A 71,881-nucleotide genomic window follows, 5' to 3' on the forward strand; every position below is an offset into this window, starting at 1 on the left:
CATGTGGCCGCCACGGCCGGGATGGAACCCACGACCTCGAGCTCAGCAGCGCAACGCCATAGCTACTGTACAAGCTAGCCGCGTCGGGTGGCAAAAGCTTGTCAGCGAGCGTCGTATATGAGATGAAGTTGACCCGCGTGCGACGAGAGCTGCGCTGTGTGTATTCTGCTGGTATACTCCACGACTATTCAGAGCAGCGCAAGGGAAGCACGCTAGCATTTACTTTTTTTTTTTTTTTTTTCAACCTCCAGAGCGATGAATGAGTTGTGGGCACGCGGAATTCCGCTGCATGACTCGGGGCCCAGCGCGTCGTCAAAAGACGTCAATAAATTAGCAGCTGCTGCGAACGCGTCGCGTAAAAATTATCCGAGAAGCGGCAACGCTAGGCAGAATGCAATGAGAACAGTAACAGAGCAAGGGACACTTTTATTTTACCACTTATATTCTGACCATAATGGAGACAGAACAGAAGTGTTTGCCGACGGCATATACGGCAGACTGGGTATAGCGCTAAACGGACAAGGACGGACATAAGATACCATAGAGAACGATACGGACATAAGATACCCGACATTAGAGTGTTGTCGTATCACGTGTCCGTCCTTGTCCTTTTATCGCTACTCAGTCTCCCTGACAGACCGACTAGCCCGAATTACTGCCCTTCTCAGTTTCTCGGCACCAATGTCCTGCCGCTTCTTCTATAAGACCGCCGATCGTCTCATCTTGCCACCAGAGTCAAACTCGCCGAAGGCATGTGTTTTTGCTTCGAGTGGCGACCTTGATAGAACTGCCACACAGCTCCGTCTAACGCTGTCATCGGCGGTTCGCCTTCTGAGAGTTCAGTTTATTAATGACCCGGCTCGTAACGCGCGAGGCAGAGGGGAGGAAAAGAGGAGAGCGACTCGTGGGTCTCTGCCGCGGTGAACACAAATCGAGAACGCGCGCTGTTGAACACTGACGGAACCGTCGCGCGAGCACGTACGAGCGGCCTTGAACGACAGGCGAGCTTTTTTTTTTTTTTTTTTTTCGAAGAACAAAGGAAAACTGAAGACAATGCGGCGTTTCTCGCGTGCCGGTAAAGGGAAATCACCCTTTGTTTCCGTCTCTTTCTGGGAGAACGCTGCCCGCTATTTGTTATAGCGCACATTTAGCACCAACTTCATTTCAACTCGAAGAAAGAAAACAGCAACTGTCGAGCAGCAGCCCGTTTCTTCGCGAACGTCACCTAATGCCCCTCCTCGAGATCGCGTTGGCGGGAAGTACGAGGAAGAGAAACGTCCGAGCCAAATTTGATGCTCCGTTGTACAGGAGCGGCGAACCATGCGGCGTCCGTTACATAGTGAGATGTCAGAGAGCGACACCGTATGTATACGCCGCCGCCTGGCCCGTATATGGTGAAGCAGTTTGCGGCGCAGGTCGTGTGCGTGCTTTATTGACCCCGAAAACAGCGGCGGAGGCGGGTGCGTGCAGAAGGAAATCGCAGCATCCCTGCGGACACAACACTCGAAACCTTCTCGTCGCGACATCGCTCGTCTGACGTTATTGGTCATTGCCTGGTGGCGCGAATTAAAAGGAAGAGAAAGAAAGATGTCATCGCGTCCTTTCCCACGAAGTGCACTGGCATGATAGGTGACTCGTGGAGAGCGTTGAAGATTATAGCGGGCAGAGAAATCATGCACTGTGTATGCGAATTGCGAGAAATCAAGCGAACCGCGACATGCATAAAACTTTCCGCCTCGCTTGAAGAAAGAGAGAAAGAAAGAAAGAAAGAAAGGAAGAAAGAGAGAAAGAAAGAAAGAAAGAAAGAAAGAAAGAAAGAAAGAAAGAAAGAAAGAAAGAAAGAAAGAAAAGAAAAGAAAGAGAAGAAAGAAAAGGTGCCTGTGCCGTAATATGGTCAGTCATATAAGTATTGCGAAAGTTCGGCGTCCAATTTCACGAAGCTTTTCGTTCGTGAGAACTGTTCGTAATTTGCCGACCGCCTTTCGCTCTTACGATTGGCGAGCGCCTGATGTAACGACAGCTCTGCTGTACGTTAGAACTATACAGGGTGTCCCAGCTATCACGCAGCACGATTTAAAAAAAAAGAGGAACGGCGTTACGCGAAGCAAACCTAGTGCGTATTGTTTACAGTACAGTGGAGTAGCCGCCAGTAATTTTTTGTTACTGAGATTTAATTAGGTAATTGTAATTAATTATCTAACTCGAGAAGTACTGCCCTAATTATCAAAGTGTCAATGAGAAAGTTGTAGAGCAACATGAAAAACTCCCGATACAGCTTTCTTTTGCTCAGTACGTGCTACATAAAAGTGTTTTTCCGAGCGTGAAAGAAGCCCGCGAATACACGCAAAGGGCCTCGAGTGGCCAGTCGCGCGGCAATTCTGCGTGTATTCGCGGGCTTCTTTCACACTATGTTATATTTCATGCTATAATAATACGTTCGAACGCTTTATTTATACTGATGGATCAGCAACTATCCAGTGTTCCTTTGGAGCCGTAGTTTTCCCAGCGAGAGCCACCACCATCAGTTTCAAGATGTGTCACCCAATGACATCGACGGCTGCGGAACTTGCAGCTCTTCGCTCTGCACTTCGTCTTGTCAGCCAAGAACAACCTCGAAGATGGTCAATATTCAATCACTCGAAGGCAGCACTGCAGTCTTTGCTATCAGCCCTGCGGCGTGGATCCACCACACGAACAACTGGTATTTGTGATTAGAGAACTAATCCATACCTTGACTGAGAAAGCACACCACGTGACATTTCAGTGGCTTCCAAGTCACTGCGGCGTCATAGGGAACGAACACGCCGATAACGCTGCTCGGTCGGTCCTTCAAGGCGACAAAGAGGAGTCGATACCGTTATCAAGGACAGATGTCGCTAGAAAACTTCGAATGTCACCAGGGATATCACATTATCCATGTGGAACACACGAAGTTTTCAAAGCAACCGACTGCACCACCTAGACTCTTCTCTACACCTTCGCATCACAGCTGGACTATGCCAACGCGAAGCTACCCTGCTTTGTCGAATATGGCTAGGAGTGGCCTTTACGAAGTCTCTCGCTTTCCGAATCGGACGGGCCGACGACGCCTCGTGTGATGACTGTGGTAGCGAGGAGAATCCTCATCACCTTCTCTGCGACTGCCCTCGCTACAATTTACAGAGACGATCGCTCGCAATCGCGATAGCGCGCTTTGACCGAAGGCCTCTAACAGAGGAACTTATTTTGGAATGCCGCCATCACAAGCCATCGCAGCGGAGGGCGACGAGGGCACTGTTGTACTCTTTAAGGACAACAGACTTGGACAAGCGGCTGTAGCCTGAACAGAGGTTTATAGGGCTGCAAGTGCTACTGTGGTGTGCAGTGATAGTATGCGGTGACAGTGACCGACTGTGATTTTGTATCTGTGCTCCCTTTCTTTCTCTATATCTCTACATCCCTGTCACTTTACCTCCCCCTCCCCTCTCTCCCCAGCGTAGGGTAGCAAACCGGATCTTCCCATCTGGTTAACCTCTCTGCCTTTCCCCTTTCTTTTGTTTCTCTCTCTCTCTCGAACGCTATAATAACACGTCCGACATCACGATTGGACATGGCATCTGCTCTGACGAACAATTCTAGCGCTATCTACGTAGAACACAGCAATCACCATGTCGCAGGCTCGCGCATAACGGCCGGTGAAGAAACCGTGCATGCCGTTGCCGTCATATGATCGTCTTCAACGTGTTCGCCGTCGTGCCGCTGTCGTCACACAAACGTACGCTTGTGACCCACACACAACTACTAAATTTACACAAACACGTTGGTTCACCTGGTATATGGCTTTGCAGAACCTCAAACAATGCTGAATAGTCCGTTATATCGCTGCAAAATGCTTCGCATAACGCCGATTCCCACAATGCGTGGGATCTGCACAATTTTCTTTCCTTGATGACTACGCCAATCCTAATTCCCTCACTAAAAGCAGACATCCGAGACAAAAACGGCTAATTGTGGAAGTAATGGCTTCAATCTTTTCGGAGATAGTTGGTGCCGACAGCAGAAACATTACTCTTCCGTCACACAGCCTGTAGGCCAAGCATGCCCATTTGCTGTGCATGTGCAACGAAATCCATTGCTGTTTCATGTAATTTTTTTATATTTTTGGTGTACACGCTTTAGGGCCGCGGGGCCGTGAGACTCACCTCCGGCTTGACGTTCTTCTGGACGCAGTCAAGCACCTTTCCCAGCTCCTCCTCGCTCAGACCTGCGCATGCGTGAAAGAACGCCACGGCGGGTCACATTCACCACCAAACGAGCGCGCGTTAAGTGATACAAAGCGTAGAAATTCAACTTGGCGAATCTGGGACCGAACATCTGTATACAAACGAAAAACTTTGTGTGGTATTCGGCCCCTTATTCACAAAGTGTTTCGTTTGTGGATCTGATCGTTCGTAAGTGGATTTCTTTATTGCCCGGCCTCCTCCGCCAATAATATGCCCAGCATCGTGATTGCCTGAAATTTGCTGTTACGAACAATTATAGCGTAAGAGGTCCTTTGTGAATACGGGATCTGATATCTGCAGTAATCGGTTGAAATTCGGCGCTTTGACGTGCTCGCAAGTTCAGAAGCGCAGAAGAATACACGGAAAGAAAGCGAAGACGCAGCGCGAGCGCTATTCTTATCAACTCCCGTCCACTATTTCGTATGCTATACTTCAAAACTCACTTCGCACCACAGAGTTTCCAACAAAAATTACCGGAGGCGCGGACCTGCAAGCATGGCGATTCGGCCAGCACGGGAATGACGGCAAAGAACCGCGCGCTGGCCGATGCATTCACTTTCAAGTGGCCATGCTCATTTCTCAGGCAGCAGTCTTCCGGCTACCGGGTGTGCTTAGTTCCTTTTCTTTTAAATGCGAAGCATTTCTTGTCGGCGGCTCTGTCATCCCGCGTGCCACACCCCCACAGCGCATGCGCGTCCCCTCCCCCTCTCTCTCCTCTCCTACGCTCCCCCCTTTCTCTCCTCTAGGAATCCGAAGCGGCGCGCTCGACGGGTGGTGCGACAGCTGTATACTCCGCTGGGGGCACCACGGTAGTTCCGCGGTATGAAAATGACGGAGCGCGCGCGCCTCATTCTCTCTCCTGTGCAGCGCCGCGATGAGCGCTCGGGCCGCTGCCGCGAAACCACCTCCCGCTCAAGCTAACCATCTCCCCGCTGCTTCGCATCCACACATGGTTCCCTTAAGCGGGAGATGGAGTAATTTTTAGAGAGAATTAAAAAAAATTACATGTGGCAGGTAATACAATTCTAGTGCTTGGGATATACTGGGACAGACAGCTGCACGAGAAATTGAAAATATTCAACAAATTTTTACGAATTATATATTTGACGTGAAACGTATTTAAAATCGGTCAAGACAAATTATATGCGCTTGCTAAAAGCGCATGCAACGAAATCGATTATATATTGGCGACCGTACAACCCACGCGCTTTAGTTAGGTATCGCTCTGTAGCTAGAGAGGAGGGAAGCCATTACTCGATACTGCGTGCGTCGCGTACTCAGATGGCGCCATTGTCGCGCCACGCATGATGACATCGGAGCTAAATTTAGCCTCGCGAGCGGCGTTCAGAGAGGCTTATAGCTCAGCAGTACGCTTGTCCACTCGGCCGAGCGCAGGAATGGTTGCGTTTGAGAGAGAGAGAGACGGAGAGGGAAAGGTAGGGAGGTTAACAAGGACGTGCCCGGTTGGCTACCCTACACTTGGGGAGGGGGAAATAGCAAGAATATATAAGGAGAGAAAAGAAAAAAAGCTCATTATGTCATAGTATACGTATAATTTATTAAACTCAAACTGGTGCTCACCAGGAGTTGTAAGGCCTACAAGTGTGCTATTTGTTGCAGAAATGTCACGCTTGCTCGGCTATGCTTCCTTCGGGTCCACTAAGAGTAGGGAACGAGCACGATTGCAAAATTAGGACAGTCGGACGCCTACTATAGCTAGCTGTAACATAAGTTAGGCATGTATGTTTTCTTATGCGTGAATGCATGTAACTTGTGCATTTCGCTACATCATTTCTGTACCCTAGTGGCCATACACCCTCTGCAGGCTGCAGTGGGGCACACGACGTGTCATGTACCCCACTGTGGCAGCGTGCTTGACACAGCCCCTACCCGATTTTTTTAAAACTATTTACTTTACGGTACATATTGAAATTCACGAAGTGCAGCCGGTGAATTCGCAAGGCGTATGTCCACTTGGAAGGAATTCTCAGGGTGACACCAGTTTCGAGATATTCATTCCCTAAGTGTGCGACGAAATACATACGCGTTCCAGTTATTTTTCTGCTGAAATGCTTAAACCGGCGTTTTGTTAAAAACAGCAAGGTGAACCACTGCATTTATTCAGCAAGTCTGACGGTGCATATCTGGAAACCCGTGCCATCCTCAGGATTCCTTCTAAGTATAAACATGCCTTCCAATCTGACCAGCTACAAATCGTAAATTGCAATATGCGCTGTAAAGTAATAAGCTAACAACTTAATTAGTGTAGTTTTGTTAGTTAGTCGCTTATGCGTTTTGATTTCTCGTACATGTAATGTCCGCATCTTCGTGCAATCCATTTCGAGGATTAGAAATATGCTATCCGCAACAGGAACTTTTTTTTTAATTCCGTATAGTAGTTAAAAGAAAATACGTGGTATTTGCATTCACGTTGTTTTACAAACGGCATCGTTATTTTTATTGGTTCGAGTAAGCTATACCGCACAGCATTCGAAGGCTATTCTTTTTCATTTCCTTCTTAGTTAACTATTTCCTGTTTCTTTTCGTCCCAACGAAATTGTTTTTGGTTTGTTTTGTTTTACATTGAGTATGTTTTTATTGTAATTATCTCTGTTTTCGTTTCCCTTGTAGTTTGTGGTTCCCTTACAGAAGGTAGAAGTTGAATGGAAGCGCATTGTGTTCGCGCTTTTCCGAGTGCGCAACGCGTACACAAAAGAAGTAAGGTTAACTCAGAGAAAAAAGTTAATTTGTGGTTTTTCCTTTACGTTCGCTTCGGCATGAGCGCGAGTCTCGAAGAGCATAGTTCCGTTAGTCGACAAGGAAACGGCGTTGCCCGTCCTTTGTTCCTCATGTGCACTAAGTAAACAACGTTGAGAATACAGTAGGCTTCCATGAACGGCGGGCAGCTTGCAATGCATCAGGCATTCACGCCACGGGCTTAAGACCCAGAACTTTGAATCCTCGTCCTTCTCCGTGCCGCAGAATCTAAAGCAGACCGCAACAAAATCACTCGACGAGGTCGGAATTCTGAATTTTCACGAACAACCATCTCTCTCATCATTTTAGATCAGAGTCACACGTGCGGGCCTTGATCCATTCGAACGGTCGTACTAACAAGACAACCAAAACGTTTTCAGCAAGACGTCCCACCACTTTGCCAGCAAGTTTGCAAGTTCAAACAGACCGCGAGCAGCCCACCTTTCCGACGCGTCGTCCGACGGACGCTATAGTCTGATCCGACGGACGCTAGTTTTGACGCTAGTCGCGTTACAGCTTACCAGTACGGAAGACGTCTTACAGCATCTTCAAGCAAACTTCAAGTAGTAGGTCGATAGGGCAAGTACTGAAATTCAAAAAATCATTGCGGGCCCCCCCTGGAACGTCTTACAAATAATACACCTAATTTAAAAACTGTGCGTAAAGTAGAGAGCTAGAACGTATAGCGCAGGTATAGCCGATCCGCTCTATGAGCCAATGAAAACATTGAAAATTGCTTTATAAAATTGGAAATATTTAATTAAGCGCGTTAATAAAAGCGGGGTGCACTCAGCGGCGTCGGAAGAGGAGTTTTTCAGCGTGATCGCGGGAATGAAGCATGTCTAGCAGTTCCACGAGCGACTTCTAGCTGTCTCGTAATAGCTGAGGCTCGCCAATCCCCGTTTACAGTTTTCTACAGAACTACAGAAACATTCATTCATTCATTCAAATAACTTTATTGAGTGCCCTGCGATTTGGTGGGGTGGGCCTAGACCCGCCTAGGCTTCGGCCAAGGGTTGTTGGCCCTTGGCGGCTTCCTCGGCTCGCTGGACGGCCCAGAGTTGGTGCTGCCAGGTCCGAGCTGAGCAACGCAGACTCCCAGCGCGCGCGGAGGCTGTCGCTGTTTGAGGCTGCATCACTGTTATTGTGTGTTATACCCGCACATTCCCATAGGATATGCTCTAGGGTGGCTCTAGAGTCGCATATGTCTGCACTTGTCAGTCGTGTATAAATCTGGGTGTATTATGTGCATGATAGCTGGACTCGGATAGGAACTGGTTTGTAACTGCCGCCATTCGACAGACTGTTTTTTGTTTAATTTTGGATGAGGCGGCGGGAATGTGCGCCTCTGCAATCTATGGTGTTGTGTAATTTCATGAAATTTGGTCATTCGATCTTCCCACTCCCACTCGTCGGTAGTCGCTGAAGCGGGACTAACCGAGGCTCGGTCCGTAAGCTCTCGAGCCATGCGGTGCGCCACCTCATTGCTACCGTCTGGTAGTGTGTGAGCGGGTGTCCAGATGAGATGGACACTTCTGTCGTGGTTGTTACCTAATTTTAGGAGTCGTAGTGCCTCTGGGGAGATCCGACCATTGGCGAAGTTTCGTATTGCCGTCTGGGAATCACTGATGATTATATGTGCTTGTGTTTGTGCTATGGCTAGCGCGATAGCTATTTCCTCTGCGGTTTCTACGTGTGGCGTGTTGACTGTAGCGCTCGTCATGCATTTTCCCTCGTAATTTATCACCACTGCTGTGTAGGCGCGTTTGTGTCTGTACCTAGCTGCGTCTACAAATATGGTGTCCTTGCTGTTACCGAATTTCTTTTGTATATCGCGTGCTCTGCTTTTTCGCCTACCCTGATGGTGGGTGGGATGCATATTCTTGGGCATTGGAGGGACGGTTATCATGCCTCTGATGTGTCTGGGCATATCTACTTTGACACCATGTTGGGCATGATAACCTATACCCAGGCGATCCAATATTTGCCTACCTGTTTTAGTTTTGGACAGGCGTTCATATTGTGCTATGCGTTGTGCCTCGATTAGCTCATCCAGTGTATTGTGAAGACCTAGCTGCAGTAGTTTATCGTTGCTGGTGGTGATGGAGAGTCCGATTGCTTGCTTGTAGATTTTTCTGATTAGGCAGTCTAATTTGTATCTTTCTGACGAGTACCATCGTAGGTACGATGCGACGTATACTATTCTGCTTATTACAAACGCTTGGACTAGCCTAAGCAGATTGCCTTCTTTCATTCCACTGTGTTTGTTGGCTATTCGCTTCAGTAGTCGCATGATTTGAGATGTTATATTGTCTAATTTACGAATGGTCTCTCCATTGTAGCCGTTACTTTCAATGATCAGCCCCAATACTCTGATCTTGTCAACCTTGGGTATGGGCGTACCATCCGCGGTAGTTAGGTGAATTTCCGGATGGTTTCGTTCCTCGTAGTTGCGTGGCTTTCGGCCACGTCGCGATGGTAAATAAATGAGGAGCTCAGATTTCTCAGCCGAACACAACAGTCCGGTTCCTGCTAGGTATTGTTCAACTGCTTCTATTGCACGTTGTAATGTGTTTTCGACCTGCCCATCGTTGCCATCGCTCACCCAGAGGGTGATGTCGTCAGCGTAAATGGTATGATTGAGGCCATCGATTTCCTGTAGTTTTGTTGGTAATCCAATTAGAGCCAGGTTAAACAGCATCGGTGATATTACTGAACCTTGGGGCGTACCTGCGCTTCCAATCTGTAGTTCTTCGGAGTTAAGGTCTCCTATCCTAATGTATGCTTTTCTGTTAGTAAGGAAGTCTCGTATATAATTGTATACTCGCTGGCCTAGGCCTAGCTCATTTATTCTCTTTAATATTGTTTCGTGGGTAACACTGTCAAACGCCTTCTTTAGGTCCAATCCTAAGATAGCTTTGGTGTTCCGACTGATGTTATCTATAATTTGATGCTTAAGTTGGAGCATTGCATCCTGTGTAGACAAATTTCTCCGGAAGCCCAACATTGTAGGCGGGAGAACGTCGTTGTCCTCGAGATAGTTGGTCAGTCTCGCTAGGACAACGTGCTCCATGAGTTTGCCCACACAGGACGTGAGTGAAATGGGTCTCAAGTTCTCCAACTGCAGCCGCTTGCCTGGTTTAGGTATTAGAATAATCTGGGCCGTTTTCCATTGCAGTGGTATTTTACCGGATAGCCAGCATGCGTTTATATACTTGGTAAGTTCTTCTAGAGAGGCATCATCGAGATTTCGGATCGTCTTGTTAGTTATTCCGTCTAGTCCTGGCGCAGATGTAGTATTTAACTTTTGTAGAGCTGCTCTCAATTCCGCTTCGCTAATATCTTCGTCTAATTGTATGTTTTTGGTGCCTGTATAATCTGGGTGAGTTGTTGGCTTAGCCCGTGATAAATACCTTGTGGCTACCTCATCGATAAAAGCTTCTTCAGTTTTGTCATATGCATGCAAGATTTTGTTTATGTTTTGTCTGTACGTGGCTTTACTTTCCTCAGGATTCAAAAGGTGCCTGAGGAAGTTCCACGTTCTGGATAATCCTAACTGATTATCCATATTAGTGCATGTTGCTTCCCATTGTTGGTACAGAGCTGTTGTGCGTATGCTTCTATCTCTGTTAAGTCGGGCTAGCCTGCGTCGGAGCGTCCTGTTGTGTCTCTGAGTTTTCCATCTCCTCAGGAGACCTTCTTTAGCTTCCCACATATGTAGGAGTTTACTGTCTACCTGCTCGATTTGCGCGTCCTGGGGGATTATTTTTGTGGCTGACTTAACATCCTGCTTCAGCTGCGTGCTCCAGTCCGCGATGTCGGTGATAGTATTATCCTTTTTCTCGCGAATTTGTCTGAGTTTGTTCCAGTCTACAATTTTCAGTTGTTTGCCCTTGGGTTTGCTTGGCCCTGCTTTAACAGTGATTTCGAGGATATTGTGATCGCTGCCGAGATCCTGTTGGGTGTTAAGCCAATTCGCATCCCTAATGTTCTTTGTAAAGGTGAGATCTGGCGTAGTGTCCACACTAACACTAGAACCTCTCCTCGTAGGAGTCGACGGGTCTGTGATGAGGGTAAGGCCCTCTTGTTGTGCGTCTAGCCATAGGTGTCTACCTTTGGGGTTTTCAAATCTGTATCCCCATGCCGTATGTTGTGCGTTGAAATCCCCTCCAATCACTAAGGCTCTGCCTTTTGCGATAGTGAGGGTCTGCGGAGAAGTGATCGGAAATTGGGAAGTCGGATTCTTGGGTTACTATAAACATTAAGGACAATAGGCTTTGACTTGTTTTTTCTAGCAGGTATTAACTCAATTAATATATTGTCTACATCCGCAATGCCTGTATCATACTGAACGACCGTGTACCTACGTTTTACTAGAGTGGTGACAGCTCTCGTCTCCCCGTCGGCACTACAGAATGATCTGTACCCAGATAATTTGGCCTTACAGTGTGGCTCCTGTAGCATTATGACATCAGGATGTTCCTTATTAATTAGGTGTTGATGTAAGTTGGATCTTTTTCTACTGTATCCACGACAATTCCATTGCCAGATAGTATAATGGTCGTGTCGATCCATGGTGGCAGCTACAGTTTTCCGGTTCTTTCCACCGTAGGTGTCGAGGGTTTATTATATGGCTTACTGGTTGTTTTGATGGGACCACCTCCACTGGTTTGCGGTCCCCACGTCTTCATACAAGATTCAATGTCGGCAAATTTTGTATTAATTGTGTTAAATTGTTGTTGTATTTGCGTCATAATAGCCTGTGTAACTTGCTGGGTAATTTGTGTGCCCAGATCTGTAAACTGTGTACTTATGATATCTAGCTTGCTTTCTAGAATGTCAATTTTGCTTTCGAGTTCATCCTGTCTTTTCTCAAGAGGTTTAATGGATTTGGTCTTTTAACTGCGATCGTCTTGGTATCGTCTGTGGCTTTGCGTTTGGCTGGCACGTTAGCCTCTTCCTCCATGTCTGCCTCTTTTTCCTCAATACTATCTAGTGTGACACCTTGCCCGTTTTTAAGACTAGTGTTCTCTTTCCGCAGTCTACTGTTTTCGTCTTCTAGAGCGACAATGCGCTGATGATGTTCTAGCATCATTTGTTTCATCTGTGCTAGTTCTTTTTCTAACGCTCTATTTCTACTGTTAAGTGCAGCCTCTGCCTCCGCGCGCGCCCCGGAAGCCACGTCAGCCCAGCTCACCTGCGATGGGGGTCCGGTGGTGTGGTTGCCGATAGTGCCCTTGCTGTTGCCAATGGCCTGGGGTGACTTGGTGGGGTTGCCACTGCGGGGTCTGGACCTTGACCTTGATCGGTTGCCGGAGTGTGATCTGCTTCTGGTTCTTGGGAGGGAACCCGATCTGTTCCTGCTGGCTGTACTTGGGCTTCTTTGGTTGTCGACGTAGTTCTCGTATTCCACTTGTTCCTCTCTCCGGGCACGTTCCCATCTTCGTCTTTTGACGAGGTATGGGATCCGGTACCTTTCTTGGCATCGTTTATCCGCGGTCGGGTGGTCATTTCCACATAGTTGGCACTCTGCTTTGCATTCGTGGTCTTGCTTTGGATTCTTGCTGCCGCAACTCCGGCAAATTTTGTCAGTAGGATTGGGGCATACGTCCGCTCGGTGTCCAAGTCTTCCGCATTCGTAGCAGATGTCAAATTGTTTCTTGTAAAGTGCGCATCGAACAAGCGCAGCTCCGTAGTTCACATAGCTAGGGACGTAATATCCATCAAAAAGGACGATTACGTTGTTTGTATTGCCCATACGTTTGGCGTAGAGGACGCTTGGGTTACGTGGAGTGACCAGCTTCCTAACGATGTCTTCCGGGCCTTCATCGGCAGAGATACCTCGGATGACTCCTTTCGAGGTGTTCTCCGGTGCTGCGCGATAAGCACAGGCTGCATATTCCTTGCTCCCAATGCTCAGACTGGTTATCGCGACATACTTTTTGGCTCTTTCTTTTGATGGTGTGCTGAGGACTATAATGTTCTGCTTCTGGTTGAGGCAAAGATTATCTTCTTCATCCGCTGTACGTTCAACATTTGCAGCACGTCGTACGCTGTGGTAGATGCGGTCTGTACCGTGTTCAGTCACGTTGAGTCCCCCTCTTGGTCTAATAATGATCCTGTAGTCGTCTACTGGTAAGTGTGGCATGCGGCTTGCGACGATTAATTGTCGGATCTGCCGATTGCCCTTTTTCTTGTTCCATGAGGTTTCGTTAGCTCGCTGAAGTGGTGTTTTATCACTACGTGGCCGGTCCACGTCAACAGTGAGTCTTCGATGATTTCTTTTAATTTCGAACCAATGGCCTTGGTCCAACTCTTCTGGTTGAATATCTTCGCCTTCTACACGTACAACGTCCATGTTTGGCATGTTTAGAGGCGTTAGGCTCAGCACGTCAGCCATCGCGGCTGGTGTTACATCGCGACGGGGATGCTATCGCTAGGCTTAGGCTTCCCAGTCGCCGTGGCAAACTGTTTGCAATGATTGCTGGAAATGGCCCACCTGGTTGATTAGGTGTCCAGGTGATCCTTGGATCTTCCTGCTTCTCCAGCGATGTGAATTTCCTCGAAAAACCGCCGGCAATCATTCGAAGTTTACGGAGCCGACGTGAAACGCATCCGCTTTCGGTCTTCTTCTTCTTCCCCACTTCATTTTGATGCAAACTATTTTGAAGGTAATCACAGTGATACGCATTTGACAAGTTATCAACAGGATAATTTGTCACGGTAAACAAGTCTGCTATTGATAACTGATAGGCCAATATTTCAATGCCATGTTCCCTCCCGAATGGTTACGGCCTATATTGAGGGAAGGGCGTATAGGGAAGGACGTATCGGTGTGGGTACGGGAAACAAAATTCCCGAATAAACTATAAGTGTGGCGTGCTCTCAGGGCAATGCCTTTGATGGTTTTTAAAATAGAGTATATGTGCAGAGTGAGATAAATGAAATATATTGTGTCACAGAACTTCTTGAATGTGGTTGTGTGCGTATTTTGTGGGAAACAGGCGTAATTTCGGCCTGTGCACAGGAATAAGGGGCCACATTACGTTGTTTCCAATGGCTCCTCAGGCTTATCGGCATCAGAAGTGACGTCAGCAGTACGATAGGGTATGCTCACACTGATTCCGAGAATAGGTTCGACAACGGACACGTCCTAGAAAATGGCTGTCATCATTTTGTTCTTGGTTATTGTTTCTTGCGAGCCCCTAGCGTTATGCAAACATTTCATTCACGTAAGCGCGGACAATCGGACGCTTTCCGTGCAGGTGCTGCTGGAACACCGCCCCCATCGCTCGTCGGCCCATAAAGCGGTGAAGGCACTTTGTGCTTCTTGAGGACGACGGGCTTGTGCCAACGTCTGTGACTATTAGTGCACTAACACACGTGTCAGCGAACTAACCGCTCATTTCCCTTCTTTCCATCCCTCCTCTGCCTGTCAGCTTTGTGTTCCCTGTTCCCATTCCCCGGTGTAGGGTAGCCAACCGGACGTTATTCTGGTTAACCTCCCTGCCTTCTGCCTTTCTCTTGCTTCCTTCCTTCCTTCATTCACGTAAGGGTTGTAAGAAGTTACCCTTTGCGCTTTCAATTCTGTTACCACAGACGTCGGGTATTTAGAAGCACATGTTTGTGTATTACCTAAGAGTCAGTATATCAGTGGTGTCTGCACGCGTTTCACAGAATGGCTCCGATGTGTCCCAACTGGAAGGGCTGTGACGCCCTCGACAAGGTGCCATTACTATAACACCTTTTTCCTGGTTTCTCTTTTTGCCTTCCTTTGTTACAGCATCAAATAGAAGCGAGAAAGCAAACGTCATCGTCAAGTTCAAGTTCGAAACAAATGCCTGCCAGATAAGCGAAGAAAAGATGAGAGCGTTGAAGGAGCAGTTCTACGCGAGGCTTCGAGAAACAACAAAACACATAAATGGCCTCTGCGACCCCAGCCGTGGCTGCACGATGGAAAAAGTTTCCGTCAAATGCAGATCTAAGAATTTCTCGAGCAGTACCACTACTGCTACAAATGGCCAGCGGCCGGAGAGAAGGCTTACGAAAAGGCAGGCTCAGGGCGGAGACGGTGAAGACGAGTTCGAACTCGTGATCTCTTTCGATTTCCCGCTGGGCACCGGCTTCAACGCCACACAACTGATTGACGGTTGCGAGGTATCCTGTTCTTGCAGTCTCCCATCGCACGATGCATTTGTTATACAGAACCTTCAAAGTTAAACTGTAAGTTTTCTTTAAAAAAAGTGAAGAAAAAAAAAAGGCTATATACTAGCAGCACAAGTACAGTGATAGTTTATGCACTTTGGCAGGCACAATTTTCAGCAACAAGTTAACTATTAAGTAAGTGAAAGCTTTGCTAACCTTAAAAATTTCCGATTGTGATAATTTTTTCTATTTTAATCTGTAGAAGACAAGCACTTTCGAAGGCAACTGCGTCTTGTTTGATACTTCCAGGTGTTTGAGTCACGTGAACATGTTACCATAATCGAGAAAGGTTAGTGGTTAGCGAAATTTTTAGAAAATGTGCATTTGTTCACTTGTTTGCGAAAGTTGTATCTAGAAAAGTGCATCAACCCCCTCTAAAAGCAGCACTTCCGTGGCTACCATGCCTTTTTTTTATAATTAGAATTCCTATTACAGATAGGTTAACATTGAAGGCTCTGTATAATAATTCATTTTCAGTGCCAATGGACTGCATGATTTTGTTCTTATGTTCAATATTTCATATCAGGATTGCAAGAACACTAGCCTGGTTCACCCAAGCGACGCGGAAACGACAGCATTGGGGCGGGCGATAGAAGCGGCCTTGAGCGAAGTGGTCGGAACTACAGTTGACAGAACGTTTCCTGGAGCGTCACTGGTAGAGACCACGCATGCCGTAAAGTCTGCTTGCCAAAGAGGGCAGGTTTCCAATGGACTGCGCTGTGGTAAGCGTTTGAGCAGCTTACGAACTTCACACGAATTATTGTAGCTTTTGCAATGTTCACTGCTTCACGCAATACAATAGAACTTTCTCGATTTGTTTCATGAGCGCCGTTTGCTGACTTGAACTTGCGCTTATTAGACTGCATGTTAATAACCGAATACATAACAAGAACTGACAAACACGGGAAAGTATAGTGAGATTGCCAAACATATTTCGGGTCATTGGTTTTTCAAACGTGTTCTTGAGCGCATTGTGGTTTCACGTGCAATCTGTCGGAAAATATGATGGATTTCGATGTAGGGCCCTGTCAGTTTCTTCACAATTAATATTTGGTCACTGGCCTTCGTAGGAAGCAGCATAGCAGCCACATCTCACTACAAAGGAATGGTGGCAAGCGTAGTGCTAAATCGCAATAACTGTGAAGAAAACCATGTCATGTACATTTGTACAACAGACTACATAGCACCTTTAGCTTCTGACATCGCAGAAATTGAAAACGCAAACAGCCTGTCAATAAGAAAGTGAAAGAGGGAGAGAAAAAAAGAAAGAAACAAACAAACAAGGTACTTTAAACAAGAAACCGGAGTTTGTTTGATAATTTTGCACTATGCTACTATGTTTGCAGTAGCATTTAATTATTTAGAAGAAAGAATCACGACTGGAGCTTAGACAAGTGAGCTATTTTGATTCGTATTCACGCCAGGTAATCACTGAGAGAGAGTAAGGTGAAGGGAACATTTCTTCGTTGCATGGTATCTGACGTATTCAATAATGTACTTCAGCAGAGAGCCGGTATATTAAATTGTTATTGTCAGTACGTACACCATAGGAGTCTTAATGGCACCGTTGAATCTCAGCGTATGATTCCTCAATATCCACGAACAGCGAGTTCCACTCGGACGCCATCATTGAGAAGGTGCACAGAAAAAAAAAAGTCTCGGCAGATGGCGGCGAACTGATCTTTTCCTATAGATGTTGCGCCAATCGATCTCGAGGCCACCGTAGGGCCACGTGAGAAATGAGCTCGAGGCCACGTGATCAAGGAGGTCCGCCAATACATTGTATTGCGGTCGCGTTTTGCGACATCCTTGTAGCTTGAATATAAGTGGCTTCAAGTCTGTGTTAACAAATCCCACATTTTTCGGTACCTCTAAGATTTCAACCGACTGCCGTTCCTCGCCACAGTCAATTGCCCTGTGGGGACCTACTACTACGAGACCGCCTGCGTGACGTGCCCTATAGGAACGTACTCCGACAAGGAAGCCGCTGAATCTTGCGTTCCATGCCCGGACAACAAGACAACGCTGGAGGGAAAGACGGCCTCCGTGTCTGATTGCCTAGGTAACCCGAAGGCTGAGCTCACAAGAAGGTCATAGACCCTGGACGCCAAAGGAAGCACTTTCGCCGTCACTATGCGGTGTGATTCGAATGATAATTGAGGCAAACATTTAAAGCAAGCATATGCAAACATGCCCGTCGTTAGGCTTCCCTTAGATTTGAAAATACGAAACGCCGAGTGGAAAATGAGAATGTTTGTGATAAAGCCACATTTTTCTTTCGGGGATCTCCACTTGAGCCCTGCTTGCTGTTCATAAGTGATATCCCCTACAGCGTATGGGAGTTACTGTGTAGGCTCCCTCAAAGAGCCTATACAGTAACTCTATTGTGTATATCAGGTTACTCATGTGTACGAAGGAGTGCATTTTACTTTTGGAAGTCGCCTTCCTTTTTTTTTGCATATCGCTTAGATACTTCGAGCCGTGTACAAAAAAACTTACCTCGTTACAGCCGAAGCTATATCTGTGCCTGCCTTGTCGTTTCTGTTATAGCGATAACGCTCACGGCTGACTGATATTTTAATGCGAAATCACTACGCGCACCATTACGCGAAAATTCGGCGGCGTTGTCGGCGGCGTGACCGAGCGATGACACCAAAAATTGCCGACGGCGCAAAGAGTAAAAACATGTCAAATTGTTCAGATTGATGTCAAGTTTCTCAGGGAGGTTCCTGTAAACCAAGTAAATTAATGGCTTTGAAAAAAAAATTTGGCACATTTCATTCTGGGTGGGAATCTAAACCGGGCCTCCGGGGTGCGAGACGAGCACGCTTCCCCGGCGCCACGGCGGCTGCATGTTTCTGGCTGACTAAAGGTGTACCTAGTGCGTGCGTCATTGCACACGTCACGTCGCAGCCATCTGGCTGACTAAAAGTGTGGCCTAGTGCGTGCGTCATTGGGCGCTCGCATTAGGCCACACTCAAACAAAAACATTTCACCAAAGGCACTATAATTCTTTCACATTCCCACACGTAAGCAGTCTTAAGTGTCTCTGCGGAATTTTTTAAAATTACCTATTAGTATCCGATAATTCGTCACGCCAGTGTTTTTATGTCGAGGTTCGACTGTAATATATTGACTGTCCCATGAAGCTAGGCGCTGCGATTGATCAATCGTTCGATTGATTTTGAGCTATGCTCTCCGAACTGATTTCGATCTTCGCGTGTCACGAACAGCTCTGTGCGCGCCTGGCACGTGGTCGAGGACCGGCAAGGAGCCTTGCATAGCGTGCGATCCGCACTCTTACCAGGACCAAGTTGGTCAGCTCTCCTGCAAGAAGTGCACCCTGGGCTTGTCAACGGGATACTGGGGTGCCGCCTCTTCATCCGAATGCCAAGGTGCGTGCGCCATTTATGAACAAGTGTATGTGTAACGACGCCGAGCAGCCACCTCACCACGCGCATGTCGCTCAGCGGCATATAAGCAAGTTCTCCTGGGCTAACACAAACACACGCGCTGCCGAGGGTGGTGGCATTTCTCTTGCGGTGTGGGAGATATAGATACACACTTTACACCGTCGAGCAATCATGCGTATGGAACTCAAGAGCTGGCAGCAACGTCGCGCACCATTGAGATTCTGCAGCTTGTCCAGTCTTAGTTGCTTTCTGGGCGATTTGTGCATTCGCAGGGTGTGCTATCGCTCCAGGACCGCTAGGCGTGGGAATTTCAAGCAAGAAAGCCGCGTGGCGTTCCTTTAAGTATTGGGCTGTGTGTCACGAAATCCGGACTGGAAAAAGGGGCGGTCACAGTGTGGATTGTCGATGTTCCTGCCTAACATACAAGTGATGCATAAGGACTGATTGGTAGATATTGAGCGAGGAGAGTTAAAATAAGGGTACCGCCCCAATTCGCATAGGTATTAAACGAGTGTGCAGAGATGAGAGGGGGAAACAGGAGAGCCAATAATCGACTGCCGCTATGTAGACAATGTAACCTACTGTTTTCCTACTAAATCAATCTGTGTTTAAGTTGGCCTCCCTGAGTGCCAAGTGTCGCCGGATGGCCACGAAGACGCTTTGAGGAATAGTTGGCCTGGAAGTCCTGGGGGAAGAAACTTAATTGAGTTCAGCGTCAGCACGATGTCCACTTGATGAAGGAGGACGCCGTGGTGGAGGCCTCCGGATAAGTTACGGCCTCGCGGGGAGAGCACCACAAAGCGGGTTACACGAGCATTTTTTACATACCCCGCCCCTTCCCCAAGGCGCTGAGTCGTGCTCCCTAAAGGGCTGCAGAATATAGCGTCTCTTCCTCTTCACAACCACAATCTCTCTCATTGCGTTCCCATCGGAATGCGGCCGCCGAGTCTGGCAATCGAACCCAAGACCTCGTGCTTAGCAGCGGAACGCCATAACCACAAAGCCACCGCGGTGGGTGGTTGTGTTGCCACCTACTACTGCAGTGGTAGACTAGTGGTAGAGCATCCGCCTCGTATGCGGGAGGTACTGGGTTCGAATCTCGATGCCACCGGAACCCCACTGGTATTTTCTCATGGGTAGACGTTTCCCCCAGCCTCGGCTACTTGTGGGGCGTTTGCATATCAAAATGGGGCCCTACGGAGACTTGTAGTAATGGTCTCTGGGCGCCCCTCGTCCAGCCACAGACGGCCTTTGTGCAGAGGATCCGCCGCGGCGGTGGGAGGCAGACTATACCTACCGGTGATGTAGCATGCAAGGGTTGAAGCTCGGATGAATTGGTAACGGTGCGTTTTTTATAGCGTACACAGCGCACACATATTACTAAGTATGCGTTGGCCGTGAACACTATTAAAATGCACCTACAGGTACAATAGGTACAAGCGCGCAGCCAGCCTGGCGCTCAGATATTACGGGCCCTCAACGCTTGGAAAGGGGTGCTTTTCCCCAACCCGAGCTGTTTCAGCGGTGGTATTGAGTAGTTCATGAAAAGAGGCGCAATATAAATAAGATTACTTGTTTCGGCAACTCGTTATTCTCTCTGGCGTAGATTGGGAAGTGTTCGATAAGATCAGCTATTTACTTTTCAATTATTTACTTAATATGAGTTCAGCATAGTAATTATTAGAACAATATTGGAATAGAAATCAGACAGTGATCAGGGCATGTCTATTTTGTATATGTGGAAATGCTCAGAAGAACGCAAGTGACCACACATTCGTTCTCAAACTTGTTCAGAATAGACATATTTTAATCAGTGTTGCCCTACGCAACCATTGCGCAAGGGATGCCGGTAGGCGCAGTCCTTTCCTAGTTGAACGGCAACTACAGGGAAAATCATGTTGAGTTTGTGCCATGACAAACCCACTTGGCCATTTATACAAAAAAAAAAAAAAAACAAAGAAGAAAAAAGCCAAGGAGGTGAGAATAAAAAACGTCAACAATCATGAACAGCTTCTATTCCGCAAATGCAACACACGCCCCGGATTAATTAAGAAAGACATTAAATGGACATTGGACCATACACTGATGAAATACTGGTTGTAAAATTCGTGATGGTCTCTGGATACAATGTATTGCTTAAGAAGTAACCTTGTTATTCCTACTGCGTTTTTTAAAATTAACTTGTAAAATTGAGAAGTCAGGCACGCAGTGTGCATACTGCTCTAAATAATACAGAACGTGCATGCCAATTCACTGACCAGGGTGATTCCAAATATTTTTCCACTGGAGGAAACGGGAGATCTGTGCGTACTTTTCCTGAAGCAAGGTTTCGGTTTACCACCTATTATCGGAACGAGCCATGGTTGTCTTTTATATACGCGAATTCGAAATGACCTCTCCAGAAGTACTTACAGTACGCTACACACAGGCTGCATTTCATCTACATTTACCACTAAAATTTACATCAGCCTCTGTCCGCACTATTCAAACTTCGTTGTTAGTGCTTCTGGAGATGCCAGTATGAGGTGGCTACTAGCATAGACGGTTTGGAAGAACCTATTTTTTTTTCTTCTTTTAACGCGACAGCGTTAAGAGCCCCGTGTCGCAGAAAATCCGGTGTCGGTATTAGCGTCGCCGGCGTTGTCCGTTAGAGAAAATTATATTTAGGCCTATGTATATACCACGCCTTGCTATGTGACATGCGACGTATGCGGGTTATATTGCCGCACCATTCTATCACTAAAGTTGCTCATACCTTCGTTTACACTCCTGACAAAAGTTATTCCTCGAAATTTTGAGTGTTACAGCCCACAAGCAAATGTCACGAAACAAAACACCGACAGCGCATGCCTTTTCTGTTGAATCTTCTCAGACTGAAATGTGAAAGTGCGAAGCAATAACAGAAACCTGAAAATGATGTAATTTTCTTGGCGCGGCCGTGCACAACCTCCGGGATCGGCCCACGCAGGAGGTTGCGTTTCTACCAGAAAGCTCGCCATAGCGTTCGCCGCCAACGTTTCGCGGTAAACATTGCGGTGACATAAGCTGCCGTTGCCTGGTAGCGTCAGTAGCAGTCAGGGATCGTTGTATACTACCGCGTTCCACTCTTAAAGGCGAAGCTTAAGCGTCCGCCAAGTTTTCTTTCTTTTTTTTTACGTCACATATCACGCCATAGACTCACAATAAAACAAGAAACCGCATAATATTGTTTTGAACGGTTTTCCTTAGGTGTTTGCGACCCCGGGACGTACTCGGCAAGTGGTCTGGCACCGTGCAAGCCTTGCCCCCTTGGCAAGTACCAGCCGGCCGCGAACCAGACTTCGTGCCTAAATTGCGACGATGGGCTTGGAACGTACGCCATCGGATCGGTGAATCAATCTGACTGCGTAGGCAAGTGGATTTCTCTTCCTTGGCTGTGATTGCCGTACGGTGCTTTTTTTTCTCCCCAAGACTGTCGCGAAACAATGCGGAACCGTGACAAGAAGCCACCAATAAAGAAATGCATGCATCAGAAAGACACGCACAAAAAAATAATGAAGAGTGGGGTAGCTAGGAGATGGATAGCTATCGGTGGGGCTTTTGGGGACGCTATATTCGATAATTACGGCAGCCACTGCTGGTATTGAATCTGTTTGCAAACGTGTAGGGTTAGCAATGCAAGGTGGAGAAAAGATGAAAGGCCACATGTAAGCTGCAGTTTCACCGTCTGGTGGGTGCTTCACGGATAACGCAAATGTGGATTTTAAGGCAGTTATATATGGTGGCCGGCAGTGGGCGGTTCTTTTTTTTGTTTAAATAAATAAATAAATAAATAAATAAATAAATAAATAAATAAATAAATAAATAAATAAATAAATAAATAAATAAATAAATAAATAAATAAATAAATAAACCAGAATTACTTGTTTTGAAGATTCGATACATTGATGCGAAGGTATTTTCGTTGACATATTGGTTATGGTATATTCTATCACCACATATCCAGTGCGCGGTAGTGAGCCACGTCAATGTCTAACCGAATTTGCGTTCCAACTACCCATGTTGTGCCTTTTTAATTTTTTAATTGTGTGGAAATGAGAAGGTGACTTGTTTTTGTGGACGCTTATGTAATGGACTGCGTATAACGGTATAAGTGAGGTTGCGTGTTCTGTGTTCTCTACAGTACGCTTCTTTTTTAACGGTATGATGCCATGACCCTGTTGCCCTTACGTTGCCGTGTTTTGTTGGCGCAAAGTTATTGCCGAGCAAGTTCAGGATATGCTACGGAAGGGTGTTACTGAAGTATCATGTAGCCCATGCGCAGCTCCCATGATCTTAGTTTTAAACAAAAGATGGCTCTTGGAGGTTTTACGTCAGTGGCGCACCGACGGGGCGGGATTCGGGGGTTGGAAACCCCCGCTCCCTTTTGTTTAACTCCTTTTCTTTCCTTACGCATTTGAGTACTGCAACTAAGATGTAAGACGCGCAATCGCCTGCACACTCGCAAAAAGCGATTTTTTTTGACAATTTCCCGTGAAGAAATCGAAATTAGTGCTGTTTAGATGGTATTGGCAAACTGTCAACCCCCCCCCCCCCCCCCTCCCCCCTGGCAGAGATCCTAGGTGCGCTACTGTTTTACGTTGATTATAGATAATTAAACGCCATGACCGAAAAGGATGTATATCCGCTGGCTCGGATTAACAACGTCTTTGACTGCCTGCATTCTGCCTTTTAATTTTTGTCCCTAGATCGACGATCAGGGTATTGGCAGATTTCTATATACCCTACCGACAAGGAGACGATCGTATTTGTGATGCCCTATCAACTGTACCATTTTAGTGTTATGTCGCTAGGGCTTTGCAACACCCCCATTCCTTTAGAGAGATTTATGAACTCCATTCGTTGTGGTCTGAAATAGGGGGTCTGTTCGTGTTGTCTAGCCGACGTCATCATTTTTGGACGTACTTTGGAGTAGCATAACGACCGTTTAAGCCTAGTTATAGACTGCGTCGAAAAGGACTGCTTGGTTCTGAACTTAAAAAGTGCCGGTTTGGTGAGCGACAAACGTTGGTTCTTCATCACCTGGTTGACAAAGATGGGATCAGGTAATACCCCCCAAAATTCGAGGCTGTCAATGCCTCTAAGCTACCTCAGTCTCTAAAAGAACTCCGCACCTTACTGGGATTATGTTCTTATTTTCGACGTTTTAATTTTGCCCAGATTCACGAACGTTGTGTGTGTCCATTGACAAGTCTCGTGCGAAAAGACGCCCCATTTGAACGTTACCTGAACGTGACGCGGTATTTTCTCAACTCAAGTTTCTGCTGATGTCGTAACCTATCCTTCGTCACTTCGACCCATCTGCTCCGACTGAAGTACACACTGATGCAAGCGGAATAGGCATCGGAGAGGTTATAGTTCGACACCATAGTAACGAAGAAGTTGTCGTTGCCTATGCAAGTCGTTCTCTAAGCAAGGCTGAACGCAATTACATTGTGACGGAAAAAGGATGCTTGGTGGCTGTATTCGACGTCCAGAAGTTTCCCTGCTACCTCTATGCACGTCCGTTCACCATTGTCACCGACAATCATCGATTACGTGGGCTTGCTACCCTCCTCAACCCATCTGGCTGCTTTGCACGCTGGGGTTTATGGGGCTCCAAGAATATGACTTGATTGTTTTCTACAAGAGTGGACGACGTCATGCCAACATTGACTGTCGTTCCTGTCTCCCTCTGGCCATCCTCTGGCCATCCTCGCCGACGCTGTTGAAAAATTGCTTCGCCTCTGCACTTTGCAGTTCCGCCATTTAGCACCGTAACATCCACAGACGAATGACTTTGTAGAACGTACAATCCGTACCCTGACTAACATGCTGGCTGTGTATGTGACATCTAATTACAAGAAATGGGATGATGTCTTATCGCTTATCACCTATGCCTACAGTACGGTGAAGCACGAAACCCCAGATTGTGCTCCTTTCTATATGCTCTACGCTCGATCGCCGCGCCGCTCCCTAAATACCAATCTTCCATTTAAACTTTATACCGAGGACTCAGTTTCAGAAACTTTGTGCCGTGCTGAAGAAGGGCGTAGCATCGCCTATCTGCGCACACTGACCTCGTAAGTTCGCTTCAAAGAGCAGTATGACAGCCGCCAGCCACCACGAGCCAGTTTCAATTGAAAAAGATTCGGTGGCCCTTCCACTCTGTGAAGATGGTTAACCAGCGAAGCTGAAACGTGTGGTCCCGGTGTTTATCACTGGGTTAATCCCGATGGTTCATTAAAGTATTTATCAACTATATGGTAACACACACGTTCGGCTGCGACGGAGACAATGACGTCACTGACGGTATGCCCGCATTCCGCCGTTGTCGCCTGGGTTCGATGTCTGGAGTTTACTCGGCGGCGTGGTTAGCAGCATTCACCCGCCATTGCCGCTTGCGATTATTCTAAATTAAATTGCTTCAAAACTAAACCTTTCCGTTACGTAAAACAATGAATGGCTCATACCCCCTTAATCAATAGCTCATACCCCCGTAAACACGGCCTCCCCATTACGACGACAGAAAAGAAGTGAAATTCTACGCTGGAATGATAAGCGTCAACGGAGCCAGCTGTGGAAGAAGACGACGACGACGACGAACGCCGGAGCAGTGGCACGAGCGCGTGCCGAGGACGACGAGCACGAGTGCAACCCCAGGGGCGCCAACGAGCCAGCTGCGGAAGAAGGCGACGGCGCTCAAGCCAATGCTGATGATGATAGTTTTCTGTGGACAGGCGACGCGCAGAGGCTTTTTCGTTTCGCCTAGCCATTTAAAGCTTAGGTTTAAAACGGTGACTTGGTGGGGCTACGGACCCCTCAACGTAAGCGGGGCTTGTGTCAAAAGTCCTTGGCCCAGTATATTGGCTCCTGGACGGTTATTGACTCAGGCAGCACGGCAACATACGTGGTCGCACTGTGCCGTCGCAAGCACACCACTCTAGCAACAGTCAGCTGGCGCATCTTATATATACGTACCTGAAACAATCTCACTCCTTCACTCTGTCCTGACTCACCCGATGGGATTCGTATACGAAATCGGGAACGTAACGCCACGGTTGCCAAAGAAGACGCCAGGTTTTTGAATGAAACATCAAAGTGGCAGGGAGACGAAGAGGACGGCGAATTCGGGGCACTGCGTGCAGAACCAAGCGACTGTGCTTCTGGGCAATGATTCTCATTTGACCATCTACGATTAGACGCGCCTCATCCATAACAATATGTATACATGAAGAGACTTGCTTGTACTTTTTTACTGAAAGTGATGGGTGACCATCCTATGGGTACTGGACAGTGCTTTCGGTGGTGGTGGTTGCATCTTCCTTTTTTCTGGGGTTTTACGTGCCAGAACCAGTTCTGTTTATGAGGCATGTCGTAGTGGAGGGCTCCGGAATAATTTTGACCACCTGGGGTTCTTTAACGTGCACTACAACGCAAGCAATGGGCGTTTTTGCATTTCGCCTCCATCGAAATGTGGCCGCCGCGGCGGGGCTTCGATCCCGCGACCTCGTGCTCAGCAAGCGCAATTCGCACGCGAGCTTACGCACACTCTGTGGAACACCAGTGATTTCAGCAACGCACGTCTCCACAGATTGGATCCACGTCTGCAACTCCGTCTTCCACCAGGGTTACCACGAGCAGAAGCAACACTTCTGTTCCGCCTGTGGCTCAGCGTGGCATTCCCGAACGCCTATTCCTTCCGCATTGGAATGGCCGACAGCCCTGCTTGCGACAACTGTGGCTGCGAGGAGACAATCAAGCACCTCCTTTGTGACTTTCCCCGCTACAATATGACAAGAAAAGTGCTCGCGACTGCGCTTGAAAAACTGAACAATCGCCCCCTCACAGAGGAAAAAACTTTAAGACACTGGTCCAGACGGGCTTCGGCACTCAAGGCCATAAGGGCTCTGCTGAAGTTCTTAAGGACTTATGAATTGTGCGACCGGCTTTGAACGTTGTAGCGCGTAGGGGCGCGTTATTGCGCGAATTTTTCATACTTCCTTCTTTATTTATTTGTTTCTTCTATCACCTTTTATTCCCTTTACCCCTGTCCCCAATACAGGGTAGCCAGCCGGTATTTACACTGGCTAACTTCCTTGTCACCCTTTCCCTTTCTGTCTCTCTCTCTCTCTTTCTGAGCCTCCTGTGAGTTGAGATCAGGGGTGTGTCACCAGGTGTCGAAGAGCCCCGTGTCTCGCATGAAGGCAATCAGCAGTCGTTGCACTCTCTTCCTGATTACCGCGCGCCCTTCGGGGAAAACCACGTCTTCAAACGTCCTGTGTGAAAGACCATTCCTTTGCAGGCTGTCGACCACCGCTTTTCTTTCTGTGTCGAACTGCGGGCATAGCCAAACGAAATGTTCGACAGTGCTTTCGGTGCTGATGCCCGTAAGGACATCAATTGTGTGCTTGTGCTCGTATGTATACAGTGCTTTTTTGATATTTTTTTCTTCTTTCTTTTTCCTTCTTTTGATAGTTGCTTGAGCAACGAATTCTGGAATTTTCGAATAGCCGTCTTTAAGTCAGCACACCTTCCCAACTCTCTACAAACACACACACGCAGACACAAAAAAGAGAAACGAACAACCACCAGGAAGACACATTAAAACCACTCTCAACGTGCGGAGGAGCTCTCTAACGACCACATACAACGTAGGCGTGTTCGTAAGTCCGTTTTACATTGACTCTGCTATTGCTAACCCGTTCCGTTTAACCCTTCAGCGCTCAACTACTGCAGCGAGATGCAGCCGTGCTCCAACGGGTCGACGTGCGTGGACGAGGCGACCGGCTTCCGTTGCGTGTGCCCCGAAGGGCTGCGCGGACCGCGCTGCGAGCAAGACGTGGACGACTGCGAGCCGGGACTGTGCCTGAACGGCGGCACGTGCGTGGATGGTTTCAACGCGTTCAGCTGCCTCTGCCCTTCCGGCTACATGGGTGCTGCGTGTGAGATCAACGTCGACGACTGCGCCTCAGGTGAGACTCCGCGCAGCTGCGCGCACCCACCGCCGCGGACGTGGACACTGCACTCTATGAACAAGAACGGTTAGCACCCTTTGGAGATTATCGTGTCCCCAAGCGATATTCGTCACCTATCTCGCGTGCCTTTTCCCCTCGTTAACGTTGCACGCTTCGTACTTCCAAACCACGAACGGGGTGCGTGTTGTCAGCGGGACATGGCATTCTTGATAGGAAAGTGCTGAGCGCAGAGTTTTTATCAGAAGGAAACTCAAGCAAGACCGATAACGAATATCGTTATGGAACAAAGATACGCCCCAAAAGGTGTAAACTGGTTTTAGAGTGTAAATATTTTAACGCTACAATCGGTGCACCAACAGTGCTCAGTTTGGCTAACACACTCGTTCTTAACGGGAAAGATCGAATGGTTAATGGCGAAAAATGAAGTCATATTTTTTCACGACATTTTGTGGTAAGAAGTTACGATGATAGCTACGACAGACAACACTACAACTGCATGAAATAAACTTTAATAGCTGCCGCTTTCAAGATATCGTGTCAGGTATTTCGATGCGCACCAATTGGTCAGGATTAACACAAAGTTTTCAATTACGCCTTCTCTCATGACAGGTGTAGCTTGAGCTCGCTCTCGGGTAGAATAATAGCTTTGTATAGCCTTAAGGAAAAGGGCATTATCAGTGGGATAAACCAGCACTATTAATGGTGTAAAGTGTTTTAGAGCGTAACTAGCCAACTGCGGGTAGAACTCTGACACTGTCTCCGTCGCCTAAATCTGCATCTGCAACCCGCATGAGAGGAGATTGAACCGAAAGACAAATTAAAGGAATTGTTTAATCAATACGATATGACAGACTCTGACCACGCGTCATCTATTTGTGGGTCTACAAATGTGGTGAACTTTCTAAATTTAACACGTGGTAGTTCCGTGACTATAGGTAGCGGGATCGCATATATATGCTTGACTTCTCGTCTTTATCTTAGTATTTAAATATATTTTTTAGAATCTAGGGCCCAGGTTATCGATTACTTTCTTTTTTATACTTACTGTGATGCAAGTCTTCAGTACGGACCCATTAATAAACTGATCCGTCTTGTTACTCTCATATGCCTCGACGCCACAACAAGTTAGACAAGCATGCCTTCAAGGCGACGTTCCCAAGATTGCAAGCATGTCCCAGTGAAAGTTACTTAGCTATATTTCCGGGGAGCCAAGTTCTCAAAAAAAAAAAAAAAACAATAACTTTGGAATGGCTAGTAGTACTTTCCGCCGTATTGAAAGAGATACAACTCAGTGTTTGTCCACAGCTAAGAATCTATTGCTCAGCGCAAAATATCGAGAGTGCACCCAAAATGAAGCTTAATTTATGGGCTAGTGTCCGAGACATTAAATTGAGTCAATTAGAATAGAATAAACATGCAGATTGACTAATGGCGGTTGCTGAATCTGTGAAATTCGACTACATTGTCGCCGAAATATCACTAACGTTCGTGATGGGCGTCAGAGCATTTTCCTGTTAATTTTTCGTTCTTTCAGTATGAGTAGCCGAATGTTTGATTATGCTTGTGCCCTTTACCGAGGTCATCCTGGCTGGTTACGCCGGTCGAAATTTACAGCCTTAAGTCATTTACCGGACTTAGACTTCAAAATAAAAAATAAAAAACAACAAAATTTCATGTCAGGGATGCCAACTTGTGCAAGCAACCGCTCGAGGTTAATTGGGCCGTGCTTCGGGATGTGGCCGCCTGGCCGACAACACAGTGGATTCAGCAAAGTTGTTTGACTTCGTACTGAAATTACAGGGCCCTGTTTCAACGGCGCCACCTGCATCGACGGCATCGACGCGTTTGCCTGCAAGTGCGCGAAGGGTTTCACGGGCAAGCTCTGCGACGCGACGTTCCACGATTGCACCACGAAACCGTGCCGCAACGGTGGCTCGTGCTTCGAGAGTGTCACGGTAAGTCGAAGTGGAGCAGTGACTTATTCGTCCATTGCCGCTATACAACCATAATGAAGACGATAGTGAGCAGCATGACAATGAACATTGGATTCTTTTTCAATGTAACGATTACTCGCGATGAGTGGATTCGAATCCCTAACGTGCTAATACATATTTATATCAATATATTGTTACGTAAAACAACACGAGGCGGCACTATTTACACTGTATTTACACTGAGATGCGCAGTAGCCAAGATGGTGGACAGCCCCCAGCACCAGACAGACCCGTCTACTTTGTCGTCTGCTCCAGGCAAAACGTCTCGCTCGGGTTGTGGTAACTTTGTATCAATTTATATCGTTAATATAAGTAAAGGTTTCACTTAACGGCTCATAAAAAAAAAAGTTTACAATATCTTGTTTGACGAGCTTGCGGACGACGTACGTGGGTGCCGCAGTTTTGGAAACTGCAGAAACGACGACTTTTGGCTCCCAAGCGGCTAAGATAGTAACTTGGTGCAATGAAAAACCCTCAAGCGACAATAGTAAGGACAACTTTTAACGCTGCATTAGGATCCTCGCAAGCGGCAGGGTGCGGAACTAGGTGTTGCAGATATGCAACAATGGGCAATAATAGGATATATATATATATATATATATATATATATATATATATATATATATATATATATATATATATATATATATATAATCACCTTCATGACAAAAATGTGCTGCGATCACAGTGGTTGCGGACGACTTTGTACGTAAACGCAACGGTCAGCCAGCATCTTCAAGAGGACCTCAACAACTTTTCAAAATGGTGCAGTGTATGGCTCATGAAGCCTAACGCTATGAAACGTAAAAGCATGCGTGTGTCTCGTCAACCTGACAGCTCGAACGCCCGCAAGTATGTTCTTAATAGCACGGCCCTCGCCATTTGTCTACACGTACAAGTACCTTGGCATGCACAGTGCCGCGGATATTGTGCGGTAAATGCATGGCGATAAGGTTGCTAAGGCAACCTTATCGCACCCTAGGAGACTAACACCGTAACTTTTTGTGCACAGCCCCACATCACTGAAGTTAACCTTATAAAACTCTGCTAAGACCTAAAATGGAATGCGCATGTGTCAAATGGATCTCTAATCAAAGCAATCTTAACCTAAACCTCGAAGCTAGTCAGAATCGGTCTGCTTGTTTTATTATGTCGAATTAACCCCGTCACGCGTCTGTCACGGCTATGACGAACACCATTAATCTACTAGATTTATCGCTTTGTCGCAAATGCGTACGTTTACGTCTGTTCCATCAAATATATTTTCATAATTCGGCTTTAAAAGAAACTCTCCTCACTTCCCCTCGGTACACTTATTCTCGCGTTGAGCATAGGCACAAAATAGCTGTCCCGTCTTGTCGTACGAATGCGTGCAGCAGATTTTCTTTTATGCCATAACACTTGCATCGACTCGGACCACCTTTCTAGCCTAATTGCTGCCACTCAAGACACTTCCAACTTCAAGGCCACTTTAGTGAATGTTTTTTAGGTTGTGCATATTGTTTTTTTTCTCGTTTTTAAATTGTTTTTCTTATGCGCACCAATGCATCAATGTACACCAGTGTAATTGTGTAAATCTGCTCGAATGTAGAATGTTGCACCGTTTTCTACTTTGATTATTTTATTGCGATATCAATTATATGGACACGCCAAGCGCATTCCTGCCATCGCCGTCGTCGTCGCCGTGAGGTTCCGTATAAAGTCCACCGGCGATAAACTCGTCGCCGCGCGTCGTATGTTGTATGTGCGAGGGAAAGCGCTCGAGAGACGCGCGTTTTCACGGAGAGCGAACGCACGGCGGAAAGCAAACACGACATCTCCGGTCGTGCGAAAGGCCGTGGGGGGATGGGAGGGAGGGAGGGGAGATGACGTTTGAAACCGGGCGTAAGGGGAACTGGCGACTCAATCTCCCACGCAAAAGGAGGAAAGCGGAAAGGCAGCGGGGGGGGGGGGGGACGACACAAACTCGTGTTTCCACTTTTTAGGCACTCACACAAAGCTTCGCTGTACACAGATTCTAACTCGTTGGATCTGCTGCATTTTTTGTATGGTCCTTTTTTACCATTTTTTTCTTGCTTGAGTAACAAATTTGCAATTTCGGAATAGCCGGCTCTGACGTAACTTACCATCCCAAGCATGATCCAAAGAAAAAAAAAAAAAACTTGGAGCACGCTTAAGCTTCGCCTTTAAGTGGAAAGCGATAGCGTTATTGGACGCCGTTGAAGCCGACACCGACAGCGTATTTTCTGCGACATAGGGCCCGATAAAAATTTAGAAAGGCTCGGTTTTCAACATTCCTCTGAATGTTGCGTAGAACCAAAGTACAGCGAAACACCACCAGAATTGGAGGATGCGATATAATTCAAAGATACCTGGCTTAGAATTCACTACAATCCGACGTTATCATGTCTGTATATATAGGTTGTGTTTAAGTCGTACTTTACAATTTTTCTGATGGATTTTACTTCGAGAAATTCAATTTTCGTTCACTAACGCCTTGTGCCACGCGATGAGTCCGCCCGCTCGGGGTGGTTCGGAATGATGTGGTTCGGCATGGTTATTTCCCCCAGACGCCGATGCTTACGCCGACACCGACACCGACGCCTGATTTTCTGCGACACGGGGCACTCTCGCGTTAAAAAATTTGACGACGATTACGATACTCCATAATGCGAAATTTGAGCGCCACTCTATACGTGTTTTCAGTTTCGCGACATATTGGCTGGCGCGGACAATCTGTCTCGTGCGGCATGGTGCAAACGAAGCGAAGTGTGACGCGACTGCCTCGCTAATCGGGAGATCACGACACGGCAGCGCGTGGGTGACGCGTGGGCACGATTCACAGCAGCCGCCGCAGGCAGACCTCCGCTCATGCAGCACTTTGTTTCCAGATATGGTAGTGTAGGACGCGCTCCTCTGGCGCCATCTCGTAGCGGTCATCGCAGATCTTGTGCGGCACTACGCTTTTCTTCTAACGCTGCGCCCCGCGTTCGCTTTCCTCTTTCGCTGTGCTCGTTCGCTCGGTTACACCGAGAACCAACGCCGACGCTCGCCGCAGGGTCGGGCACCTAAGAGCTGCGCTCTAAAGAAAAGCACCAGGCAAGCACGAAATTTGCGTTAGATCACTGCACGTGCCTGATTTTTTGGCACGGGCCCGGCCCGGGCCTGCTTTATAAAGCCCGAGCCCAGTCCGGGCCCGGCCCAGGCCCGGGCGTACATGACCAAGCCCTCCCTGTGATCTCCAATTACCCCTGTCTTGCGCTAGCTGATTCCAACTTGCGCCTGCAAATTTCCTAACTTCACAACCCACCTAGTTTTCTGCCGTCCTCAACTGCGCTTCCCTTCTCTTGGTATCCATTCTTTAACTCTAATGGTTCACCGGTTATCCCTCCTACGCATTACATGGCCTGCCCAGCTCCATTTTCCCGCTTAATGTCAACTAGAATATCGGCTATCCCCGTTTGCTCTCTGAGCCACACCGCTCTCTTCCGGTCTCTTAACGTTAGGCCTGACATTTTTAGTTCCATTGCTCTTTGTGTGGTCCTTAACTTGTTCTCAAGCTTCTTTGTTCACCTCCAAGTTTCTGCCCCATATAGTTAGCACCGGTATATATATATATATATATATATATATATATATATAAACAGGTGAATTCACGGGCACTAGAGCATAAAATAAAGGCAGAAGTAGAAAGAGGCAACCCTTGCGTGAGCGCTAAAAGGGTATAATTCTGGCGACAATGGTCTTATTGCAGTCGCAAAAGCGGTAACTGCGAAATGGTTTGAACGGCGTTTTTTTCTATAATTTATTTTTCCTGACGCGGAAACAGTGTTCGTTTTTGTGGAAAAGAAAAAAAATTTGAACTTCATGTGTTATTCTATTTTGTGTGCTAAGGTATGCTAAGAGCCAGCTCTTTGCACCTTTCTCTTCAGCTTGGCACAGAATTCCTTGAATCGTGCAATGCATATAGTTCGCGTGTGCTCGAAGGCGTGACTTTGACCCTTTAATGAGCAGGCCCGAGTCAGGCCGGGCCCTTGGCTTCAAGTCCGAGCCCGGCCCGGGCCCGCAGCTTCAAGCCCGGGCCCGGCCTGAGCCCGCCGAAAAACTTTTCTGATGGCCCGGGCCCGTGCAGTGCTCTAATCTGCGTATTACAAGTACATACATAGAGAGACAGCGTGGATGAAAATAATCAAGTACGAGACGAAACAGCGTTGTGTATCGTCTCGTTCTCGGTGCTGCCCTCGTCAGCAAGCCCTGTATGTGGACCCTTGCAAAGTCCAGTTACCTTGCAAGACATGTGGAAAAATTTCATAGCACTGAGAGTCACGGTGCGTTACTCTCTGTGTTATGCGAAGGCGCATTCGAAACTTTCTCCGAAATGTTGGATGCACTGGAGAAGGGTGCGTGAGTTTGGGTTAAAGTTGGCCGTTCACACGGAGTGTTTAGCTTTCCCTAATGCGGTATAGATGACGAGCACTCAGTGAGCTGTCAAAGCAGTGAATTCAGTCAAACAACCTGCCTTTCTTGTCGCAGGGATTTCGATGCTGCTGTCCGAAAGGATTCCGCGGAAAGACTTGCGAGTTGGTGGAACACGCTTGCTTGCCCAACCCGTGCCGGAACAACGGCACGTGCAAGAAGAAAAGCGACTCGTTCCAGTGCGCATGCGCGCCGGGCTTCGCGGGCCGTCGCTGCGAGAGGAAGGTGAACAACTGCGCTTCGGCGCCGTGCCTCAATGGTGGCACGTGCGTCGACGGACTCGCTTCCTTCTCGTGCCGATGCCACGGACTGTACACGGGGGACACTTGCGCGGACGGTAAGAGAGAGAACACTGTCAGTGGCTGGTCGCTCTGCCTTACTCGCTTTTTTTTGCCAGGCACGCGTTCTGCAATGAAATCGGTAGCGCGTTATTTTATCAATCAATCAATCAATCAATCAATCAATCAATCAATCAATCAATCAATCAATCAATCAATCAATCAATCAATCAATCAAAATATTTATTACCATTAAGGTGAAAAGGAAGAGGAACACGGTATATTCGATGTGGCTTTAGTCGACGTCGCAGCGTTCATTTTACGCTGTGCGATGACCGCACCGAAAAACTGGCCGAAAAGTGTTCATTTCGTGAGATCACCAGCGTAAAGTAAGTATTTCGGCCATGACAATGGACATTCCGGCACTGAGTGACGTAAAGCCGAAAAAACGTTTCACTGCCCACAGCTGTAACTTTCGAAAGGTGGGCTGTTCCTAAGTTCATCGAGGTCGAGGTCTTGCCAGCAGCGACTGGTGTAGAAGCCACAAGCTTACGTACGCCGTAAAGTACATTGACGTTCCATTTGTTATTTTCTGAGAAAGCCATACTAGCTCCCTGCGGGTGAAAATTGCCGTGGAACACCAACGCAGTTCGTGGAGGATATTCGTGACGAGTATCTAGAAATGGTGGTATAGTGGTGGGATACAGGCTAAATGAACATGCTTGATCAGTGGCCGGCTTGAACACCATAATCGCAACGTGGGCTTGTAATACTTATTTACGCGTTAATTGTTAAATTTCAGTGATGCAGTGATCGCCGCTCAATCACTGTCCAATAAAAGAGTGAATGCGCAATTATATATAAGAGCGAGGCGAACTGGAGCAAACTTACTGAACTACGTTCTCGTCCGGCCCAGTTCTGTCATCGCAGTTCACGCTGCACTTTCGGGATGCCTCCGTGCTGGACTACGCTACGGTTCCCGTACAGCGCTACCTCCGTGCCGTGACGCTCTCCTTCCACATGAAGACGACTCAGACTAAGGGGCGCGGAACGGTGTTCTCGTACGCATTCGTCGACCCGCGCACCAAGCAAGTCCAGGACAACGCTTTCACCATCTCCGACCCCAGCAAGCTGCTTCTCTACGTGTACGGCGAGAGCTACGACACCAAGGTGGTCGCAAAGTGAGCGACGCTTTCGATTTGCCAAACTTTTGCCTGCAATTTGCTGTCTTCTTCGGCCAGTGTAAGCCTACCGTGGTTAGTGGGGCAGTCACAGTTCCGTCGCTGCATAGGGCGGCGGCTTAACGCACTCTGCGCAAGGCTGCTGGTAGGCAGAGGAAATCATTAGATAAATCGTTACGAGAGTATCGCGTGGTGCCAAAGTGCAGCTTTTAGTCGAAGTAGATTTGAAAGGTGGTGACACAGAGTGTCGTGTCAAATCTAGGCCCAAAATCACAAAACTTCGCTCCTAAGCGCTTTTCGCCCAAATGGAGGGTTCGCAATATTGTTTCAGAAGAAACGACGCCCCTAATATTCGGATACAACAATCACGAGGTCAAATCATGGGAGCACTGAAAACAGGCAGCACCTGACATCAACCACAAAAAACGACATGTGGAAACATTGCGTTACAACGGCACGCCGCCGCTGCTGAGTGTGTATAGAGGCCTACACGAAGCATTTGCACCTCTGCCTCTCTTTGTCCCAAACCCGCCGCCAATTATATGCCTCCATGAATATTTTATGCTTAGGGGACTCGAGCTGTCACCTTCGAAATATTGCAAAAGCCTAAGGGCTTCGCCGTGCCCCCCAGTGCCCCGCTGACTGCCACAAAACAGACATCAGCGAAGAAATCTACGGGGTGGTAGATTGATCGCTTATCTGTGCCGTGTCGTCGACTCGCAGCGATGGCCTATGGCACCACTGCGCGGTTACTTGGGAGAGCGCGGACGGTCAGTGGATCTTCTACTGGGACCAGCAAGAGAAGGCGCGTAACTTTCGGGCTGTCGGCGAGGTCGTCTTCCCTGGAGTGCTCGTGGTGGGACAGGACCAGGACCGCGTGGGAACTGCGTTTAGTGGCGTCGAGGCCTACTCCGGACATGTGGCCGAGGTGGGTACCATGCTTGCCCGAGATATCGCCACCAGGCAGCAGGTGGTTTGAAAGAGGGCAAGCAAATGAAAGAGACAAAGGTGGCCTGGCTGTTGGGGTTATGAAAGAGGGAGGCACGGTAAAGGCAAATTAAGCATAACTGTCACACGGCTCGGTTGCCGTAATTAATGAACTACTCGATAGACACGCAAGAACAATTTATGGTGGCACCAGTCAGCTGACGCGAACAGTTATTTCTTTGAACAAACTGACTTCGGAGACGGTGATTAACCACCTCTTAATGGGAAATTTTCAGAATCCTATATGCAGCACTTCAAGCTTGCAAAGTTTAAGCCACGGGGATTACGAGGGGTTGGTGTCCGATGTCTAGCAAGTCGGTCACCATGCTGCTGAAAGAGGGCCTGATAAATGCTATAGTGGCTGCCGGGTCAATTGGGGATTGTTCGGCAACCTCTTGCCACTTAGGATGACCTATGCACACACGTCAGAGCACCGGTACCACTTGTACCCTCATCAAGAAGTTCAGCTAAAACATTACCACGTGATATCACACTGCCTTACTGTGATACCTTAAGGAACTCCAGTATTCATTCGCAAAGTCTGGATCAGTAGTTTCAATTGCAGCTACCGCTAAGTCTTTTACGACGTGACGGGACACTACTGTCAGCTGTAGACAACAGCAGGCTTTACTAATTTATAGTGCACAAGAGTAGCTCACACTCCCACTGAACGCACAGGGCAGATTTGCGGATAATATTGAACCCTGCCGCCATTCCTGCTTTAACAACCAGCGCCATGACTTCCGTTAAGCCTTGAGCAGGCTGGACAATCGACCTTTACAGGGGCTGCTGGGAGCATGGACTCACCCGTATACATCGAAACGAATAGTGTTGCAGTGTTTGAATGCAAAGGACTTGAGTGGCTAACTAAAGACACGGCGTGTCTTGTCCAGTGCGATGCAATATATGCCTTACCTCTTCTCTCTTGGGTTCTTTCGCTTCCCCACACCCCTTCCCGCATGCAGGGTAGCCAATAGAATAACGTCTAGTCAACCGTCTTGCCTTTTCTTATTTCCTTTCTCTTTCTCTGTAATGCTTCTACTCTCGCAATAGCGACCAAACTGATTGGTGGAAAGTGCGGAGCGTGAAAGTTGGAGTGTTGTTGAAATAAACAAAACTGTGAAGAGGTTGTAGGAAAAGAACGCATATAATAATGCTTTAGAGCCATAAGACACGCCTTGAGATCTAATATATAGCACGAGCCCTGTCGATGTGTTTCCCCGCAATCTTACTTTTTCTCGGGTGGAGAACGTCTCCTTCCGGAGTCTCCGAGCCAAGGCTCTTACAGCTGCGACCTCATGGCCCTGGAGCCAGCACTCCGAAGACCACAGGCCAGCTCCGGTGTTCTCTGTTACTATGTCTGCAAATGCTGTGCAGGCTCTGTTTTGGTCACGCCTGCATACAAAGACTATCCCTGAAAAAACGCCTTTTCCTTCGATTCTATTCATTTCTTATCTCCCGTTCCAACGAGTGACCGATATCGGCGATTAAGAATGCTTTGCGTTATGCCAGGCAATAACCGAGGACAAGAAGGATGGGAAATTAAAGCACCAGTTACATAATAAGGGCCCAACACTGTCGGATGAGGAACTTGCCAACTTGAGAAATATAAGCGATGGCTTACGTAAAACAAGTATGTCGCGTCTATACTGCATTGTCGTCATTAAACGGGTATGTACGCTTTTGTTTAGTTTCGGTCCTAACACAAGCCGTACGGCAATCAATGCAATATAAAAGAGTTTGTAAGATAGATGTTTCTACTATGCGATGTGTATGTAGTTCGGAGTGTAGATGGGAACTGCAGACGCGCAAGCTAACCTCAGTAACTTCATCGCTATGCACCAATTCGACTACACCGATTCGAATGGGTCTTGGCGCCTGTTGCCATTTGCAGCTGAACGTGTGGGATTACGCCATGTCGCCCAGCGAGGTCAGGGAACTCTCGCAAGCATGTCGGCTAGCGGGCAATGTCGTTTCCTGGCCTGAGCTGCGCCTTGCTGCCACAAACGGCATTGTGATCGACGACGACTGGGAGCTGTGCAAAGGTCAGTGCGCTTCCAGCAGCCGATAATATAATTTCTATCCTTAGCGAACTCAAGCAGTTTGAGCAAAACTATATCCGCGTGTAATGCAATATTACAACTTACGTTTATCAAGAAAGTGTTTTAAAAAGGAGAGAATGGTTCAGGGCCCAGGAAACAAACACTTCGATCATATCGACGTGCACTGGCTTCTGAGTGTATTCTGCTGCTGAAATAAAATGGCCCTACAGATTTATCATGTTTAACGCGGTGCCACGTTACTATGTTGTTATGTTAGCACGATATGTAGAGGTAGCCCATGCGTGAATTATGCAATGTCGCTACAGTCTACGATTTGTGGCACCATTTTCACTTTCGAGTGGGAGTTACGTATAAAAAAGTCGAATGGAATGGCGAAAATGTTTTAACTTTTAGTAACCCATACGAAGAGTCTGGTCATGGCGTTAACTTGTTGAGTCGAATTATAGTTAGCTGAGCGCGCTGCATATTGCGTAACTACTGGTTACATGCTTTCGAAATAGGTCAGAGATATATTTGTTCGAAACAGTTTTTCATTATTTCTTGCTGATGACATCGCTTGTGCGTTTTCTTTTTCTGAAGACACGTACGGCGGCCAAGACAGGAAGCAGGCCATGTCGTGCCACAGCGCATCTGCCTCCTTTGAGAACCGTAAGCTAATGATTCTTTTCGAAAAGCAAGAAGGCCATGCACATCCTATCGAATGCCTCTTGCGAATAGCGCGCGGGGTCGAGACATGCGAGAACACTTAACCCACTGGAGTTGAATATAAGTTCCTATTTGCCGCTGTAAAGGTTGGCGTGTCTGATTTGCTAACATGTGTACCTTTACGGGATTTCATGATATGACGCGACCGGTCACCGGTGCGTTGCAGCTGCAACTTGCCTTTGTTGTCACCCCGCGAAGCGCTAAAATGTGAAATCTCTGCTTCGCAACGACCACGACGTGTGCATATTCCCCACTTCACATTTCGATATTTCCGGTATGACAAGAAATTTGAATGGTTCTTTAGAGAAGTACTCATATGAAGGAGAACTTTTTTTAAAAACTGAAGTAAATGCAAATTACGATTGTTTCCAATATACATTCCGTCACTGTCTATATGCTAAATGCGGTAATAAGTAGCGCAATTTTGCAAATAAGCTCTAAAAATGGGGAATTATGTGACTGTTTTGAATTAAAAATCAGAACGACGCTCACGGAGCGATGGAGAACCTCAGGGATTTAACAGCGAGGAACAAGCGATGTCTCGAATTGGAGACAACATTTAAACAAGGGAAGCTGCTTTGCTGAGAGGAAGACAAGTCCCGTCGGCAAAACGTGGGCTCAAGCATGAGGCATCTCTTGATGGCCCACTGTGGGTCACTTAGTTTGAATTAAGCCCTCTTCTGGCTGCTAGGAGGTATAGATGTCATTGTCATGCTAATTGCTGAAGCGGCCCGGTCAGCTAGAGCGCAAAGGCAAGCGGCTATCTTTCAAAGCGAGCTAGACGAAAACATTTCGTCGAACAGAATGATTAAAGATAATTTCACGTTTATGGTATTGTCAAAGCTTCGGCTGTTTTTCGGGCTTTATGAACATGTGCACTTTATTTCTGATGAGCAACGTGGAGAGCATACAGACACGGCGCCACCTTCGCCAAAAGATTAAATTTTAGTCGGCGCGCTACTGCTAAAGGCTTTGCGTATAAAGGCAAGGCATTTCTACGCGAAGGCTGACAGTATATACTGTTATCCTTTTGACAATGTGTATCTAAAGAAGGAGGGGGCCTTTTATTTTCTAGGTCATTGAACTTGATCAGTCTTGCTGAAGCTCCACTATACCACTTACAACTTCAGTTACTCATAAAGTGTCGCTATCCACTGTTTAATAAGAACTTGATACAGGTGGTACCATAGGCTTTGGTAGTATGAAAACATATAACTTCTCTTGAATGCGTACCCTGTTGAATATTTAAGTGTTACAGAAACCGATGTACTTCTTTGCTTAGGCACGCTACATTTTTCTGTCATTGTATTTCTTGCCTGTGTCTCGTTTTGTCCCAATGGCATCTTCGGTACATAGGTACCAGTTGTTCCAGACGAGTGGGATCCTGTAGCACGAATCCATGTAAAAATGGCCAGTCATGCATTGAAAGGAGTGACGGCACCGCAGAGTGCGTCTGCAGTGCATCGTACGAAGGCAGATTTTGCCAGTATGGTGAGTAAGATAAGCTTTGTGACTTTATTTCTAGTTTCCCCATCTGCCGCGTGTGGAAAGAGTGGGCTTGCCGAGACGGCGTGGTATCATGTAAGCTGTCATTCCGCGCGTTTAGTGTTGGAGGTTGCGTGATCTCGAGTTTCGGAGACCCGTTGAAGCGAGAGGCAGACGAAGCATTCGCTCCCCACTGCCGGTGATTTTCATGATAGCGTCGCCCGCAGTGGGACGACGCTATCAGCCTGGGGGGCGGAGTGGACGCGAAAGCGTGGCTGGCTTCACTTAATTCGTATCGCCGATGTGAAGATATCGTCGATGGGGCACTGAAACCGAATCATCCGTCGCCGACTCCCAAATCGAACAAAATGAAACGTTTTCTCACTCAAATTTGCTTTTTTTCGAATGCATGATAATTCGGGAAATATTTCTGTCCCTTTCCATGCAAGAAAAATTGATCGGTGGTTGTACTTATTTACATACAAGGTCGAATTTCAATACAACAAATTGTAATTTGCTGATTTTACCGAATTCTTTATATCGAAGTTTACCTATTGCTCAATACGATTCGGCCTTAGAATCGAAGAGTCTATTCAATGTGGCCCTCGAATCGAATAATCATTGTTGCCAAATGCAAGATATTTTCAAATATTTTACAAGTGGCAACAGTGATTATACGACAAATATACGCATTGAATAATGAAATTGGTGCGAAAGTACAATACATTTCATCCAGGTGGCCAAATAGAATATAAAACAAGAAAAGTATAGTGGAGCACGCTATATGTCGCTCAGGGAGCCAAATATTTCAAGCAGAATCGCTATCATTCTCGATTACCCGAGTTCGGAGTATATATGCGAATAAACTGCTTATTTGAACCCGCTGCCGTAGCTTAGTAGCTATGACGTTGTGCTACTGAGGTCGCGATTTTGGTCCCAGCTTCCACGGCCGCATTTTGAAGGGAGGAAAAAAAGAAAAAGTGAGAAAAAGGTGAAAAACAAACAAACAAACAACACTCATGTACTTAGATATATAGGTGGTCAATAAAGAACCCGGGTGGTCAAAATCATTCCGGAGACCCCCGCCCTACGGCTTACCTCATAATAATATCGTGGTTCTGGCATGTGAAACCCCAATTTTTTTGTGCGTGCTTATTTGCGCCCAATGCTCCATTTGCGCTCTTAACACACAACGTTTCATAATGTGCAATATAACGACAGAACCGTACGAATGTTGCGAATATTCTAGAATCCTAAAATGATTTTATTTTATTGGTGGAATCGGGGTCGTCATTTTCTTTTATAACTATTCGAAAAGCATTTGATGTTCGACTCGATTCGACATTTCTTCTGTTCTGGTGCGATGTTCCTGTTCTGCTCTTGCTTCACTAGTTCAAGGGCTCGTTGATTTTGGTTTTGCAGACGTCGACGAGTGCTTAATAGGAAGGCACAACTGTTCCCACACATGCGTCAACATGCCGGGGTACTATAAGTGCGCATGTCCAGAGAGAATGATCCTTAGCAACGATGGAATCACGTGTGTGGGTAAGCTTTAACGTTGTCGTTAGAGACATGGTGTTAGTTTTCTGAGAACTAACGCGTTTTCACTATTAACGACTTCGTTAACACGTATGTTTGATTGCGTCAACAAGGGTAGTTTTCAATTTGCTGTAAACTAAATTGCTATCATACTTACTTGTACCTCTCTCATGGAAGTCTGCGAGGTCCATAGATCCTGCGTAACATGTCCAGTCACAAATCGTTGTTCCCTGCGTAACTAAATCTCCATAGCTACAAAATGCAACCTGTCACCACTTGTTTTAATGCTTGTGGTGCAAAAATGTAAGTAGGAGGAAGAAAAAGGGACCGAGCAACCACCGTATCTCGAGCTCTTTCTGTCCGTTTCATCTTACTTCTGTTAACGTTTCGCACCAGAAACACTGACAACTATAAGCACCAACTAGCCTAACCTAGTGTTGGCAACAAATAACAATTTGTTAAGGAGGCCCCGAGACTAGTCTCGGTGCAGGCGCAGTTTCTTCGTGTCTTAGGCCTTCTATTCATATCTCGTAGCTCGTAAGTGTCGACGGCCGGCTAAACAGCCTACAATAGTTCATTGCAGCGAAACCAGCGCGCCGACATAGAAGGCGAACGGGGCACACACAACTTGCGTTCAGCGCGCATGTGCTGGTTGCACTATTCTTGAACGATGTCGTGATGACCCGTCAACAAGCTTGTCTCGAGCTGAAGATCTGCGCACTATCATATGCGATGTCGGTCGCATCATCTCGTGGGTCAAAGAATTAGAGCGGTGTCGCTGTTGAAACTGGGTGCGTTTGTTTCTCTATTCGAAATCATGGTTGCTGATGGGAGCATCTGTCTAACCTCGATGACAACAAGTCACGTGACAGCTAGGCCAGGAGGTAGTTCTGAATGTGCTCGCCTCCTTAAATGTGGGAAAATCGCGTACAACACGTGCAGCACACGCAAGTTGCGTGTGTTGCGCATAATTCGCCGATTGCTTGAGGCAATATTCCTGACACTGGATTAGTCGTGCCTCGCCATGGTTCATCATTGCTGTCTCTTTCACTTACGCTCGAATGAACTTTCTCTAACGACTATGCAAAGAAACCTATTTGACCCAACTTAGGTTAAATGACGTACTCTAGTGACTAAAGTTGGCGTAGAACCTAATCGATGGCTGACAAGATAATTTCCTGGTTTTTATAGTATAAGAAACGCGAATACGTGACTCCCCAACACGTTTGTGATCTTGTCTAATCTAACACGCTCTATTTACAGATACCAGTTATTGCATCGATGTTTCGTCGGCGTATGTGGTGAGTATACTCACAGTTGGCTTCTGTAGATGTATTGTATATAGTTTTAGATATAGCGCTCTGCGATAACATTGCAGCAACAGCAAGCGAGCGCTGTTGCGCGACTGAAATTATGCGCAATCCCCTTGATTTATATAATATTTTTACCACCGAAAGGTGTGAGTAACAACAAAATATATAGTAATAAATTGTTCCTTTGGGTAAAGTTTGTATTGTGCTATTGCGCTAAATCTTTCAGGTATATTGCAATGAAATTTTTGAAGAGCTGAATATATACATAATAGAGCAGTGATTTGGGTACCTTTCGTGATCCTCAGCCATGTCACGCACAGAATTAGGTACCTGAAATTATGCACTTAGCTAGAAACTCGCAATAACATAGTCGTAAACAAGTATTACAAGAGCATATATTCTCACTGTCCTTCTAAATTTTTTTCTTGTTATGCGAGCACGATGTTTCTGTCATCGAGGACCTCTTTCTGTGTGCTACTAAGGCGGCAGGCTCACCTATATGCTTCTGATATGGTCCACAAAAGATGTCGTAACTAGGACATTTTTTTATATTGATTTTTTCCGGCTTGATGACCTTAGCAGGGGTGCTGATGCTGTAATGCCTCGGACTCAAGTCATACTTGTGGTCACCTTCTGTGTATGGCTTTTGATATTAAACAGGTTAACAGCCTCACTGTACGTTACCGAAAATATGATCTTGATCTTGTCCATCAGTGGCATGTTAGATGGTAAATGGAACCTAACACTTTCAAACGTAAAGTTATTCCCATTAGACGCAAGAAACTAACCTCTGATTCCTCCTACGCCATAAACACCACTCCTGTTTCTAGTGCGTCTACGCATAACTGTATTGGCGTTAACGTTACTTCTAACCTATCATGGTTCACCCATATTATACAGATGACCACGAAAGCTACGAAAACGCTAGAATTTTATGGGCCGCAACATGCGCAACTGCCCATCTGACGTTCGTGAACTTGCTTGCTTGTCTTTCGTTCGCCTGCAGCTCGATTATGCTTCGTCCATTTGGTCACCGCGTCAGGAATATCTAATCTCCGCTGTTGAAGCAGTGCAAAAACGCGCAGCTCGGTTCATAACGCGCAACTATACGATCGACACTCCAGCATTAGTATAAACTTAAACGAGACATTTCCCTCGAGCCTTTAGAAATGCGCCGTTCTCATGCCAATTTGTGTCTATTTCATAAGTATAACTGTAACTCTTGATCATTTACTCTACCGTTACAAACCCCTTCGCGCATGTTTAGCCGGCTTCACAATCACTTAAGTTGTAGTCTCATACCGGGTCGCACGCTGGCTTTCAATTCATCTGTGTTTCCTCTGTGCCTTTGGAATAGCCTTCCCGGTGAAATCGTTTCACTACCCGATCCACTGGCCTTTCGAGAAATGCCATTTCCTAAAAAAATGCATAATGGTTGCCGCTGACCTCTACTTTAGTTGTATGCGTCAACTGTCCTGGCACTTTTCGACGGAGTAATGTAATAATGACGGCGTATTTGTTGGCTTTCTGTGTATCGGTCGACGAACTGTGCGATATAATTTGCGCTCGCATATTTTGACATGTTTATATGTTGATGTATTGTGTTCCTGCTTTCGAAACTGTTTTTGTAACCCCCCTCCCTCTCCGTTTACTCAATGTTTCCTCCGTGGGGCCCGTAAGGTACTGTAAACAGATATATATAAATAAATAAATTCGTACTTTACGCAAATATGTTCCTTATGACAAATCTATTTTATAATAATCAAGATGTATTTCGATCCTTCCTAATTGCCCCCATCAATTATATCAACTTATAAAGCGTCACATGCGCACGCTAACTGCCTGCCTTAACCAATTTCTTTAGTTTCTAGAAGTAATTAGCTGTTCCTCATCAGGTAAAGGGAGGGTTCATAGCTATATAGCTTTCTGCTGTTGACCACAAAGTAACTGGTTAGAATGCTGGCCGAAGCGTCTGTGTTCTGATACGACAGAATGCAAAATATTCTTGTGTACTTGAATTAAAACGAATATTAAAGAACCTTAGGTGCTCAGAAGTAAGCCTATAAACCTGCAATTCCAGATGCTATTTTGCGACGGTAAAACCAATTCTTTAACCAGTGAAATCATGAACGAGGTAACAATTTTTTGTGCGTAATATCAGGATCGACACGAATACACCTTCATCACAGTTCGCAAGATGCTTTCAGCTTTCCTATTGACACTTTACAATAGAGAGATAAGTTCTTGCTATACCGGCGCGCTGCTTCTAGGACGGAGAGTCGTGGAAGCGTGGCTGTGAGACCTGCAAGTGTGACAAGGGAGTGGTTCAGTGCTCTCCTTTGGACTGTCCAGCACTGACTTGTCCCGCTGTGAGTATGGTTTCTTGTATCCGTGACATTGCCACATAGAAAACATGACTATTGCCTAATCCTTTTTGCAGGGAGAAATTATCTTCAAGAACCCGTCTCAGTGCTGTGGGTCCTGTATCAAAGGTGGGAACTGCCTGGCGTGCTTTAACTTGCTATTCATGGGTTGGAAAGGTGTAATTTATAGGGGTAATTGGATTACAGATCAAGGAAGGCTGACAGAAAAGAAACTGACATACTTCACCAACCTTACATGACCACAACCTAAATGCCAGCGTAGAATAGTTTGAGACAAAAGGCCGCATCGCCTGGCCCTTGTAGAGACGTGACAGTATGCTCTCCGACAAACAGGCGTCTCTGGTTAACCGTGGAACTTTATCACAGGAAAAAGTGGCTTAGGTCACCTAGGCCACATAGGCAACTTATGCACGATCTGCCATACACCTTTTATTATCAGTTTGGGCGATACGGAAGAAGCAGCATGCTATAGACAAGCCAGGGCTACTGACATCAAACTGACCTCAAACGGGAGGCTTCGTGATTGAACGTGACAAAGTAAGCTGTGTCTAACAAGAGGGACGGCATAAACGGAACACGCTTGCTTTGTATGTAAACATGAAGGTTACGCTCTGTCGACGAAGCTCAAAGATACGAACATGGTGTTACGTTACCAGCGTGAGCGGAACCCAAATGTCTCAGCCGGAAATGATGCTCAATATCCGAGCTACACAATCTAATGTTACAGATGGCTTTCAGTTATTCATTATGAGCAATATTAATAAGGGACATTTTCTTTTATTCCGCGGAGAAAGTGCAACATAGTGATATCGATGCTTGTATTCTGCGCTATTAAATAGTGCGCATAATCCTATTCTGGTTTGTGAAAAATCACCAGTCATGTAACGCAAGGGTGACTGCTTTTCGTTCTCTAAGCTTTTTTTTTTTATCATATTTCAGAACCGCCAAAATGCACCCTGCTGCCAAACAGCACTCTGGTCACTTTTGACGGACTCTCTTTCCCGCTGAACAAGAAACGCAATTATACCGTGTTCCAAGACTGCTACCACGGGAAATTCTACGGCTACCTGAGTCTCATGGGAAATGAGGTTAGTGACGGTCACTGTATTATGGCTATCGTAATATGCAATGGGAGCGTGCACCTGTGCAACTACTGCACACGCGCTTGCCGGACGCATAAATATCCGGTCATGTTAGAGCACAAAAGTCGATAGATACCACAGAAACTCCATTTCAATATCTCTGTAGAAAATGATATATTAAAAGCAGGCCGCACAGCAGCCCCTTTATGATCGTTGACACAGGGATGCGTACTTCCCTCCGGGCTCTCTCGTCGAGCTCTGGCTCCCACCTCGTCGCTTTAGCCTTTGCGAGAAAAACTTTTCCCGCGATGTCGGGTCCTATCGAATGCAGCGCCAAGAAACATCTGTCACTTATGAAATATCTCTACTGACACTCAAGTTATCGAGTGTAACACCACGAATTGACACTCGTGCATGTTTCCCACCTCAAACATTACAACTGCCATACGCCTTCTTAATGCCAGCAAGCACCGCTTCATCCGCCGAGGGTTTATATGTCACGGTTGGGCGACGAAGACGTCAACGATGTACACATGACTGAGCGCTCGAGCTAGGCGGAAGCCTATGCTCTTGCGCTGTGTAGGAGTACCAGCTAGCTACTGCCGAATAAATAAATATTCCTCGTAACAATATTTTGATAATATCTGAATATCTGGTCTCAGTCGTTAAAAGAAGTATAAATAAAAAAATAAGCTGAGCTGTGTTAGTAGAATTGTCCTATACAAAAAAAAAAAAAGGCCACTCGTAACGCTGGAGCAGACTCAAGAAGCCCAAAAAGACGCAAGAACGAGAGATAAGTGGCGACGCAGACGAGAAGTTCTCGCATAACCCGTGACGTCACCGATCCATGACGTCCGCTCACTGTGATGTCGTGAATTACGGAGGCGTCTGCTCGGGCCAATAGTTAGTTTTTATCGTTAAAGACGGAATGCGTCGCGTTCTAAAGGAGTCAAAGACTGATACCTAAAATATTTCGAAAACTTGTATTCGCACCACAACTACCAAGGTGTAAAAAAAAAAAAATACACTGCAACCCGTGACTTCCAACTGAAGTACAAACTGAGGCTTTGGCGCGAAGTTGAAAAAAAAAAAAACGCAGTTTGAACTTTGACCGTTATTTTCGCTTCTAGTAACCAACCTGTATCTGCGAAATTAACCAAGGTAGAGTTTTGGAACAATACTTCATCAGTCGCAATCTATTTAGTGTTTCTCTTTGGTGTCTTTTAAAAAAGGCAGTATTTCTTGTTTGAAACAGCTACACCCCTAGAAGCAGAACAACTATTTGCTGAAAGCTGGTACTATTTTCCAGTGTTAATTACCCTTTAAAGGTACGCCTTCCACCCTTTTTGATAACGGTACTCGCCAAGAAGATAAATGTCACTAAACTAGGATTTCAATGAAGCACGCGTGGCGTCAGCTGGAACGTCGCCGGGAGACTACTGAGTGAGAAATATAGGAATTGTTAGGAGGGGAGGCAGTGAGGTCGGCCCGAGCTGGCTCACTGTAGCTTGTAGCGATATACCCAGACACATATTGCAAGCCGCGCGTTTAAAATAATGGCGCAACACTGCTATGAATCGTGCTATTATAAATTGTCCACGTGCAGGTTACGGTTCGCGTGTACATACACTGCCTAACCGCCACGCTGTTCGCCAGCGGTCGGGCGTTGGTAGGCGACCGCGACGTCCAGCGGCCGCACCATGAGGACACCATCATGTCCATCGACTTCGGCAACGGCAGCAACGCGGTGGAACTGCGCACTCATCACGGCCTGGTCGTCGCGGTGCGCAAGGACGGTGCCATCGTGACGTCACTTCCGGACGGATACGCTGGTCAAGTGTGCGGCCTGTGCGGGAATGCCAACGCCGACGTCCGAGACGACTTCACCACTAAGCACCACGTCAGCGCCAAGGGAAAAGCGGCAAGTGGTGTTCCTCTGCGCGAATAACTGGCCTCTTGGTGACAGAAAAATCACTTGTATTGAAGACTTACCCGTAAGTAAAAGAGAACAGCTTAAATTGATCTAGACTAGGAAGCATTAGAATTTGGGGACTGATGTGTTCGTAGATGTTGTACGCCATATGACAGCAACTAGCGGGGCATCGTCAAAGGACAACTTTCCTAAACGTGTCGCTCATAAGCATTTGTCTGCTGGCATAAATATTTTGATGAAGGAGCTCTCGTCAGCGGCCAGAAACATGTTGATATTCGCACATTCCCTCTGTGCGCTAAATAAATCTGCAATTGCAAGGTCTGCTCTGCGTTCCTATCAAGCGACTGCAGTTGAAATAAATAACTGACGATTTCAATATACAGTTATTATTCTTGAACTGAATTACGGCAAGACTGAGCCTATAGCATTCGATTTTCATGCGGCAATGTCAGGGCTGCGGAGGCTGAACGAAAACGATGTAAGTAGGTGGAATCGGGAAACAGAGATAAAATATTCAGTATATGGCGAAACGTTGACTGCGTTCAAGTTGCGCCAATCCTACACGTTCCCGCATCAACGTAGCAGCGCTTCATTTGAGTTTGCTCTTGTTTGCAAAAGTGACTTTGTTATCATATTGTTTGACAACCTCTGCAGGAGTTCCTCGCCAGCTGGAGCCTACCCACCCCCGTTGAACGGCGGCGAGGCCAAGCGCCTCCAGCCTGCACAAATCGACCAGCCCACGTCGCCGCTAGAGTTACCGAGATGTGTAGATACATGAAGTAAGAAAGGAATTAACCGTTGGACTCTCCCGTTAAGGAAGGAATGCTCCATGTTTTTCTGGTTCATGCATTTTCACATTCTGACATACGAGGTGTCTTGAAAAAGAAACCGAACTTTTGCTATAACACCTTTACTGCTTATGGTGCAACATTTTAAGTGCTGTCCCCTTCAACGTAGTCACCTCTACTGGCAATGCACTCTTCCCATATTTTTTTTTCCATTTTGGAAAGCCTCCTGAAACGTACTTTCTGGAATGGCGCACAGGTCTCTTCTCGCATTGTCCTGGATCTCCTCTACGGTTTGGAAACGACGTCCTTTCAAGGTGGTTTTAAGCTTCGGGAATAGAAAAAGGTCTGCTGGGGCTAGGTCCGGAGAATGTGGTGGGTGGGGCACAACAGGAGTGTGGTGTTTTGCTAAGTAGCTGCGGACAAGGAGCGACGCGAGAGCCGAGGCATTGTCATGATGCAACGTCCAAGCCTGATTTTACCCCAATTCAGGCCTCTTACGGCACACAGAATCTCACAAACGTGCGAGGATTCCCTGGTAAACTTCTTTGTTTACCGTCTGACCATGTGGCAGAAATTCCTGATGGACATTGCCTTTGTAGTAAAAAAACACAACAAACATCACCTTCATTTTTGACCGACTCATGCGTGCTTCTTTTGGGCGAGGAGAACCTTTGGCCTCTCACTGCGATGACTGCACTTTCGTTTCAACATCATAGCCATAAACCTATGTCTCATCGCCTGTTATGATGTTAAGAAAATTTTCGTCGTCATTGGCAGCGGCGAGCAGTTCCTGGCTGATTTCAATATGGGTCTGCTTCTGTTCGTCAGTTAACAAACGTGGCACGAATTTAGCACTGAAACGCCGCATGCAAAGTTTGTTACTCAAAATTTTATGACATGATCATACGCTGATACCCACTTCGTCAGCGACTTCTCGAACAGTCAATACGACGATTTACACAAATCACAGTTCGAACTCTCTCGACGTGGTCATCATCTGTGGGTGTGGAAGGTCGTCCAGGCTTGGGGTCGTCACCGACCGACATTCTTCCATCTTCAAAACGTTTGAACCAACCATAGCACTGCGTGCGACTCATACAGTCCTGCCCGTATGCTTGGCTAAGCAACTGAAATGTCTCTGTGAAAGTTTTCGCAAGTTTGTAGCGGAACTTCACACATGCACGCTGTTCTTTCAATTCTTTCATTGTCACTTTGGCACCCACGGATCCGAAGAACAGCTTGTTCATGTGCTAACTTCAGCGGCTGTAGCTTGCCAACTAACGGTCAGAGCGAAACGCGGCAAATGGCAGTTTGTTGTATAAACCTGCTGCTACATGCGCTCAGTAGCCGCAGAGCACTCCCTCTGCCGGTTGGCGCACTATTTCAAAAGTTCGGTTTCTTTTTGAACACACCTCGTATTTACTTCGCACTCATTTGTGTATCATGACTTATCTTTATTTGCAATTTATTAGTTGAGCTAATTTCTTTATTCGCCTAAAACTCGAGAAAATTCATAAAAATACGCCGCGTTTATTTTCCAATTTTCGCAAGTATTACGACGAATATCAGTACTATTAATGCGTGTGGTGAAACTCGGAAGTTTTTTTATCTGAAGTCTCATTGCACAGAAGGACAGTGAAAAGAAAAAGAAACGAAAAAAAAGGGGGGAGGAGGTAGGGATGAAATCTAAGGTAGTGTATGTGTTGCCGCATACTGGGATGAGTCGTATTTTGGAAAAATAAATAGCATACTTAAGTTGGTGCTGCAGCATGAAAAATTTCGGGGCCAAAATTCTTAGTAACTTATTGTGTTCGTTCTCAGCTGCGCTTCGGAAGCATGCGGGTTTCTCGGGACGCTTTCGATATTCGCTTCACGAAAGTTGGTCATTTACAATAAATACTACTCTGCATTGACACTCAGTTTTACACACTGTCCATTACTTCAAGATTCTGAGGACAAACAATTTTTTTGACATTCTCGATTATCTCGTCTAGACAAGCTTTATAAGGCACGCCATGTGACGTACTAGATGAGCATATTTTAGGATATATCTCTTTTATTTCCCACCATGCTCTAACATAGAGAAGAATCGTTGCCAGTCTGCATTTTCACAGCTTTTTTATATACCCACCCACAATTCTATGCTCAGAGACTGCTTCTTACATTGCCGGTTTTTTAAATTCATTACGTTCGTGGAAGTATCTGCTCACGCTGCTGCCCTTTCGATTTACCCAAACAGGAAAGACCGAAATCTACAAGCCTGTTTGAAGAGTCTCAAGAATTCATGGGTGTTCCACGAAATCTGCTCCCAGCAAATGTGCTCTTGCTACGGAAGTGCCTTCTGCTACTGCGACGCCTACGCTGCAGTGAAACTGGCCTGCGAGCTGCACAACGTGTCGTTAAGCCACCTGCCCGGGAAAGCTTGCGGTGAGTTCGGCTTGCTTCGATGGAAAAACAAGAACAACAACAACAACAACAAAGCAATGCTGTTAGTTTTTCGAAGACGTTGCCGCCCCCCCCCCCCTCCCCCATTTGCTATATATACATATATACCATATAATGGTATATGTATATAATATGCTTACGGGTTTTATATACTACAAAACAAGAGAGACATCATCGTTAAATGGCAACTAAGGTAAATTATTTCTGCTATTCACGATGTACATCCTTCTGGGCCCTTCTGCCACGTGCACTAAATGGCACTACTGAGAATTGTGAAGTGTTTTCAAAATATCGCTGAGATTAAAGGTTCGTGTGCCCACTCGCAATCCCTGCCCTCGAACCAATCATTTTTACTCACAACCCTGTGCTTTCCATTTGTAGCGTTGGCACAGGACCTGTAGCGCTGCTGCCGATATCTTGCGCAGCTGTCTTTAAACGCCGTGTCTAGGTCTGTTATTGCGATGGCGAGCCGTGTTCAGCGTATGTCCTTAGGTAGAGGTTTCGGAAGCATCATGGCCATTTCTAGAGCAATCTTTCTTTAGCTGTTTCGTTTTTCCCGAAGACAGTCGTGTGGCATAAGAACGGTTAAGGGCCATTTTAACAGAACACATAGTCCCGAGATGCCCCTATACTTGTTCTAACCCAGGCGCCTGGCAGCTGCAACGCCACTACTCGTGTCACGAGAGGCACCTCTCTGAGCTGCCCTGTTCAGTTTTAGTTGTCCTCAAAAGAACTTTGCATGTGCAATTCTTGAACTATATAGGCCTCGGTAGCCTAGTGGTTCTGCAGCTAACACAGGGTCGTGGAAACGATTTCCAACCACTGAAATACAAAAATACAAAAAAAGAAAAAAAAAAAACGCTAAGGAGAAGAATGCTGGTGTACTTGATTCAGGCGCATATAAAAGAACACCGTGGAATCAAACATTGTTTGCGAGTGCTCGGCTTCGCAGATCGTTCCGCAGTTTTACGACGTGGTAACTCTTCAGTACTTCAATTCATGAACCACAAAGAAGCACCACATTTTCGATGATCGTCATAGGCACTTTCCAGGTTCTTTGATTTTACACCTGAGCTTGGCTTCTTTTAGAAGTTGGGTGCACTAACAAATTTGCTCCGATTTCGCTTAGGCGTGGCAACTAAGCCCCAATGAAAATGACGTTCGTTGTAGCTTTCGGTGAACACTGGTCAGTCTGATAAATCGTAGTGATAACGTGGGCGGTGTGCCACTCAAACCACTGACGAAACGCCAGAAGGAAGCGAATGGTAATAGAATAGCTACATTATGTTGGCCTCTCTCGTGTTCTTGACGTCCACAAATCTTTATTTTTTTAATGTTGGCTGTAATTTCTGCGTTTTCTTTCGGCCTGGTGCGTTCGCGTTCCATCGTTATGCGTCGGTTCATTTTATGTGTTATCTCCTGATCTCACAAAATCTGCTTTTCGCTGTCTTAAAAAAAGTGCTTTAACATTTACAGGGATGCTTGACTTGGCATGTGGCCGTGTATGGGCGTTTTCCTTTTCGTGATTTCTAGCCGTAACAAAGTGTTAGATATCACGCCAGAAAACGCGCTCAATACGCCGTCACTTAGCGCTTCTCCTCCGGACTGTCCTGCGCATCACACGCCACGTTACGAAGTCTCCGCCACAGGTGGCGCCATTGCGGAAATGCTGGTGGCGCCATGGAATGGGCGCACGGTACTTGTTCTGTTGGCTGCCGTTTCAACATGGAGTCCACTTACATTTTGTCAAACTGATGCAGTGATGCGTGTTAGCACACTTATGTATGAGAAGCGCTCATGATATTGTAACGGTATTTCGAGGAGTAAAATACAAAAACTGGTTTATTAAGGGCGAACCTGTGCCCTGCAACTAACTATGTACACGAAGAGCTTTCAAGAACGTTCCACACGAGCGTCTCTGCGCCGAACGCACTTCTTTCTCTTCCAGTGATGGTTCGCGCCCCTGTCTCGTGCGCGTGCACGAGCGGCATACATTGCGCCACCCCACGAAACCAAGCAGGCGCGCGAGAGGTAGCAGACGCTCTTTTGACACAGTGGCTCACTGGCTACCGTCGTAGAACACATGTTTAGGAGCAGACTTGCGGCAATATTATATTACGGGGGAGATGCACTCGCCTTATCACAGAATTCTTACATTTCGAACGTTGAGACCACATGTAGAAAGACGGGCCCGTTTTATCGAAGAGAGAAAATGGAGAGAGTTTCTTTAATGAAAAGTGGAGAGTTTTTCCTGGCGGCATGCCTAACATGCGGAGGTGAATGCGATGATGAGTGAAATGACACACACAGTACGACACATAACACAGACAAAACATGCAACATAGGTAATTCAGGTATCTCTTTGGAGCCAGTGTCTCGCAGAAAAGTTAAATGCGCCTTCGTAGCGCGTTTAACTTTTGGACGTCTACAGGCGGGACAAATCCACGGTCGAAGCACATGTCGTACCTGAATATGCGGTTCACGAGCTATACAATTACTCCTGACATTAACGCGATGTATTGGAGCGTGAAGAGTGTAGCAATTATCGCATTTTCTTGAACTTTCGTGGTTATCGCAAGGTAATCTGGAATTCACGCGATGACGTTCTCTATAAGTAGGGAGCAAACTGATAGCTGCGTAATTGCGTTCGCAAGACCGCCGACCGTGTTTGTTTTTACCATCGCCAATTTGTACCTTAGTTTAGAGCGCCACTAATTTGTCAAATAAAGATAGTTATTTCCAAGTTCGTCGTTTTCCTGCCTGTCTGGCTGAGCCAGCGCCCGTCACTACGACGTGGTACTATGTTCAGCTACTCGACCCGAAAAGCGATGATTAAATTTTTTGGTGCGCCACGGTTAGTTTCACCGTAGCGCAGTAAGCATTCGTGCTTCTTGACACACTGAACCGTATTGACGACTGGTGTGCATTTGAACTGGTATCAGCGCATCCCTCGTTGAAGCAAGAAAGGTATTTCTGTGGGCGTGTTTAATGTTATTTGTACGAACTCTTCTCGCAGAAGGACGCTGTCCGCCAGGTATGGTGTTTCATACTTGCGGCCCGGTGGTCACGCCTCGATGCTCAATACGCAAGACCATTGACGATGGACCCTGCGTGCCCGGATGTTTCTGTCCTGCGGACCGAGTCTTGCACAACGGGAGGTGCATAGAGAAGCAAGAGTGCCCAGCGGAATCACTGACGCAGTTTGAAAGAACTTAACCAATCACCGCGACGAAAAACATCGAACCTGCCATCTCATCGTTGTCATTGGTGCTCATCTTTGGAACATCGGCACCTTCTCGCGGAAAAGTGTTGTTGCTGAAAAGAGAAAATTTGTCATGCTTTTTTATAGCACGGTTACTCCAATTTTACCCGTCGCGTTAGCCCAGTGCATTGCTATAGCGTTGCGCTGCTGAGCTCGAGGACGCGGGTTCGATACCGGCCGCGGTGGCCGCATTCCGATGCGTCCGGAATGCAAAAGCGCCCGTTTACCGTGCATTGGGAGCACATTAAAGAATCCTAGGGGGCCAACTTAATCCGGAGTCCCCAACTTCGGCGTGCCTCACAATTAGATCGTGGTTTTGACACGTTAAAGCCCAGAATATAATCTTTCGAATATTTTACGTGTATTTTACAGAGAATGCTGTATGAGGGACACTACTGCGGGGTTTACGGGCGATCTGAGTTGACCGGCCGTAATGCGCCTTGTCATGTGACATACCTTAAAATAAAATGATTGTCATCACGCCCATGTATATTCTCTGCAGGTCAGAATGGCGATTGATTAACCACTATATACAATGCCTTAACCATAAATACTATGTGCTTATCATCGATTGGCGTTAACCCGAAGTATCTCGCCGAAATATATCCGTCGAGGTACCGACCATGACGTAGTCACGCCAGACCTTGGCTGGGTAGACAAATAAAGCTTCACTTTTAAACTCTCTAATGCCGCGACCATAATGTTGCCGTGGCGCCTCGCCGTATTCATTTAATCACATTATAGTTTTTCACGTGGCAGAGTGGGGGATATAAAAATAAATAATGCGCAATCTTTCTACCCTGGCTACAACTTTATCCTTGTTTTTCTTGCGTTTTCGGAGCTCTCTCTGGGTCCCCAAATAAGGCCCCAAGGCCGCAGTAATTTGTGCCGCCACTACTTCTGCCGCGCTCCTGCGATAGTGGGTGCCATATCTTGCAAGATGGCCCTCTCCTTCGAGCAACTCACCGTTATCGATGAATCTTGCCTTTAAGGACACACACAGCTTTTTTACCGCTGCGTTCGATATGATTGCACGCGCCGTCGTTTATTTCATAGCACTGTCACTTCCGGCACTGAGCGGACGATGAGTCGAGGTGCGTACGAAGCTGCCTTCTCACGGATCACTTCAACCACATCTTTAGGTTTTTGTCCCTCTAAGTACATCATCAACTCCTACTAGCAGCACTAGCAGACAACACTCCTGGTGGCTTGACTCATTCACTTGGAGGGAGAACCGGTGGAGTGCGCAGTTCACTAGTTGCATGCCGAGCCCAGTGTATACCTTCAAAGCGGCGTTGCATACCGAAGCGCTGGCGCAATCCGTGGTACATTTCCATCGCCCACGAGCAATACCTTGTCTGACAAGTCGGCTGTTTCTGTCGGCTGGTTTGCATCCTCTTCGACGTCGTTGTCTGACGACAAATGATTTCGACCACGCCGGCTTTGCGGCTCCTGTTACCTTGGTACTCTTTTACTTGCGCTTTGCTACCCCTAGCTGCGCTGGCGTACCATGTATTATGCGTTCCCGACTGCAGTGCTAGCAAGTTGAGGATCCCTGTCCTTGATCCAGTCGTCTGAGCGGAGGCTTTCAGCTAAACTGGTGGAAGGAGAGCATCCTGTTCCTGGCCTGTCTGATTTGGCATCAGAGCATGCTGGTCTTCGACTAGTGGTTGAGGCGGCGGAGGGGCTGCCGAGTTGGTCGCAGCATTCTTTCCTGAGCTCTCTAGAGAGCAGGCCACAGTGGCTTCCGTTACTCTAGAAACTTCCTGAGTGGAGGCGGGCACTGTAGTCCGTTCTTTCTACCCGAGCAAATGGATCCTACTGCAGGGCTTTAAACTGTCGCACAAAGTGCCGAAGCTCAGCGACCTCGGACTCTGCCTCATGTGGTTGGGCACTCAGTGCTTTAACTTCCGACTATGTTGCCTGTATATAGGCTGTCCTGTTGTTTCTCCATCATTAACCACTGCTAGAAAATAAGTGTTTGCTGGTTTGTATGCATCTAGATCCGGAAAACCTGCTTCCTCTATGTAAAGCCACCTGCCACGTCAATTAGCCTGAACACGGGATTCCCCCGGGGGTCGAGATTGCTTCGAACCCTCGACCACCGCCCAGGCTATTTGCACTACAGACGCAGACTACCTACATGTTATCGCGACAGCGGGAGGCCGCGGAAGGAGCAGGTGGGGTGAAGTGCAGTAGAGATGAATTCTATATCGCGCCGGAGGGCAATGAAAATGCTAAGCGCCGCCAAAATGACTCTGCCTAAGCTTACTCGCACTTTTAGACATACAGAGGGGAGCGCCCCTCACGAACCCGTGAGGTCTACACCCCCTGTTCGCACCGCAATAAATTCTGTACACTGTGGTATCGCAACGTTCTACAGATTGAATCGCGCCTCTGGGCAACCGCAGCGTCATCTGTTGCCGACAGTCGCAGTTACGATCGGAGAGCGGCGCGTAGGCCTAACTGCTATCAGCAACACTCCGACGCAGTCTGGGGTTCTGAACGCCCTGCTGCTCGTCGATGGTGTACGCACGACAACGTATACGCACTCACACTAGTGATGGAGAGGCGAGGCTGATGTCGGAGCGCAAACACGCACATGTCACATAGCCTACACATGCACCTGCATCACACGCACCCGCGGGTGGCGCACCCGCTCACGCCATCTAGACAAATGCACCTTCTCACGCACCAAATGCACTTTCTCATGCCCAGTGAATTTTATAAACAGTGATCAGATGTTTGTCGAAAATATACAGAATAATCTTTACACTCTCTTCATATGTGCAAATGCTTATTTTTGCACTACTCTTCCAGGTAAACAACTTGCTGATTTCAGCAAAAATTTTGTATAGATGCAGCATTGTGCCGTGTATTCAGTTCAATACCACGTTTATGAGCACTACTTGCCTGTTTCGTTCGCGACAAAGCCGGAGTGTGCGTCATTTGCGGCGATACCGCTAAAAAATGTGTCGATTTTGCTGCAACGGAACAATGATGCCATCTGTCGCCGCTATGGTGGAGTGCCGCTTTCACCGTAGTGACAACAGATACCGTTCTGTTGCAGGAGGTCAAGTTTTATTGTCAACGAAAGAAACAATTGACGCTGGTCAATATTGTATTGGACTGGATGCGCTGCTAAAGGCTACATCTTAGCAAAACATTAGCGAGAATGAGTCAGGCGGTTTGGAAAGGCATGTCCAGTACCGGCTGTGCCATACACATTGTCACGAGGGTTATGCTTAATATAGAATAAAAAATTGATCAGTAAAAATTTTTGTAGGGAATTTATCTGATATCCCAAGAATTCAACACAAAACATTTTATTCAACATCTGCGTTCTTGGCCGTTATCACAGATTTTAAGCCATCTGGGCACGCTTCAATCGAGGCCTGAAAGGTATCCCCATGAGACTTTTATTGCGATAGCAATTATATGGACACTCAAAAGCAGATTTCTGCCGTCGGCGTCGCCGTCGCCGTCGCCGTGAGGTTCCGTATGACGTCAATAGAGATGAAATCGTCGCCGCGCGCCGCCGAACGCTGTATGTGCGAGTGAAAGGGCATGAGGGGCGCGCGCTTTCACGGAGAGTGAACGCACGGCGGAGAACAAACGCGCGTTCTGCGCCGTGCTCTCTTAAGGGCTGCAGAAGTAGGCGTCTCTTTCCTCCTTTACAATCCCCTTATATGTAGAGCAAACGCGCCTTCCTCCGACGCGCGAAAGGCCGTGGGGGAGGGGGGGGGGAGGGACGGGAGGCGACGTTTAGCTGCGGCACCAAGTGCCCTATTTATATCAGAGGCTCCGCCAACAATCACCAACGCCGCACGCATTTTGTGCGAACGTGGGCAAAACGCCGCCGGCGTCGACAACAGTTCTGCGTGTTGCCGGTGCTGCTGCATGTCCAAGTTTATACAGCTGATAAAGCTGCTATTATTACTCCGTATAGCTCTCTACAAATTTGCTATCGCAATTGATGCTTCGCCTTTCAGGGGAAACTGCGTCTTTTTAAGAATATCCCACACACAGAAGTCGATTAGGTTTAGTACAGGGCAGTTCGGTGGCCACTATTCAGCTGGAATGAAGTCGGGCCTGAGAGCGCGGTATCACTGCTGTGGTGTTGATTTGCTCTTCGAATAATATGTTGGGGCGACGTCCTGCTGCGAAGTCCAAGACTGCTAAGGTGAGAAGTGACCACAGATACAAGACGACCACTGCTGGTTACGCCCTTAAATGAGTGCCACGTACATGTACATACATGTATTCATGAACGCATGTACATGTATTCATTCTTGGAAAGCTTGTTTGCAACTAGGCTCTAAAAATGTCGAGAGGCTGTTCGTACAGTTCTGGTAATGAGAATTATTGATCTTGCATTTAAAAGGAATCCGAATTGTCAGTGATAGTCGGCTGTCTTGTTTTAACGAGCTAGTAGAAGCATGGTACCTAATTATACTGAAATAAATATTTCTGTTGTAAGTGTATGCGTCTGCATTTCACTATTCGAGATTCGGCTCCATATACGATACTTCCTATTGGTATTCGATTTGCATTCGAAAATATTGACATTCGCCCACCTTTAATAAGCAATCATTTGCTATTCGCATGAAGTTAACTCCCTGCAAAGGCCAGTTATCACATCTAACCGAATTCCATTGTAAAAGTGCCCGGAAATAGTTAGCCACACGACACCCCACGCCTGTTTTAAAGCAGTGCATTGTAGCGCTTCGACTGGCGTATTATTCGTTGTTCTGCATGGAAAGCGTTCAATTTTGCTAAGCTGGTGTTGTTTCCACGAAAGTTGCATGGGCCGGTGAGAGCCTAAATTACTTGGTGTTTTTTGGAACGGTGAGGACTAATCACGGCACTGGCCATTGCAGCATGCCATTTGGTTAACTAACATTGTTCCGGTAGCTGCCGAACAACGGAAATGGACTATGGCCTACATGACCCAGAACGAAGTTATTGGAGGCAGTGAAACGCAAGTCAGTAGTGAATATGCATCTAGCCGAAACAATACGAATAGCTTCGCGTCCATGCAAGAATACTGCAACACGGGTGATCACAATTACCATAGTGGCAATAGCATTGAACGACCAATCACAGATGTCAATATTTCAGAGTGTTATAATTGAAACGAATAAAGCCATTATTCAGGACAGTTTGGGAAAACCAAGAACACAGACAATCACTAATTAGACTTTCACTGCTTGAGAGCACTTGGCTGCATGTTATAAGTGGCTGGGCCTAATAAATTTTGTGGCGAGCCCACACCGCCGACCCACATCGCTCACACGTTTGTGATGTTGTGTGACGCGAAGAGAATATGCGAAATACACCGTTGGTAAAAAAAAAAGCAGGAAGGCAAGAATAACGTGCAATATTTATTCAGGGGCTGTGCACCCGGTCAGTAATCCTCATCAGCCTCTGTTTCTAGAAATACGTGCTGGTGTATCTCTGCTCCCGCCGTCGCGTTCGAGTATTTCAAAGCGGAGTCAGTTGTTGAAGACTGTGGCGCTGACTTTCCAGATGCTACAACGCTATCTAATGGCCGCGTAGCGTTGGATCCGGGTGAGTGTATTGCACTCCCTGCGACAGAGATGCGGCTGCTTTTACCTGTAGACTGTACACTCGGCGTCTCGGTATCGCTGTACGTCGAGCTCGCATCGTATGTAAGATTCGCCATCGTCGCGAAGCTCGCAGTAGCAACTTCACTACCATTGTCACCGGTTACGTTTGATGCGTCGTCCGGGTGACGAGTTGTAATTGCGCTATGGGCATGCTTGGTGCTCGTGGAATTATCGGGATGATAAGACATCCTCGTGTAGTGACGCTTTGTGCGACGTCGGTTGTTGTGGCGCACCCAGGTGCTTGCGATGGCAGACGTGTGAATAGTTGGAGTCACGGGAGGCACGCGGGGAACAGGTGATGCTTCTGAAAGAACATTTGGAGTGTAATTAAGATGCAGGTAACCGCACAAGTCCTTTCCTTCATCAGCGTTCCTGTATTTCTAGCTAATTAAATTCCCCTCACCCAGCCACCTGCAAGTCTTCCTGGTAAGATCATGTACACCCTTGCAATATTTAACAGCGCGGCAATATTTAACAGTGGAGCTGTTGAAGCTCTTGGTTAGGCCGCGTTGTGGGAACAAGAACTGTGGGCCGATCCTGGAGGTTGTGTAGAAATGGTCCAAGCGCAATGGCACACCCTGTGAACTCTGTGAACTAGCGAAGCTGTTTAAGGTCGAGGATGGTCCGTCGAGTGTACGCCGCAAAACCTGCGTCTGGCTGATTACGTCACCATGCGTCGCCTAGCAACGCTTCGTCCCAGCTGGGCCGGCCGCGCCGAGCCTCGGAACAGCTGCGTGAGCCGTGACATCATCGCGTGCCGCATTGCTTCGCCTTAACTTTGCCGAGCCATGACGTCACCGCGCCGTGCGGAGTGGTTGCCGCGGCTACGCAGAGGCGGAGCTAAGCCGTGACGTTACTGCGCCGACCAACGAGATATACACCTCCGCGTCGCCACCGCGGCGACACAAAAGCCCCGCCGTCTCCGCGCCGAGCACATCGCCGCGAAAATGGGGCGGCCGAAGAAGAGGAAGCGCGGCGCGGAAGCCGCCGCGTCGCTACTCGAGAGCGAGTGAGACGACTTCGGTCCGATCCCGAGTACCGCGCCGCCGAAGCGGCGGCGAAACGTCGGCGATTCGCAGAAGATCCGGAGTTACGAGCCCGCGAAACCGAGCAAAAGCGTTTAAGTGTCTAGAAGCATCCAGATACTTTAATGACCGAGTGTTCGTTGCTCCTTGGGCTGACGATGATTCCGGGGTGATCTTGCGCAAAACGTGGCCGAGTCTCGAAGCATAACCTCATAAAAACTTGGCCGAAGCGAGATAAAGTTAGGTGGGGTCGCCAGCTTCGCTGTTTGCCCAGTCTTCGCATCACTGTGTGAAGCTGCCCCTAATTTTTTAACAATATTACGCGAGCGTAGACCGCACGGCGTGTCAGTGGTCTTGTAGCGGTGAGGGGCACTCCTGAAGCGAACAGCGCAGCAGAATGCATTAGAACTACAATTCGCCTTGCACGACCACACACAGAGTTGCCCATCCCGTCGTCCCTCGCCGCTACAAGGCCGCTGACATGCCGTCTGGTCGTCGCTCGCGTGATATTGTTAAAGAATTGCAAGCGTGTACATGTGCATGTACGTAGCACATTTACAGAGATGGACACACTTCTCTAGAAGGCGCGAACCAAGTTCTCAGGGCTGCGCTGGCGCTATCTGATGATGACATGTGGCACAATATCAGCTGTATGGGGGCCTGCGTGACTACATTTGCAGACTTCATTGATTTTTGTCCACCTGGTGGTCGGCACAAGCTTTGGTAGCTGCTTTTGTTAAGACCTTGTACACATGGGCTAAGTTCACCTGAATTGCAATGTTCCTTTTGATGAAACTTCACGTACGTGGAAAGTTACCAAAGTGTTCACTTAGTCAATGCAGATGTAACTTTTTGTCTAAATTTTGCCACTACTGTGCGTGAACTGGCTTTACTGCACCTCACTGTTCACACACTTTTGCCACATCAAAGCTTGAGATAGATAGGTGAAGGAGAATGCTGTTCTTGTTCTTTGGGGGCCACATTGAGAAAACTTTTCGTTCGTTCGTAAGTGTTGTTTGCTAGTTGCCAGCTGCGTTGGCTAATGTATGTGCGACTTCACGATTGATTGCACATCTGGTCTTCGAAAAATGCTGGCGTAAGAAGGTTTTCGTGAGCACAAGCCGGCAATTTTTTTTGCTGCTTTGCTAGGCATTCACCAGATGCTGGATGATGTTGCGTGAATTAACTGCCACCGTAGTTGAATAGGTGAAGAACTTTTGACCAAGACAATGCACGTACAGTTTCAGCGTTGTTGGTTGTTTGTGTTCAGATAAAAAAGCCTGTTATCTAACCGTGGCTTATGGAGAATAATACCCAAATAGAGGCGTCAGTACATTGCCGTTCATGGATCGTTTTTCCATAAGTTCGTTGCGAGACGATGATACATGAACTTTAATTCATTTTCTGCGAGATATTGCGGGATGAAACATCTCAACACTGACGCTCGTCTCATGACCTCTTCGAAATGAACAGGCCTCGAGAACACATAGGCTTCAATTGCACAATTGCATGTGTTTAAAAAACGTTCCTCTACAAAATTAATTAAGATATGGATTAACGCAACCTTTTATCCACGTAATGTTCCCCACTGAGCAACATGTTTCAGCAGCAGCAATATTCGAGAAGATTGCACAAAGTTCTGATTTCACACATTTTATTGTTGCAACAGACATGTGCACATATTTAGACACATGTTTTGCAGACTTATTAAAGCCTCCTAAAATTGGGAAAACTATAACTTTGAAGGCACCGCATGATATACAATAAAATCTGTAATTCCAATGAACTTTTACCAATTTCACGTACTTAGGTAGCAAATGAAGTAGCAAATAAAGTTTTACTACGAAATAACTTGGTGTCGGGCCAGTTGCTTGATTGTAGCACAAATAACACACACACAAAGATCAGACGACAGGACATCACGTGAACTACCGAGAAGAAGAAGAAAGAAAGACACATGTAAAAGGGCCCATGGTGAAAAAGTCCTCTACATATTTATGCTCTGCTGGAGTAAGAATGGGAGCACTGAAACGCCGAGGATTTCTCAGCGTAGTGAATGCAAACAGTTGCGCAAAGGCCATGTTAGTGACTGCATAGAAAGCAAGGATTGAAAGCACGGGATACGTTTGAGCTGGTGTCAGAAATGCAAATTAAACTCAATGCGATGCAAATCGATGCAAATCCTTTGTTTCGCTTTGGCCAAATTGATAATGTATATCTTGAGCGCGCGGATGGTACGAGCACTCACTACCCAAGTTTTCAAATGGATATCTGCGCTCCCTCTTCGTCCACTGAAATATATATATAGATTTGTTTAATGAGCACAGTTGTATTGAGAACAATACATTTTGTGTGTAGCTGCCTCACTGATTGTATGCAAGTGTTTGCCTAGCTTTATTTATTTAGCAATATGGCTAAATAAGCGCTGAGGACGCCAAGCTAGCCTGATGTGGTGGTCTATTATGCTACAGGAACTGTGAGCAGCTGACCCCTAGGAAGAGTTTGTGAAGACGACGACATCAATGCGAATGGCTAATTAACAGCGCACTTCAATATCTTCTTATATCTATATACGATGTTGCATATTTTGACCACGTCTTCGTCACTGTCGTAAATTGTTCAGATTTAACGAGAGAATGCACAACAGTCATAAATACAGAGACCTGAACACAGGGAATTTATATCTGCCTGTCTTTTTCGATGAAGAAGAATATTAAATCAGAGCAGTTACAGGAATGATATACTAGGGGTGGGGTTCGTGCTGCTATACTGCAAAGAACGAGAATAGAGCCGCGGTGTGACTATGCTTTGTGGTGTTCTGAAAAAAAAAAGGTGCGTTTTGGTTGAAAAACTGGTGAAATACGAAATTGTACCCCCTGTGCAGCCTTACACTGGCAGAATAAATTGAGTTGCAGCGCTGCGTTCTCACCTGTGGTGGCGTCTTCCTGTTTTCTTTGAGGACCATAGGCGTTAAACTCTGTGGCATTGGAGATTAGCATGAAGATCACTGAAAGAAAAAAAAAAATACTGCACTCTAACGGAACCATTGAAGATTTGAACCAGGCTAATTTGAGCTTAGCTGTAAATGCATACTGAATAAAAAATAATATGTTAAGCTATAGCATATATTTCTAAGCGGCTGTGCAACTGTTGGCGGGACTGAAGTATGTGTCGAAGTCTGTGACTGTACATTGCGCTTCAACGTGAACTGCTTCATGTAGAATGTTATATTTGAGTGAATAGCTGAGGCATCGAACGAAACGAACGATATTTTGATCAAGAAATAGAATGAAAGATGAATTTTTTTTCATTTGGGATTATTTCAACACCACGAAATTGCTCTTTTATGGCGTGGTAAAGCTGCCCCAAACACTCGTATTGACAGCTTCAGCTTTTTGTACAAATTTTGTATGTGCCTGCACCCACTCAACGTTTTTCGACAGTCTATGGGTATTTTCTGTACAGTGTTTTATATACCGAATGCGAATAATTACACTGTTTGTGAATTCAAAATTATTACATTTCTCCAATGACCACGTTCGGAGGCTTATCAACCCAGATATACGAAAGAAAGACACCTAAGGACTTCTTATGCGCTGTGAATGCGACAGCATTAATCTTTAATTGAACGCCGCTAAGCAGTATTTCCGAGTTATGAACTCCTCTTGGACAAGCGATCGCGTTGAGACACTTGGCGCGTTTTGATTTAGCTTACCGAGGCGCAGTTAGAACACAGGCGAGAGCTTGCGCGGCCAAGGAGCGCGCGGATAACACAACTTGTATTTCTTGAGGGAGCAATTAATGAAGCACTGCTTCACGGTATGCAGGTTTTAACTTCGCGTTACGGCCAATTGTTTGGAAGAGGCATTGACCTGTAGAACTTGTAGTTTGTGAGATTCTCCTATTTTCCCAGTGTTTCTAAATGTGCTGGATGAGGCAAAGAAGAGAGAGTACTGGAGCCTTCGGTAAATAGTAGTTAACCGGCTAATTATGCCGAACCATACATGCAGGACGTTGTGGGTGCCAGCCATGGGTTTGTGGTTAGGTGTAGTATGTGTACTGCTGTAACAGCTCCAGCACCTTTGCTTCAGAGAAGTGTGCCGCATGTCTCATCGTTCTGTCCCTTCCATGACCCAGGTGCATGATGCCGTTCGCGTACGTCCAGTTTGACTTGTTGCGTGCTGGCGCGTATAGGTTTGAATGCAAAGTCGTGGGTGAATGGATGGACGCTATGAACGTCCCCTTTGAAACAGGTCGGTGGGTAGTGCCACCAAGATCTTGTTCTTATTTTGCCTAATGTCCTACCTATCTTTTTTTAAGCGCACAAAGAATTTGTGTGCTTTGTGAGCCAAGCTCAAAGTTTCTGAACCACTACTGGGAACTTTGTTTCCGTACGCCTCCGTTGTTTGTGGTCGCCCTACTTTTCTGCCACCTAACCTACAATCGTTTTTTACTACTCGCTATTGCGGGCATGTTTACTTTCCCCCTGCTATTCCTGAACACAAGGGCGTCAAGGAGGCCAGTGGAGGCCAGGCAACCAACAGCTGGGTGTTCTAATGTCTAATGTCTAACACACTCTAATGTCTTCACCTACCGAGCCCGACAAGCGCCACCCCTGCCACCGCCAGTACAAGCACCACGAGCACCTGGCCATTCTTCGTCTCTTGCCTGCGTATGACAAAGGCGAAATGAGATAATGATGATATAGTAAGCGTGGCTAAAAAGTGCAGGAACCATCGGAACCCAACCTTTGAGTAACGAAACCTTGGCGGTGGATAATATTAAGTGAGCCAGGGCAGGACAGGGAAGTATCTGAGCGCAGTCTGAGTTAGTGATTAGGTGTAAATTGTAGTATGTGCGCCGCAGTAATAGCTCCTGCAGCTTCGCTTGCTTGGTTGCTTGGCATATTCAGTCCACCCTTTAATGGGATAAGAACTGTCACGAGCTTCACAGTGCGCTGTTGTGAATTAGTACCAAGGCGTCATGTCAGTTATTAAAGCTATTATTTCTCGCTCATTTGACCATGGGTGCAGAAAACGCACTGCAGGAAAGCCAACTTACACAATGGAACTATCTGTGCATCTGCGCACACAAAAGAATAACGACTGCGCATCTGGGTACACAATATAACAACGGCGCACGACATACGTATCGTAGAACACTACAGTTTACATTCGCATTTGTACCGATAAGAACAATGGGAACTGCAGCGCCATGCTACCTAGACAACTGTATATACCTGCATTACATTACGCGCCTCACGCAATGCATTCCCGGCCGTCACCATGGGTCTATAGGCCGCGGGTGCAGCGCATGGCAGTAGAGGCTGCCGTACGCGAGCGTAAGCGCGAGCGCGATCGTGCCCGTAAGGCCGATCCCGTGTATCGGCAACGGCGATACACGTGATCGGCCTACCACATCGATACACGGGATCAAGAAAAAACAATTATGGGGTTGTACGTGCCAAAACCACGATTTGATTATGAGGCACGCCGCAGTGGAGGACTCCGGAAATTTGGACCACCAGGGATTCTTTAACGTGCACCTAAATCTAAGTACACGGGTGTTTTAGCGTTTCGCCCCCATCGAAATGCGGCCGCCGTGACCGGGATTCGATCCCACGACCTCGTGCTTAGCAGCTGATACACGGGATCTACCACAGCGATCACAAGGCAATACTGTGCAAGTGTACATAGAATCGTCCGTGAACGTGTGAGTGTGTATGTGTAATCAGCGGCTACATGATCTAAAATAAAAGCTATGCAACTTAACGAAATGCGTCCTCAATCAACTTAACGTTCAAAAAATATAATCCTAAACAAGCAATGAAATCCAACAAGCATATGCATCGCAACGGTCACTCAGCATTTCTTGGGTTCGTTGCGTAGTCGTTGGCTTTGGACTTTGACTTTGATTCAGTTTGCATGGGTGAAAGCTTCGCGTTCAACCATCTTTCTTTAAGAAAGAGGATTAGATTTTTTTCATCCTTCTTGGAAACGTCGATATACTGTCTTAATGTATCACGAACAAGCCCAAATTGCCACCTTAGTGAAGTATTGTCATGAGTTTAGAAAAAAGAAAACATATCCTAACTCCCGCAAGCTTTTATCCAATTGCACATATCAGCGAATGTTTTTCATCTCGCATTTATTCCGATCGCGCTTTGGATTGTTTCGAATTCATTATTTCGAATAAGGCATCAATGAAATCACAGCAAGGACCGCAGGGATGTAGTAGCACGTTCTTGTTAATTCTCCTGAATTGTTCAGCCTCATGAATAAAGTCATGAATTGTTGCAGTGCCGGCGACATCTGGAGAGGGCGGCGTGACTCAAGCTTAGCGCAAGCACGGGTTTCCCCTATCTTCAGTGCAAATCACCACATCGCAACGGAGATTTCGGAGTAAACGTCCCAGCTGGTTATACGACATTCTGCACCGTTTTTTAAAGGTGCAGGGTAGCTTCATCGTAGAGTGCCCGTCTACAGCGTGGAGACGAGCATTCTACACTTCAGGTCGGAGTTAAGCAGGAGTTGAGCGGCGCACTGGATAGAAGCAATGTATCGTGAGTGTATTAGAGTACATTGCCCATGAGTTAGGTTCTATTTTCTAGCGATCGACAGCTTTAAGAACTTAAGGGAAAAATAAACTGTAGAGAGATTTGCTGCAAAAATGCTGTCTAGGTTTAACGACGCACGTACTATTACATTATTTTTCATGTTGCTGAAGATACGGAGTTCTCTGTATATGTTATGAGGAAATGGCGCCAAGCAAACACTAGCCACAATTGAATCGTAAGGAACAGTAAAGGGACCGCAATGTGTATTATTGGGAGATTTGAACAATGGTAAAAAAAATAATATATTTCACTACATTTGTACAACAGCTGAGCGACTGTCCAGCAGCATTCCCCTATAGCAACCTTAAAGCGAAACAACTGGATATGCAAAAACTGGGAACATTGTGCGTCTTGAAGCCACCTTGACAGGTACGCTGCGACAGCTAGTCTCAAAGTTTTAACGGCACAGTGAAGCAAAGTTAATACATAAGGAATTGTCACAAAATATACAATATGATTCATCACTTTTTCAGGAGACATTACAACAACAACAGCAACAACAAAGAAAAAGATGCAAAAGAAGATGGCTCGCGTGTACTTACTGTGGTACCACCACTTTAGAAAAGAAATATAAGGAGTAGGTTAAATATCGAAACATAAGTTGACCCTACAACTCTAATGCATTTGATGTCACCTCAACAACATGCGAGGGCTGTTGATTTTCTTTTAAGACCCCTGATTTAGGATTAACGGGTGATTCTACATTTCTGGAACACCTGCTGCTGCCAGTTATCTACTACAAGCAACTAACTACTCGCAGCACCTGACTGTCACAATGATTTTGTGCGTGAAGTGCTTTGTGATAAGGTGGACTTGAGTTATAATTGAGAGCTTGCAGTTTGGAACACACGAAGTGGAAATGCTTCTCACACTGACATGCTTCAATTCTCCAATTCAGACATTTGTCATGAGAACTGAGAGCCGGGTGAGTTACTGTTGTTCCATCTTAACAAAACAAAGCGCAAAAAGAAAGTAGACAAGCAAAGAAACGAAAATAAATGTGGTTGATCCCTCTTATATAGGAATCGGTATAGAACACGAAAGTGAAACGTGTCTTCACAGAAGTAGTGTAATGTTTATTGCACATTGATATATAATGTCTATTGGTGTTTTGTGGCTAAAGCGCCCTTAGGCGTTGATGTACCCACGCTGACGCCTGGTGGCACGTCTCCTCCATCACGACTACCAACGTCGATGACCATGAGCAACCGTCGTGCATATGGAAGCTGCACTACGCTGCACACGCTAGCACAACGCGAAAGACGAAGCACGTAACTGACACACTAATACAACGCGCAAGACAAAGCACGTAACTGAATCGTCACCGAGTCAAATCAGCATGTACAGCGCGTCGTAATTGCAGCCTCCGCGATCAACTTCAGAAACATTTTCAGAGCTAATTGCGGAGGCCACGCTCCGCTGTGCTGAGTACGGTGAACGCCACCTAGGTGGCGTTGGTAGTGCTTCTTGATGCCAGCGTCCCTTCGAATGCTGGCATCGAGGCGTCGTAGTGCTGAGACCACCGAAGCGTTCACTGTGCGGTGCGCGTTAGTGTCATAATGCAGTACTTCTCTTTTCTGCTCGTAGGCGGCGGCACCGCCCCGAGCAAGAGCGCGGGTACACGGAGGAGTGTTAGATATATAAGGCGCGTCTGTGTAGCTCTCTGCAAATGCGTTTGTGGCGCAATGGGTTAAACGCTCGGCGATCTATCGTCGCGGACCGAGAGGTCGTGGGTTCGATTTCCAAATTTTGCATGTTTGTGGAACTTTTTCTTCTGGTTTCTTTCTTTGTATTATGTTCGTGTACATTGTAAGAACGTCATTCCGTATTTCCGTATGACGTATTTCCGTGACGGAAATGAGACTGTGACACTGTGAGAATTCCATTTTTGTTCACTAAAACCTTGCACCACGTGGAGCGCCTGCGCGGTTGATGTCGTTGGATGATTTTCTCCGCCACCCGCGATCACACGCCGGTTGCCGACGCCGGATTTTCTGCGACACGGGACCCTAAACGCTATCTGGTTAAATAGTGCAAGGGCCTTCCCATTTTAATATAAGACCCCTTATATTGCCCCTGAAAAACGTCTTTCCGACAAGGCATTTCAGTTTAAAAGTGAAGCCGACTTTAAGCGGATCGGTGTAAGCTTGGATTTTGTGAGCTGGCTTTCTCATGTTCAGGGTTGCAGTGAATGAAGCCTACTTGCCGTATGCGAACAATGCGATGCGAACGGGTCCCGATAACGCTATCGGGACCCGTTCGCCTCTTAAAGGCCTCTTAAAGGCGAAGCTCAAGCGTCCTCCAATTTTTTGCATTCCGCTAATTGCATAATTAGTCTAACTAATTATTCAACTTCTCAATCATTAAAGTTAAATGTGTCAGTGAGAAAATTGTAGAACATGAAAAAAATGTGGGCAGCTTACACTAGTGGTGCAAGGCGGGAATAAACAGCGGAGCTGGTGATGGACCTAGCTTCTTCCAGGTTTTACTAGGCTTGGCTATAGGTTTTGCTAGGAAATACTAAGTGCTGCTAGGAACGGTATTCTGGATCAGCTCGCCGCCGACGCGCGGATTCTCGCTTGGCCGCGCGACGCGCTTCAAGATGAGCGGCTTCTTCTTCGGGTGTCCGGATCTTTTTCGGTCGTCCCATGTCAAGGCTACATGTACTCGCCACAGAGTCAACAAGAGTTCTGCCGCCGTCGTGGTGGCTCCGCGCTTTGTCTCCCCGGTGACGTCACGGCCAAGCTGCGCCTCCACATTTGCCGGGGCGTGGCTTGTCTAACCTTGCCGCCGCCTGCGGCACCTGCTGCAGTCACGGACACTACGCGTGTTCAACGCGAACGCGGGGAAACAGGAAAACGCGGACGGAGTCAGCAGCAGCTCTGCGCGTTGCCTCGTTGGTGCTGCTACAATTTCTTTCTCTCTTTCTCTCTGTCGCTCTCATTTTCTCTTTTTCTCTCCCGAGGATATCGCGCGCCGCGCGCATGCTCTCCTTCTCTTTCCTTAACGTCCCATTTCAAGGCAACATGTGCACGGCACGGAGAGGAGAAGCACATGCCGCT

General features: G+C 46.8%; 2 protein-coding genes and 1 pseudogene across 2 annotated transcripts; 2 read left to right on the forward strand and 1 right to left on the reverse strand.

The window, feature by feature from the left end:
- Nucleotides 1–14,790: 14,790 nt before the first annotated feature.
- Nucleotides 14,791–22,056, forward strand: LOC119448704 (signal peptide, CUB and EGF-like domain-containing protein 1). The gene is made up of 5 exons (XM_037711928.2): nucleotides 14,791–15,176; nucleotides 15,751–15,946; nucleotides 17,131–17,286; nucleotides 18,458–18,619; nucleotides 21,866–22,056. Exons 1-5 carry the CDS (start codon nucleotides 14,883–14,885, stop codon nucleotides 22,054–22,056), a joined length of 999 nt encoding a protein of 332 aa, XP_037567856.1. The 5' UTR covers nucleotides 14,791–14,882.
- A 5,326-nt stretch (nucleotides 22,057–27,382) lies between these two features.
- On the forward strand, nucleotides 27,383–56,878 carry LOC119450237 (sushi, von Willebrand factor type A, EGF and pentraxin domain-containing protein 1-like). The gene is made up of 17 exons (XM_037713620.2): nucleotides 27,383–27,630; nucleotides 29,434–29,588; nucleotides 34,161–34,440; nucleotides 35,298–35,562; nucleotides 36,286–36,490; nucleotides 38,444–38,594; nucleotides 39,192–39,260; nucleotides 40,674–40,808; nucleotides 42,225–42,347; nucleotides 43,605–43,642; nucleotides 45,925–46,023; nucleotides 46,095–46,146; nucleotides 46,978–47,126; nucleotides 48,727–49,041; nucleotides 49,708–49,832; nucleotides 52,081–52,268; nucleotides 55,303–56,878. Exons 1-17 carry the CDS (start codon nucleotides 27,399–27,401, stop codon nucleotides 55,500–55,502), a joined length of 2,781 nt encoding a protein of 926 aa, XP_037569548.1. The 5' UTR covers nucleotides 27,383–27,398; the 3' UTR covers nucleotides 55,503–56,878.
- An 11,844-nt stretch (nucleotides 56,879–68,722) lies between these two features.
- Nucleotides 68,723–71,881, reverse strand: part of LOC119448171 (putative uncharacterized protein DDB_G0271606) — a 6,100-nt pseudogene continuing 2,941 nt past the window's right edge.

Source organism: Dermacentor silvarum, chromosome 4 (genome assembly GCF_013339745.2).
Source record: "Dermacentor silvarum isolate Dsil-2018 chromosome 4, BIME_Dsil_1.4, whole genome shotgun sequence".
Classification (NCBI taxonomy): domain Eukaryota; kingdom Metazoa; phylum Arthropoda; class Arachnida; order Ixodida; family Ixodidae; genus Dermacentor; species Dermacentor silvarum.

Excerpts from the sequence above, each read along its gene's own strand:
- LOC119448704 (XM_037711928.2), top strand. The coding sequence starts at position 14,883 with ATGAGAGCGTTGAAGGAGCAGTTCTACGCGAGGCTTCGAGAAACAACA. Across the intron at positions 17,287-18,457 it reads CTCCGTGTCTGATTGCCTAG|CTCTGTGCGCGCCTGGCACG; the intron begins GTAACCCGAAGG and ends TGTCACGAACAG. Across the intron at positions 18,620-21,865 it reads CTCTTCATCCGAATGCCAAG|GTGTTTGCGACCCCGGGACG; the intron begins GTGCGTGCGCCA and ends GGTTTTCCTTAG.
- LOC119450237 (XM_037713620.2), top strand. The coding sequence starts at position 27,399 with ATGCAGCCGTGCTCCAACGGGTCGACGTGCGTGGACGAGGCGACCGGC. Across the intron at positions 35,563-36,285 it reads GACACCAAGGTGGTCGCAAA|CGATGGCCTATGGCACCACT; the intron begins GTGAGCGACGCT and ends GTCGACTCGCAG. Across the intron at positions 49,042-49,707 it reads TCAGCGCCAAGGGAAAAGCG|GAGTTCCTCGCCAGCTGGAG; the intron begins GCAAGTGGTGTT and ends CAACCTCTGCAG.